The sequence below is a fragment of the Tyto alba genome, unplaced genomic scaffold (genome assembly GCF_018691265.1).
Source record: "Tyto alba isolate M040663 unplaced genomic scaffold, T.alba_DEE_v4.0 Super-Scaffold_11, whole genome shotgun sequence".
NCBI classification, from domain to species: Eukaryota; Metazoa; Chordata; class Aves; order Strigiformes; family Tytonidae; genus Tyto; species Tyto alba.
In genome coordinates, this window is record NW_024881273.1 from 13060884 (window position 1) to 13131006 (window position 70123).

General features: G+C 44.8%; 3 protein-coding genes across 4 annotated transcripts in view; 2 read left to right on the forward strand and 1 right to left on the reverse strand.

The window, feature by feature from the left end:
• Window positions 1–3479: 3479 nt before the first annotated feature.
• On the forward strand, window positions 3480–22770 carry UAP1L1 (UDP-N-acetylglucosamine pyrophosphorylase 1 like 1). Its single transcript, XM_042786823.1, has 9 exons — window positions 3480–3783; window positions 11474–11678; window positions 13373–13548; window positions 14657–14829; window positions 15648–15841; window positions 16641–16781; window positions 18375–18560; window positions 19340–19406; window positions 20377–22770. The coding sequence occupies exons 1-9, from the start codon at window positions 3504–3506 to the stop codon at window positions 20461–20463; spliced, it is 1509 nt and encodes a 502-aa protein (XP_042642757.1). The 5' UTR covers window positions 3480–3503; the 3' UTR covers window positions 20464–22770.
• A 2177-nt stretch (window positions 22771–24947) lies between these two features.
• Window positions 24948–45330, forward strand: MAN1B1 (mannosidase alpha class 1B member 1). Of its 2 annotated transcripts, none has more exons than XM_032996645.2 (13): window positions 24948–25185; window positions 27245–27353; window positions 28035–28171; window positions 29237–29397; window positions 31004–31113; window positions 32403–32588; window positions 34784–34932; window positions 35613–35801; window positions 36799–36989; window positions 38365–38485; window positions 41039–41236; window positions 41533–41664; window positions 42504–45330. In XM_032996645.2, exons 1-13 carry the CDS (start codon window positions 25042–25044, stop codon window positions 42705–42707), a joined length of 2031 nt encoding a protein of 676 aa, XP_032852536.1. In that variant the 5' UTR covers window positions 24948–25041; the 3' UTR covers window positions 42708–45330. The 2 variants fall into 2 exon arrangements, with proteins under 2 accessions (XP_032852536.1, XP_032852617.1); XM_032996726.2 differs by having other exon boundaries at window positions 25136–25232.
• Window positions 45331–48179: 2849 nt separating this feature from the next.
• DPP7 (dipeptidyl peptidase 7) overlaps window positions 48180–70123 on the reverse strand; it is a 24627-nt gene continuing 2683 nt past the window's right edge. Inside the window, exons 3-13 of the mRNA XM_032996940.2 lie at window positions 69121–69260; window positions 68247–68410; window positions 66255–66390; window positions 63277–63358; window positions 61605–61771; window positions 60300–60360; window positions 51165–51283; window positions 50924–51080; window positions 50545–50609; window positions 49655–49725; window positions 48180–49137 (exon numbers count right to left, since the gene is read on the reverse strand). Of these exons, the coding sequence (XP_032852831.1) occupies window positions 48996–49137; window positions 49655–49725; window positions 50545–50609; window positions 50924–51080; window positions 51165–51283; window positions 60300–60360; window positions 61605–61771; window positions 63277–63358; window positions 66255–66390; window positions 68247–68410; window positions 69121–69260 (1304 nt within the window). The 3' untranslated portion in view covers window positions 48180–48995. The remainder of the gene's footprint in view (window positions 49138–49654; window positions 49726–50544; window positions 50610–50923; window positions 51081–51164; window positions 51284–60299; window positions 60361–61604; window positions 61772–63276; window positions 63359–66254; window positions 66391–68246; window positions 68411–69120; window positions 69261–70123) is intronic.

Genomic DNA, 70123 nt, shown 5'->3' on the forward strand with positions numbered 1-70123 from the left:
AGCATGTAGGTGTTCACGTGTGAATTTTGACTCAGCAGAGGACACCCAGTGACTGCAGGCATGAGGTTGTCTCCTGATGACCACGTTCAAAACCAATGCCGTGAGCCTCTGCTGCTGTGTTCTCCTGAAGGAGAGCAAGGTCTGGTGGGGAACCAGCTGCATGTCTGTGGGCTCAGTGTGTGCATGCTGCTGCTTGGCACATGGACCAGCCAGCATGGCACAGCCCACCTCTACATATTGTACTGCTGTCCAAAAGAGTGCCGCACTCAAAGTGGGCTAGTTCCTGGCAAGCACAGGTTATCAGACCATACCCAGGAATGGTTGATTGGGGCTTGGTTAAAACCAGACTGGAAGCTGTGCAAGCAACAGTCCATATGCCAAGTTCTGGTGCTCCCCATCACTGTCCAATTCATTAAGTGCAATTGGTGTTAACCCCTTCTTTCAGCCCCAAAGCTGAGGAGGTGCAGGGAATCATTTCCAGTGGGGTACAAAAGCGTCATCCCAGAAATGCAGCTGTCCCCAATAAACCCCCTGGGCAGAGACTACAAACAGTGAGGGGAGTGTGGTTGGGGAGACACAGCAGATTTTCCCTTAGGAGAGGGCTATCTTGTTTGATCTTCCCAGCTCTGAAATGCCATCATGTTTTCCATCTTGCTGCTTACGGGGCCTCTTGAGGACATGCTCTATTTGCTTTGGAGAGGGCCCGGCGATTTCCACAAAGTTAGTTTTCTTTCCTCCAGACTGTTTTTTCCTTTGGAGGGCTGGTGAGCAGGAAGTCTGGTGGCTGCCAGGAGGCTCTCAGGCTGCCACAAGGGCTGGGAGAAGGGCAGTGGGTAGGAAGCTAAAATAAGCTGTCCAGGGGAATGGTGGTTTTGTCTGCTGACTCTGCAACATGCCTGGGTCTGCAGAGCAAGAATTTGTGTTGGTAGGAAATGGCAGTTGCTTGTGTCCAGCCTCACCCTCCCATCCCTCCAGCTGATGGGGTCTCAGCACTATGAGCTTAAATACAGGGAACTATCTGAGGCTGAGTGTGATAGATGCTGCAAGGCCTTCGATTAGAATCTGTCTAGCAATTGCCCTGTTCTATTATGAATTCCACTCTGCTGCTGCTGCTGAAGCCAGCTATCACAGGAGCAGCTAAGGGCAGAATGTAACAGTCATGCCACGGTCATAAACTACCCAGACTTTCACTTTATTCAATGAATGACTATAAACCCACATTTCTTTGGGGAACATATTGGTGGATACTTATATATTGAGGCCCGAAGCAGGGCCCTAAAAATAAGGTCTCTCTCTCTTTCCTGGTAGAATATCTTACCCTGATGGAGCAGAGTTTGCTGTCTGTCTGCTTTCAGGGTGCTGGAGCAATTTTAATGTTGAATTTCCTGTTCCACCTGCATGCTTGTGTTTCCTTTGGCCCAAGTGTATCTCCCTGCTCTCTTGGGTTGTCCTGCCCAGTATATCTGATCCAACTTGTCATTGTTTTTACTGCTTTACAGAAGAAAATTTCTACCCACACTGTGCGATGGGTTGTAGAATCAGCCCAGGCGACTCTGTGCAGCAGGACAAACCTGTTCTGGTGGAAGGCTAGATTTGGAGGGTGGGATCACATTCACCAGCAGCAGCATGATTTGCTGTGGTGTTTCTAGGAGAGCTGAGATCCCACAGTTACAAGATCCCACAGCTTTGTGCTGGGGTTCTCTCAAGGAGAGGCAGCAAGGGCCATACGGTTCTGCAGGAAAAGGCAGGGCTGGATTTATAAGTTGGATCTGACAGAGCCTTTTCTGATGAGTAAGAGTCAAAGGTTATGCAGGCACCATGTGTGTGGAAGGACCCACATTCATTCACACATCAGGCAGGCAGGGAACGCAACCACGGCAGGAAGAGATTTTGTGTAAATGGGAACAATGTGAAGTTTCTGAAACCCTAAGCCTCTGCCCAAATGAGTCACATAAAATAGGAAACATAGTGTGAAACAGAGGCTTTGACAACTACCAGGGAATCTTCGTGATGTGATCATCACATCTGGATGGGGTCCAGCTCCCCTGACTCTGGTCACACGCAGGCTGTGTATGAGCAGCTGTCTGTCTGTCCGGCTGCCTTCTCGTCTCCTGCCCAGCTGGGCTCAGACTGTCGGCAGGATGCCACGGAGCCAGGCCAATGGCTGGGACAGAGTTAGTGCCATGCTGTCCAGCAGCAGGAGTGGACCAAATATACTGGGGGCTTGTGGGCAGTGTTATAGGTAGATTAAGGCCAATCACATCCAAATATGGATTAATGAATCTTTATTAAGGTAAGAGAGCAAATGCAGCGCTGGGGTGGCCGAGGAGTCGCAGCTCTGTCCAGGCTCACCAAATTGTTCAAGTTTCAAACCCCCTTTTATCCACACAGTTGCCAGTTTCAACGTCTTTAGCATGCCTCCTGGCTCCTTCTGCAATCTTATCTTCTTCTTTCTTCTCCTTGCTCCAGGTAATTCATCAGAGCAGTTACCTTACAAATTTCATTAGCACAAGCTGTTTTACAGGACAAACATCTTGTGCAGGGACCCCCAACCCTGGTAGAACAACCCATTGATCTCTCTAAGCAAAGCAGGAAATTCCAATGCTAAATTCTTAACATTCTGCAAATTATCTTTTAACCACATATAACAGGCAGGAATGTACAACACTGCACCCCACTTGCTCTCAGCAGGTGTGACTCCAGCATGGGCTGCAGAGGAGGCTGACTTGCTGTGTGCCTTCTGACACCTCACCAGTGGCCCAGCCTTCGTCTCTGGGTTTTTCTGTCTAGTCATTTTGATGCTGATGCCGTGTCTCTGATGGGGAGCTGGACTTGAGAGCCAGGGGCCCTGAACCTGCATCAGGCATCATGGCTGGGTTGGGGCAGGATCCACCTACCTACCTGCTGTGCTGAAGTAACCCCGAGAGCTTTTTGATGCATTTGCAAGTGTGGGTGCAAGATGTGAGACTTTCCCAGGTACAAAGGTCCCAGCACCAACAACCCTGGGGTCCCAGTCAGATCCACCTCAGCAGCCAAACACATCTCGCACCAGCTGGCACAGCCCACGGCAGGAAGATGCCCTGCCCGGGTGGCACCCTGCTGCGCCCCGACCGAACTGTGGGTTGTGAATTCGGCCGTGGGGGAAACGCCGCGCAGGCCAGCGGCAGCGGGGCGAAAGGCAAGCGACGGGCAGGGATCCCGCGGCAGCGGGCGGCAGGCTCCTCCGGGCCCGAGAGAGGACCAAGCTGGAGCAGCACACGCAGCCCGGCGGCTCCCGGGAACCGGGCGGGACCGGATAGACCCGCACCGAGCCCCCACCCGCGGCTCCGGCCGGTAACGCCGCCACGCCATGACCCCGCCACGCCACGCCCAACCCCCGCCCCCTCCGCGCCGGCCCCGCCTCCCGGCGCTGCCTCCGCCCCCTGGGGCTGGCCCCGCCCCCCGGCGCCGGCCCCGCCCCCCGGCGCCGGCCCCGCCCCCGTCCGCTGGCGGGCAGAGGCGCCATGACCCCGCCGGAGGAGGTGCGGGCGCGCCTGGCGCGGAGCGGGCAGAGCCACTTGCTGCGCTTCTGGCCCGAGCTGGGCCCGGGGCAGCGCCAGGCGCTGCTGGCGGCGCTGCCGCCGGGCCTGGGCGAGCACTGCCGGCTGGCGGCGGCGGCGGCCGGGGCCCGGCAGCGCGGCCCGCCGGAGCGCCTGGACGGCCGGATGGAGCCGCTCCCCGCCCGGCGGCTGGGCAGCGCCCGCCGCAGCGGCCCACCCGCGCTGGAGCGGTGGGAGGCGGAAGGTGAGCGGCGGGCGGGGCCGGCTGTCCCGGGCGCCCCGGCTCCGGGCCCTGCGTTCGGCCTTGGCCCGTAGGCCCGCGGGCTCAGGAGCGCGGCCGGGCCGAGGGCTGGGGCGGGAGGCACCGGGGCGTCGGTTCCGGTGCCGCCGGCCGCTCTCGGCGGGTGGCCCGGCCTGGCGCGCTTGCGAGCCGGTGCCAGAAGTACCGAGACACGTCCCCCAAAACCAACAGGGGCTGTCTTAAGGCCGACAGAGCGCGGCCTGGCGCCAGCGGGAGTGGGCCGGTTCGGCTGGGTCCAGCGCTGGGCCTGGTGCCAGGCGGGGGGGGCTCGGGCGGCAGCGACGTCCCCGCAGCATCCCGCGGAGCCTCGGCCGGCGCAGGCTGTGCCTGCTGGGGTCCCCGCAGCACGGAGCTGTATCCAGCGGCACCAGCTTTGGGGTGGCACTTAGCAGCCTGCACAGCGGCGCTGGGTTTTGTCTTGGGGGAGGCGGGGTTGGTGTCAGGAAGCGGGGAGGCGAGCGGGAGCGGAGGGTGATGGTGAGGCAGGCAGAGATTTGGGCTTACAGCTGTACTGCTGGGCCCTGAACGAGGGCAGCCAGTTGCCCGGTGTACAGCGGGGGTTGTGGGGGGCACTTTGGGGCCGAGACACTGAATTTTCACTCTTAGCTGTTAAATACAGTGGCCGAGGCTGGAGAGCATCTGGTCAGCAGGACACAGGATAAGGCTGTGCCTCAGAGGTGGAGGTGAAGTCCCTGGGAGGGGTGGGAGCAGAGGCTTTGTATTGCTGCTGAAATGGGAAGCTGCAGCGGGGTATGGGGGTGATCTCCCAGACCGCTTACAGATGCAAAGGCAGGTCTCGTGCTGGAGTGGGGGCTGGTGCAGAGCCCCATCCAGGCTGTGCAACGTGTGGTGCAGGAGGGAGATGAGATCGGGGAGCAGAGTGAATGGGTAGTGTGGAAGAAGCCCAGGAGAGCCCAACATCTGTGGGTTTTGGAGCCCGGTAGATGCTAGCAGCTTTCCTCGGTCACCCTGTGAACGATGGGGTGATGGGGGAGGTGGTGGATGGATGTGGGGTGCTGTGTTCCCCCTGCAGCATGGATGTCTTATATGGACATTCTCTGCTTTTTTCTAAGTGCATGCTCTATTTTATTTATTTACATAGCTTCAGATGTGTCTCCCCTCCTGTATATAACTTAACAGCACTGCTAAAAAATAATCATAATGAAAAAAGGAAGACAGAAAAAAACAGCTGTGGTCAGAGAGACACTTGCCTAAACTGTGGCAAGCATCTGCACAGCCTTGACCTAAACCTGCCAGCAAAGAGGTGGGGATGTGTGGGCAGGGGAGTAAAAGTTTCCAGACAAAATCAAAAATAGAAGCAGCAGGGTCACAGGCCAGAGGAGCTTTTCTGCCACATCAGACCCTGCTGATAGGGCTGAGTGGTGATGGAGGGAGTAGGAGGAAACTCTGGCGAGCCAGTGGCCACGTGTGCTTGGTCCAGCCGGTGTTTCCACCAGCTGTGTTCTCATCTCCAGCTGAGCAGAAAAGGGTGTCAGAACCCAGCCAGCACCACGGTGGCCCCCCAGGGGGGTTTGGTAGAGGACCTGCTTGGATGGTGGTCACTGCCTCTTGCTTGAGGGTGTTGTGGTGAGGGGGAAGGGAACTGATGAATCCTAAAAGCAAATGGGTCTAGGTCAGGGCAGCACAGTTAAATTAACAATTTTACCAAACTGAGTCCTTGGTCTTTTGCCCTGCCAAGCCAGTGAGGAGCTGGCATATATGCCTTGTGCTGCTGACTGTAGTAGGGAAGGGAAGTAAAACTGCGTGGGGCTGGCCTCACTTGCTGTGAGCAATGCTTGCAGGAGACCAGAAGGTCTGGTGTGTTTGGGACCACCAGCACTGCACATAGGTTGCCTGGCCCTGAAGTCCAGACAGCCCTGAGCTGTGTCAATTCTGCAGACAGTGTTTCTTGGTTTCTACCAGGAGAGGGGGACGTAGTTCTTCTGCTTCTCTTTGATTTGTTTTTCTGATCCAGTTTAATGCTGGAGATGGGAATCAGCAGCAGGTTTTATTTTCCAGAGGAGGGCAATCGGGAGTGAGACAGTGCTGCTGAACCCGGGCAGCGCTGGCGTGCTGCGTGTCCCTGCGGACGTGGCCTCATCCCCGTGCCCCTGCACGGCGTTTCCCAGCGGAGCCGGCATTGTTGGCTCAGGCTCTGTGGGGATTGTGGATCTCTGAGGGGATGCAGGTTTTGGAAAGCTCTTATTTCCAGTGAGCTGCTTGTGGTGTTGAGCTGGATAAGAGCAGAGACAGCAGTCCAGACCCCAGCTGCTCGATGTCCCTGAGGCTGCGTGGCTGATACAGCCCTTGGCTACAGTGCCGGGGTCACCCCTGAGCTGAGCTCATCTGTGCTCTGTCTGCGGCTGTCTTGAGTTCCTAGCAGCTCTAGACTGCAGCGTGTCTTCTGCAAAGACTGAACAGCTGAAATTGTGTCTCCTCCTTTCCCCTTCCTGCTTTTCTGTGATAAAAAATGATGGTTAAGAGAACCAGGCAACTCTAAACTTAGTCTTTGGAACATCCAAGATACTTTTTTAATAGTTAAAGAAAAAAAGGTCATTGTTATCGTCTCTGAGAAAAAACTTAGCCTGTTCAGATTTGCTTTCAGATCTTAAACATAAACATTAAGCGATCACATTTTCTAGGCAGCCTTAGGGATGATGCTGTAAATCAAGCACAGGTGCTTTTACATTCTGTAAATCTTTTATTAATGAAATCTAAGTCTTGGGCATGGGCTGCAGCGTAGCTCCCATTTCATCAGAGGGATTGACAAGCCATTCTGGTTACCCAACTGCTCTGCAGAATTAAGGATTTTGGGTATTTTGCTTTATTCTTCTCTTGCTTACTGCTGATATGCCCATTCAGCAGGAGAATTCAATCTGTTCTTGCAAAATCAATCTGTTCTTCCTGCAAAATCTATTTTTGTTTTTTACATTCTATGCAGAATAAGACTTACTGTAGCATTGATGGCTATCTAACAGTCAAGAAATCTGGTTTTTTTGTTTGTTTGAGCTGTTCATATGCTGCAGGAAATAAGGCAGATTTTTTTTTTTTTAAGAGGGATAAATATTTCCATTTACTGCAGGAATATGCAGCAAGATGAGTCAGTTGTTACGAACTTTACTCATGAATATTAGTAGTTTTACATCTGGGAAGTCAGAGCAGGCTTAATTACTCATGTTTTTGGGGATATTCATTTTCATGGCAACTTAAGATCAGAAACTTTGAAAAACTCTCCAATAGTTGTAGGGTTGCAACATAAATACTGAGAGTGCCATAAGTGATGGGAAGGAGAGTCCTTTTGCTGTGTTGTTCATGTACGCTGTGGTCAGCCCTCTCCCGGGAATATGTCCCCGTCAGTCTACTGGACTTGTGGAACAGAAAGAGTTACAACCTTGATGTTACCAGTGATATTGCTTTGGATCTGGGTGCATCCTGCTTAGGTCAAGGTTTCAGTCCCTGCAGCGAGAGGCCCCTTCAGGAGGAGGTGGATGTGAGATTCCAAATGGCCCTTGGGCAGATTCCTTCTTCCTGTTACCACAGAGAAAACTTCTGAGAATTGCCATCTCTTCTGGGACATCTCCATTGCAATGGGCAGACACCAGCCCTGGCAGCCTTGAGTTGTGGCTGAAGATCACAGCCGCTCGTGCACTTTGCAGGCTTTTCTGATACAGCGTTCACTACAGAGCTTCGTTCACTACAGAGCTTCCTTCGTGGGAAAGATGCCCCTTGGCTACAGTCTATTGCTGCGCATAAACCTTTAATCTGAGATCAGTGGGATGTGGTCCATCGCATCAGGGCCAGAGTGCGTGTCGGTGCGAGCCTGGCGGGGATGGAGCGGAGTGGGCGCCTGTCATGGTCCACTGGTGGATGAATCTCAGTTGCGTGCCAAAGCAACACCCACCTTTATGCAGCAACTGAGACCAGCAAATGCTGAGTTCAGACCTCAGACAGCTTTCTTTTCAGTCAATGTGAAATACCTTAGCTCATGCAGCTTCAGTTCTAGATTATGTACGTTTTAAAAAATATTTTTATTGCCTGTTTGAAACAGAATAGTTTAGTTTGGGAATGTCCCACAGGAACTTTTTTAGTGTGTTGTGGTTTTTTTTGTTTGTTTGTTTTTTTTCCCCTCCATAAATTCTTCCCTCCCTTAAGTTTTCTTTTTCCACTAGGACATTTTGGGACAGGTTTGTTAGAAGGAGCCTGCCAGCCTGGCACGGTGCTGCCTTGCTGACATATGCAAGGCCAAGCAAAGAAATCCTCCCTGCCCCAGCCCTGCAGTAAGGCAAGGCTTAGGTAAGGATGAGCACTAAGTACCAAGTACTCGGCTTTGGAGCATGGAGGAGTGTCATGTCGATGGAAGCAGGTGATGAATGTGCTGCAGCTGCACCATGACTCAGTGCCTCGCTCTGCCTGGTTGGTGTTATCCATGGAGCACCACTACTTGGAGCAGTCCTGAGGGGGATGTGGCTGGGTACTTTGATTTTATTAACCATGTGCCTTAGCCTTCAACTTCAGTCCAAGGCTGTTCTGGTCTTTAGAGAGCTTCAGGTTTGCTTTTTTGGGGGGACTGCTGGTCTTTTTGATGCCAGAGGAAGGTTGTGTCTTTCTTTTCACACAGCTGCCCTTGTGACTCTCCTAACTGATGTGGGGCACTGTATATATATACACACACAAACACACACATCACTGTTTTATCTCCTCTGCCCAGTAGGATATGCTTGCTGGCCCTGCACATGCATGCGGTGGTTTCAGGCTGCTTTCTGATGGTACTCATTCAGCCCTGGGCAGCTGTGGCAGGGTGACATTCAGCGCAGAGCCCTTCCCATGGCCAGGTCTCCAGACCTGCATTGATCTGCTGTGGGTTTTAAATACAGTTGGGAATCACTGGAGGGTGACTCATCCAGTGTCATATTTGGCCGTGGGAATGACATCAAGTACATTTTTGCCAGTGTTCATGGCCAATGGCTCTTCTTTGCTCAAACACTGCTATTTATTGTGCTTTGAGAAGCTTATCGTTACTGTGGAGAGGACAAGATTAAGTTTGCTCAGGGATAGATTGGCCAGAAGAGAGGTGTTTCCTTGTGGAGTGGCAAATCAGCTCCCCATGCTGAGCTGCCCATGGTTGAGCTCAGCAGGACAATGACAGTTGTTATTCCTTTTCCTGGGATAAAGCAGGGGAAGGGAACAGGCAGGATCTGTGCAACCATGTCCTCGCTCATGGTAGGAGTCACTGCTTCATCCGCAGCCGTGACTGTCCTCTCCTTGCCCTGCCCCAGGACGGGGTGGCTGCCACAAGAGTGACCCAAACTGAAGAGTTTGGCTTTGTTTTCTAACTGCAATCACTTTCCCTTCCTCTCCCCAGTGGTAATTTTGTCATTGCTGCTGACCCCTCCATTGGTCTGTAATTCCTCGCTGCCCTATCCCACAGCTCCTCAGGCACGGGTGCAAGCAGAGGTTATGGTGGAGCTGGTCCTGGCGGGAATGTGGACTCAAGGGACAGCTCAGCAGCTGAGCACTCCTGGCTGTTGGTTCGTTGAATCTCTTGTGTCTGTGTGGGGTGGAGAGAGACGGGAAGGAAGAGGGGGCTCACAGGAAAGAAGGTTTTACCCAGCTTTGTGTCCCCCGGGGCTGTGTGGCTGCAGTGAGCCAGGCTTGTGTGCAAAGCACAGGTCTTGCTCGCATGCTTCCCTCCTGCACGAGTTTGCTGCCTCTGTGCCAGATCCAGGTGTGGGGACAGCCACCACTTGAGCCAGGGCACTGGGAGGCCTGGAGCCATGCTCCTGTGGCCCTTCACTCAGGTCCTTCCCTTCTCCCACGATGGTGCCATGTGCTGGCAAACAGCCTGCTGAGCATGTGGCAGCAAACCATTTGTCTGGGACCAGAGTGAGTAATAGTGGCATAACTAATACCTTAGATCTCCTGCTCTGTGCTTTAAGTCTTTTATGATGGGAAGTTCAGTAAAGATGCAAAGCCATTAATTGCTTGTGGCTTGTTGCATAAAATTATGATTATTTGCACTGCAGTACAGCTCACCCACAGTGCTGCCACCTGTGTCTTTTAAATTTTAAGTTTAAACCCATTCAAGCTTCCCCATCTATCCAAGGACCTCCTGACACTTTGAAATCCCAAGACTGTCACCTTCAGCACAGGTTTCCCACTCAAGACCTCTCCTAATCCCACTTGGAGCAGGAGGGTGGACTATGGATCTCCAGAGGTGGAGAACTTTGGCAGTTCTATGGGCACAAAGAAACTCGCTCTGCAGCAAAGCAGTGGCAGGGCTGCATAACCAGCTTCCTTCTGTGTGCCTGGGCAGGTGTTACCAGCCTTTTCAGAAAGAGTATGTTTAAGCAGAAACATTGTGTTACAGCTGTGGTGGGGCTGAAACTTGTAAGCATGGGGAGGTCAACAGTATTACCACAACATCATGCGTGACTTACGGTTGGTTTTATTGCTGAAAGGTAGATTTCTGAACAGAATTAAAACCAAGCCAGGTTGTTAGAGCGGCAATTGGTATTTTCCCTCTATTGCTCATTTAAACAGCCAATAATTTAAAGGTTAGCATTAAAACAATCCTGTTTTCCTTCTAATTCAATATCTTTGGTCCCCGTGCCTTTCAGTACAAGTCAGGAATATTTTAGTCCCAGATCTGGTTCAAATTGGGTGTTTGTCATCTTCTCTGAGGTTGAGGTGAAACACAGGCTATCCTGGACCGTGGGGCGCAGTGTCAGGCTCGGTGATGTGCATGAGACTTCTTGCATTAGATTGCAAAAGGCTCCAATAGCTACTGTACAGCAGCAGAGCTGTGGCTGTTGACCTGGATAGACCAGAGCTCACTGCATTCCGTAAGGAAAAATCTTCCTCACAGTAGTCATTTGTTAGTGTGATGCTGGCTTGAGAGAAGGCAGGGAACAAAGGCTGTGAATGAACTGAGTGTTTATTATGTGGTCTGGTTCTTCCACAAGTTCTGGACTTTCCTGTTTTTTTGGGAGAAATTATATTGTTTTTAATTAGATTGTGGGAGTTCTGGCTTCTGCAGGTTTGGCTGTGTCATTAGTCCTGACTGCAGCCAAACAGAAGCTGCAGCACAAGTACAGATAGTTGATTAAGACAGTTTCCAGAAATGTCCATGCTTTACGGAAGATGATGAGACTTCACTTCTTTGGGATGTAGAAATGTTGGTGATAAAGGACCTCTGGGGGTCTCTAGTCCAGCCCCTATTTGGAACAGGACCGTACCCAGTCCTAGCTCTGGTCAGCTATGGCTTTATCGAAGTAAGCCCTGAAATCCTTAAGTGGCATCCCCACCTCTCTGGATCTCTTTTCCAGTGCTGCACCACCTTCCCAGTAAAAATTTTTATCTTAATGACCAGTTTGAACCTCCTGAGCTGCAACTCATGGCCATTCCCTGTTGTTACACCATCCGCTGCTTTAGGTGAGGAAGCTGCTGCATCAAAGAGTTAAAATAATTTTTTTTTGTATTTCATGCAGCATCATATTTCTGTCTGAACTGCCAGCAGTGGGGATTGAACTGGCAGCTTCTGGCCATTGCCTGAGGTCTGCAGAAAGGCTCAGGAGAAAAGCAGAGGGTGTTGGTTGCTTTTGTGATTCTTACCTGCCTTTATGTTCCTGTTCAGGCTTGCATCTGATCTCACAAAACAAGGTGGCAGTGCTACTCCTGGCTGGAGGACAAGGAACTCGCCTGGGCGTGAGCTATCCCAAGGGCATGTACAACGTGGGGTTGCCCAGTGGCAAGACCTTGTATCAGATCCAAGCAGAAAGAATCCGCAAAGTGGAGCAGCTTGCTGGCCAGAGATACCACTGCAAGTGTTCCATCCCCTGGTAGGTGACCTGGAGCCACAGACCTACTGTCTTTGCATTTCAATCTTGCCTATGTTGTCTTCTAGAAGCACTTTGCTGGGTGCTGTACAGAGACACGTTAGGGAGAGCCTTTTGTCAGCAGGATTTGTGATGCCAGCAGCTGGAGGAGGGTGCATAGGGATGGGTAGTGGCAGGTCCATGTCTGCAGACCCGAGGGACTGAACACTGCCCTTGTATCATTGACCAGTACTGTAACTGCTGTATCGTGCTGTCTTTTCAAGCACAGTCCCTGACAACACTATAACCAGCACTTTTCAGTGCCTGTTTCAGATGCTTTGCAATAATTTTCATATGATTGTGCCATTCTTTCTCAGGTTCCTGCAGGGAGGGAGATTACCTAGAGCTCACCTTCCAAGACCCTCTGCCTCCCCTTGCCTGCAATTTCTGCCACAGCTAAAAAACTCTTCCCCTTGCAGCAGTAAATGTTTGTCATTCTCCATTTTCAGGCTACCTCCTGCTGTCATTTACATCTGACTGCAGTCTCTCCTGGCTGCTCCTGGCTTTCAAAAGGCTTCAGAAGAGACTTGTTCTCTGCAAGATGCAAAATATGAATTCCCTGTGGAATGTGGTGGGTGAGAGGGAGGAAGGCACTGCAGCATGCTTCTGGGAATGTTTTCTGCTAAGTGTTCTTCGTTAGACCATGAAGAGATACCTTTATGAAATTACTGTCTGGTCTGAGCCAGAGTTTGGGAAGAGTGAAAGAGCAAGGTCTTAAGGGTAGCACATTCCTTTACAAATTGGAGATTGAAGGTGATTCCAGTCCACATTGTGTTTCTTTCTGAAGCCATGCATGCATGACCTGAATTGCAAATGACCCATCCCTGGTGCTGCTGGAAACCAGGATGGGTTGTTTGTAGGATTTGACATTTGCTAATAATGTTTACAGTTCCTCTCCCTGGGCTGAGGATGCAAATGGCTGCTACAGTACCTCAGAGGCCAGGCTATGCTGTGCTGCCAAGATGTAAATTGGGGAGTGTGTGAGGTCGAGTCTCTCCTGTGCAAGGGATTGATTACCCTGGCATGCTGGCAGAGGACCCTACATGCCTATGCCAATAGTTGTTGAAGTGCTTGACAGGTAGATGAGGAAGATGGCTCTTAGCTACTGTTTGAAGAAGAAAGATAGTGGAGGGAGAGTCAGCAGCAATGTGGATCTGGAAGGAAAGGAAGAAATAGAGAAACTTAAGAGACAAACAAATCATGCAGTCAATGTTTGAAAATGCTGCTCTTTCCCTTGGCACAGAAGAGGTGCTGACAGACTGAGCTGCTAGGGGTTCACAGATCATTCTCAGCACTTTGTGCTGGTCAAGGCTTCTTTAAACACTTAACATCAGTTTGAATCTAGGGTGAACGAGGCTGTTGTACTGTCCTTTGCCTTGTTTTCCAGCTCATCCGGATATCCAGATGTCATTCACATTTAGTGAAAGGCTCTTCTATCCTGGCTGGAGCTAAGCCTGTGGTTAGGATCATGCACAAGACCCTGTGCAGCCTTCCTGTGGGATGAGTTCTGGAGGAGAGCTCTCCTGCTCGGTTGCATACCGAGGATACTGTAGTGTCATTTAACACTCTTGGGTTTCCTTCCTTTTGTGTTCCATTTGTAGTTTTGACTTTTGCTTGTGCTTTTCTTGCTCATTGCTCAAGCACCTGTTCCTACCCAGGTACATCATGACAAGTGAGTTCACGCTGGGGCCGACAGAGAAGTTCTTTGTAGAACATGACTACTTCAACCTGGATAGATCCAATGTGGTTATGTTTGAACAGAGGATGCTGCCCGCTGTCACCTTTGATGGGAAGGCCATCTTGGAGGAGAAGGGGAAAATTGCTATGGCTCCAGGTACCCCCCACTGTTCACTCTTACATGGTACAGTAATGTAATACGTGTTGATAATTGCTCCTAGCCATCAGCCAGCCTTGACACATGGAACAGTCTTTGGAGGTCAGTGTTAATGCTTCTGATTAGTGTGGAAGGGTTTAGTTAAATGTTTCAGGCTGGTAACCAATAGTGTAGCAATCTGTTTAGTTCTTGCTGGAGCTTTGCCCATAGCACATGGTTTTTATCAAAGCCTGGGGGTGTTAGCAGGATTAGGAGTGGGACAGCTGCAGGTTAGGAACAATGTGCATTAGCAGGGCTGTGTTTGAGGTCCTTGGGGTGCTGCCTCCCAGGGGTGAAGCTGTCAGGAGCCAGGCTCCCTCCCATTCAAGGCTGATAAGGTAAAAAAGCAGCAAGATTAACTCTTTCCAAAATGATTGCAATGTCTCACCTAGTAAAGTTCTCTTCTCTTAACCTGGACGTGTTAAGGGACTTGGTGAAGGCAGCCCGGTTGGGGCCATGTTGCAGTGATGCGGTTTTGTGGCTGCAGAGTGGTTTTCCTGATTTGACAGGTGTCAGGGGAGGAACTGTGAAAGCATGATGTACGAATGTGCAGGTGTCTCTTGTGCGGCTGCAGTTCAAGCCTTTAAAAAGGCATTGGGAAATTGAGGGGGGAAGATAAATAGAAAATTAGATTTATTTTAGTCTTTTTCTTCAAGCTGAGTTTTAAATGTGCTTTTGCTCTGCACTGGAAGAGAAGAAATGTAACAGGCTTTTCCCACTCTCTGCATAACGTTTTGCCTTTCAGTGTTTGCCCTCTGAGGATCATAAGATATGATCAGAAGATCCTCAGAGGCTTCATAAAGTCTCATAGTGCTTTTCTATGAGGCTGGTCCCCACGGTGCCACTCTGCAGGTGAGGGAGCTGGGGTGTGGAGGGGAACAGCCTTGCCTGAACTGCATGGCAGATCTGGAAATAAAATCTGGTAGCACTGACTCTTGGCTAGAAAGCAATCCCTGCTTTGCTGTTATATAAAGTTTGTTCAAGGCTTTCAGATTTTTCTCTATTAGTAACAAAAAACCCACAAAGTCACTAAATTAACCAGGGCTTTCTCTTTTCTTTTGCATTATAGATGGCAATGGTGGCTTATACCGTGCTTTGGTGGATAATAAGATCTTGGATGACATGAAGCAGCGTGGAATCCAGTATGTCCATGTATACTGTGTGGACAATATCCTTGTGAAAATGGCAGATCCAGTCTTCATAGGCTTCTGTGTTTCCACAGGGGCGGACTGTGGTGCAAAGGTGAGGTGGTGTTAATGCTGGGCCATTTCACCACAGGGAGTTAAGGTGTGATTACACTTGGAAGCTCCTGGCTAGGGTGAGCTTAGATGAACAGGGGTGTTCAGACCTCTGCCTGACAGTGACTTGTTCCAAGCAGATTTAGAACTGCTTGCTGCCTGTGTTGCATTCAGAACCTCTACCCATGGGTGTCCTCAGCTCATCCGAGAGTGCTGTGGAAAATAAACTTCAGTTAGAGCAGAGACTGTAACTGCACAGGAAATGACAAGCTGGAATTGCTTCTCCTTTATGCCCTGCCCTTTTTACAAAGATATATGGACTATCTGGAAGTTGTATTGAACTGGGTTGTGTTTTATAAATGCACCTTTAAGTCTAATGGAGTTATTCCTTATGCCCCACTGTGGAAGGTGGGGAAAGGCAAACCAGCCTGGTTTTGTCACCCCAAAGCATCAGGTGCCTGAGGAGAGATTTATATTACTTTAATCATTAACACTGTACATGCAGACAGGGAGCTGAAGGCTAATAATAGCTGCAAACATTTTTTCATTTAATGCCAGGTCTCAGTCCTTGATAAGAAAACTGCCCCACAGTATGCTGATTTCTTTTAACTGTTTTGTTTTCTGAGCAACTGTGCAATTACATGATCGAGTACTGGGTTTTATGCCTAGTTGTTGGACAAAATGTGCCTCTAGGCTACTCTGTATACCCAGCACTGCCTTGCCTGTGCTCCTCAGGTGCTGGAGGATCATTTGTACACGAGAGTTGGAATAGTGCTGGGATTTTCTTTTTCCTTGTCATAGCCCTATGTCCTGTGGCTACAGGTGGTGGAGAAGGCTTACCCCACAGAGCCTGTTGGGGTAGTGTGCTGTGTGGATGGGGTCTACCAGGTGGTGGAATACAGTGAGATCAGCCTGGAGACTGCGCAGCAGCAAAGCCCTGATGGGAGACTGATGTACAGTACTGGCAATATCTGCAACCATTTCTTCACAGTTGAGTTCCTGGAGACAGTGGCCCAGTAAGTTCCATCAGACCTGCTAGGCAGGCGTGCAGCCCAGAAATGCCTTCAAGAGTGTGTGTTTTTGTTGCCCACTGTAATTTCAGTTATGGGTAACTCCTGCTCTACTCTTCACCTCCTCTCTCCTCCAAACAGTTCAAAACAGCTGTGTCTCCTTCCTGACAGCCCCAGGGTGCTCTTCAGGCCTTACTCAATGAAGAGATCACATGCTTTGCTGTAGCTAAATTGACTAAGATACACCAATGCATGACTTTCTTGGGTGAGCAGACATGTGGGCTGCAGTGTGGCCAGTGCTGCAGCCCCACACTATTTTTAATGGGAGTATCACCCATGCCATCCCTTCGGACAGGAGAGGGTGAAGCTGGGGAAGGACTCTGCACCGTGGTGTTGGGAGATGGGGTTGTGATGCTGGGTATTCAGCGAGCAGCTGTATGACCTTCCTGAAGACTTTGATCCACCCTTGTGTGAGGGGTCTGCTCTGCTCCATTGTCATCCAGGTCAGATAATAATTTGGATTACCTTTTTTCATCTTTGCCTGAAATTTCAGCTTGACACTAGGTCCTCCCTCTCCTCTTGCTTTACCCTGTCATGTCCCACTGGTACAGGGACTGCCACTGGCTGGGCTACTCTGCTCAGTGAAGTGTTTCCTGGATGTGACTTGGATCAATTTGGAGAAAGCAACACCCACAACAGTTGAGAGATGACCCAGAGCACTAATAAGCCATCTATTTCCCAGAAGTGTGCTACTTTTTTCTAAGTAAGCATGAACTAAATGAACTCGTTTCTTCTCCTTTTGCAGTAAATATGAGCCGCAGCTGAGGCATCATGTAGCCATAAAGAAGGTGCCCTACATTGACGAGGAGGGAAATCTGGTAAAACCCCTAAAACCGAACGGGATAAAGCTGGAGAAGTTTGTGTTTGATGTGTTCCAGTTCTCTAAGTTAGTGGCAGACATGATTTTATTTTTTTCCTCCCCTTCTCAATGTTTGTTTGGATGACTATAGGTTGTAACAGGCCTTGCTACAGAGCGTGTGGTTTGTGGGTGGCTTGTTAGGCTGTTGGATTTATACCAAGCCCCAACACAAGAGTAATGCCACAGGCTCTGAGAGGTATGGTCACAGGGTGCTCAGCAGGAGCCGGGCTCGCTCTAACCATGCTCCCTGAACTGTTTGTTCCACTGAGGATGTGTTGGCTGGCCTGGCCTCTGCCAGCCCTGGGAAAGAAAGAAAAAGAAGGAAATTGAGTGCAAAGGCAACATTTAATCCAAGCCCATGTTGGAGCATTCAGACTCACAAAAATGGGGTCTTTCAGGATTGTGGCTTCCATGGCAACTGCAGCTCTGGTTATGTTTTTGGTGTGTGTTATGCCAGGACACAGTTCATACCTTCGGTGCTTGGAAAACAGGTTGCTTAAGAACCATGGGGCCGAGTTACTGCTGCTGTGGGAACTATCAGTGTTGACTTGCCAAGCTCTAACACATAGCTGAGAGTACTGTGCCATGCAGTCAGGGGTACTTTGTGTTTAGGGAACATGGGATTTAAATAATTTAGGAGTTTAGCGTAACTGTTCTTATAAAACCTATTTCCCAAGGTCTTGAATTCAGCAGTAAAGATTCTGTTTTAGGCTTAAATAAGTGGCAGAAAGAGACCTCAGGCAAACTGAATTATCTTTGGGAACAGTATGTTTATTTTTAGAGGATTTACTTTAGGATAGAGAGCTCAGGGTTTGAACTGGTCTCAGTTTCCTGGTAAGCGTTCAGTAAAGCAGTATCATACCAAAGGCAAACCCAGTGTGATGGAAACAGTGCCGAGTTCTGAGCTTTGAAAGGACTCATTTGCAATCAGTGATTCCTTGTCCTTTTAAAATAATACGTAATACTGCAAAACCAGCTTGGCAGCTGCTCTTCACATCTGAAGTGGAGAAATGCACAGCTGCTGTGGGTTTTTTTAATTTGCATTTCCATTTCTGGTAAATAGCTGTACTTAACATTCAACTGTGAATCCTTCCATATTGTTTGTTCATCCCTGGGGACTGGTGTCCTCAGCTGATCCTTGCCTACAGACTCCCAAGTGGAGCAGTCATTTCTTGGAGCAGGCATGTGGTGCTCTGAAGTGAGCCACAGAGCCTGGTGCTGTGTCTGAGCTTCAGGCATTGTTGCTGCTCTCCATCCTGCTGTGCTCTTAGCTGAGACTTTTTGTCCATGAGCTTCACAGTGCCTGGAGAGGTTTCTGTGGGATCTCTGCAGAACTGTTGTTTTTCCTCTTACCTGTGCACAGCTCTGGAGGGTCATGAAGCTGCTGTTACGTTCCCAGAAACTGGGCTTCTTATTGTGGTTTTCCACCATACAGCTCTGGTACTGCTTTGCTTTTCAGATGGGAGGTGGGCTTTCCTCAGCTTGACTGCCCCAGGCTGCATACATTGCTGCTCCCCAAAATATATATGAGCCTTTCCCCATGAAAGTTGTTGTCACATCAACAGGGCTGATGGCTAGCTTTGTTTTTCATTATAATCGTTTTCTCCCTTTTGCCGGTAGGAATTTTGTGGCATTTGAAGTTTTGAGAGAAGAGGAGTTCTCTCCACTAAAAAATGGAGACACAGCTGACAAAGACACTCCTACCACTGCTCGGCAAGCCCTCCTGGCCCAGCATTACCGCTGGGCTCTCAAGGCTGGGGCCAGATTTCTGGATGAAAATGGTTGCAGGATACCAGAGAAACTCGGGTATGAACCTCTGTGACCTCCTCTGCTTGTGACTGCCCAGCACGGCAGCTGGCTAAACGGCATGTACTGTGCTCTACAAAACCAGACATTAGTTTGATTGCAGGGTGACTTGGCATGATTTTCATTCAGCTGGTCTTTTCTGAACATGCAGAGTGATGTCTATTACAACTCCTGCTCCGTTAGTGATTTCGAGTGCTCTCAACAGTAATGCACATTGCTCTGGGCTTTATCTCTGGCAGAGATTCCTGCCCTTGGGCTTGTGAGTTGACTCCTCCTATAGGAGCTCATTAGGCTGGGACAACCCTCTTTATCATTCTGGATTTATCCAGCCCAAGGAATTGTAATCTGTAGTCCTAGCCGTTTTTTTTTTTGTGAATATGGCCCCAATGCTTAAAGCTTGGGAACATTCCCAGGTGGGTTTAAGTATCAGCTATTATAGCAATTACCAATTCAGATACTTCCTGCAATCACGTGGAACAGGAAACTGCTTTTACTCTGTGAGGCTATTACTTCATCAACTCGCAGTTTAATAAACTGACAAGCTGTTCATTTTACTTGAAAAGCACCTCTAGAAGCATGTTCTTGTTTTGATGAGAAATACTTGGAACCTGATAATTCTCCTTTATTTTCACACTTTGTGTTTGAATAATGTCTGGTGCACATGAATCTGGCAGATGTCTTATCCTTCTGAATATCTTATTCTTGATGATCTTTCAAAGAAGATGCACAGGTTTTTTTTTAAGCACAGCAAGAAGTTAATCCTGTGTTCTCTTCTCCAGTCTCTCAGGAACTGAAGATCTTCCGGTTGTGTGTGAGATTTCTCCGTTAGTGTCTTACTTTGGAGAGGTGAGAATAATTATCTGTGGATGTATTTTTAAGAGTGTGCAGGTATGCATCCGATTTCTTTCCAAATGCAGGGGATTCCTCTAGCTTAGGCTTGCTGAGAAATGGTAAGATCAAGGGAACTAAGGCTTTGGCCCTGTTACATTTGTGGTTCCACTATGGTTTACTCTTCATCAGTTTATTCACTCAGTTTTAATCATCTGTAAAATGAGATTTGCGACGAGGCAGGACAGGTTCATTAAGACTCAGAAGTACTTTGAGATCTTCTGAATGAAAAGTGCAGAACATTCAAATTACAAAATCCATGGGGTCACTATATTCGACTGTATGTTAATTTGTGCCCATTTATACTGTGAGTGTATATGGATTGAGAAGTGTGAAGTTCCCTAAAGCATTGGTTTTAGAGGAACCATGTCTTAAATTTCTTGTTTGTCCCTCTGAAAATAATTGGTCTTAGTAAAGCTGCTTCCATTTAGAAGTGGAAAGAGGAGCTTCCCTATGTTGGACAGACAGGGTGAGAAATAGTGGATTGCAGGAAGGATACATGGGCACTGTAAGGAAGGGCATTCAGAAAACTTTATATCTTTGCTAGGTTTTCACATGCAGGTAGTGAACTCATTGCAATCTGTAAGAGCAAAATGAAAGCAAGGCAATTTAAGTTGACTTTTCTTTGCTAGGATTATTCTAATGTGAGTTGAGGACACGCCTTCCCATGCCTGCCCTTCCCCAGGAAGCTTGCTTCTGAGATCCATTATTTTATGGTTTATTGGTACCTCTTCTTTTTGAGCCCCCAGCTTGGGGCTGAAACACTTTTCATCTCTGTCACTTGGGAAATTGTTGTTGTCTGTTCTCCTGGTGACCTTTTAACTCTGAGTAGTTGGTCATTTTCTGAGGACATTATGTAGACTTAAAAATAGTGCAGGTATCCAGTCTGTATTTACAAGCTAACGGTACTGTTCTCACACATTCTCAGGGTCTGGAGGTGTATGTGAAGAACAAAGACTTCCCATCGCCCTTTGTACTTGATGAAAACAAAGCAGAAGTGCTAGGAAATTCTTGAAGAGAAGGGAGGCCTTTCCCCCCCAAATCAGTTATCTGTCTGTCAGATTCATTATAAAGACTGACATTACTGAAACGTCAGCTATGAAGTATGTTCTAAAAAAAATGCTTTGCTGTATCAGATTGATGCCAAATCCTTGCAGCAGCTGTGTTTACACACATGCGTGCTCACCAGCTCTGTTTAGTAACTTTGAAGGCTATGCCTTTTACCTCAGTTTGTTTTGTAGACTTGGATGTGAATGAACATTAATACCTTCCAAGTACCAAACAGATTTTATATTTCTTATTTACTGTGCATATGAATGTGTAAAAGAGCCAGTCAGGGCCTAATAAATCAGCTTTGTATTCAAGAAGATTAAATGAATTCAGTGCCTTGTTAGGTATCTTGTTTGTGCTGATGGGGTTGGATTTTTTTTTTTTTGTTGTTTTTAAATGGTGTGCACAGCTGAAGAATCAGTTTTTCATCTTTTTCCCTGATCCTGTGCTGGTTAGAAGATCCAGTTCAGCAACTGCATCCTCTAACCTGATCATACAGAGGAGTCTGCTGTAGGTAGGGATGCTCCTGTACATAAGCGTTGCTTGAGGTTTGGTCTCCAAAGCACAGAACAGGCTACTTTGCATATCTAGGTTCGCTGGTGCCATTCTAAGAAAACATAAGTGAATATTCAGCTTAGACTGCTCTTTACAGCTGTAGTGACCTTCTTTTTTAATTAAAAAAAAGATATTTTTTTTCATGACAACCCTCTGCTCTTCCTGTCTATAACAAACATTTATTTTACTTTTAATTTTTCTTTTTAATGTATACCATATTCCTCAAAGGGGACTCTTTTTAAAAAGTATCTGAAAGTAATAAGAGGAACAAATTCTGATGGTAGAATTTAATGCTTAACTAAAACAAAGAAAAGGCTTGATCCCAGCATAAGCAGTGTACACAGTAAAACAGCAGCCTCTGCTTCTACAGTTTCTGGCCAAGTAGTTTTCCAGCACTCTTTCACTTATTAAATAATTCTTTAGATGCTTTAAAATATATTACTAACCATAATTTAAAGATGTGTCAGCTAACTAAGCACACTAATTGCCAGAACATATGTAGCATGTGAACTCAGCCCTGGCTGAGGGATCCCAATGTGGCCGTGATCCACAAATGATTGTTCCTGTTCAGCCTTTGGATGCTGCCCCAGCAAGCTCATGCCAGGCAGGCGCCCGCGTGCTGCAGAGCCTGCACTGAACACACCAGAGTCATTTCAGCTTTTGTGAGGATGCTTCAGGTGCACTGTTAGATGGCCTTTGCTTGAGGAGTGCTCTGTATTTTTTTTTCCCCTAAATCAGTTTTTAAGGAAGGTTGTGGGGAAGGTGCCTCATCTGGCATGTTGGTATTTCATGCATCTGCTTCTACTGAGGAACTGCTGATGCTATTTTATTAAGCATACATCTTTTAAACAACTTACATGGTTTTATGTAGTTCCTGATGTGAAGCTGTATTCAGATGTTGGGGAAATATAAAAATGGCTTTGAGAGTAAGTACAATTTGTAAGTAAGCTCATGTTTTCCAAAGCAAGCATCTAAGTGTCAATGGCAGTGTTTTCAAGTATAAAGTGTATCTGCACATAAGTAAGGAGCCTTTTGCACATGCAAACCACCTAATGACAGTTCTGATTACCTCAGTTTGCATGTGCAGCCAGTAATTCCTATCTTTAGTATAAATTAAGCATTTGTCCTTGACATTAAATTCTGTAATTTTTTTTTTGCACAGTCTATGGATCATTCCATTCCTGTCAGTCATGTTTTGTATCTGAGAACAAATTGTGTTGTATCTTTGTGGATATTGCTTCTTGATTCAGGCAGATGCTTGTTTCAAATTGCACTGTGCTATAAAGAACAGATACTTCCTTTGCTCTTTCTAAAGTGCTTTCTCTTTTGAGACTTAAGTTCCCATGTGCTTTAATTGTGTACACTGAGCTGCTGACACAGTTTCTAGAGGTTGTTTTCAAGGAAAAGCTGAATTAAAATGCTGAATGCCTTGTCTGTTTTTTTTGTTTGTTTTTTTTTTTTTTTTTTTTTCTATGAATCCTCATACTTTATACTGGAACTTAGAATTTTGAGAGAACTTTAAAAAAAACAAAACAAAACAACAAGAACAACAAAAAAAAAAACCACAAAAAACAAACACCAAACTGTCCTGTATGTAACAAAGTAATTCTAGTATGCATTATGGAATGAAAAAAGTACCTGAAACAAAGGGAGGTCCCATAGTACTCCAGAAACTTTTGGACACTTAAGCATTTTTATAATAAAGATGTTACTGTGATTTTATGTGTCTGTCTGTGTTTCTTGTCCACGAGGAAAATACACTTGTCTTTGTCCCTACATGTCATGAGTGCTGTCACCACAGCTGCAGGACACTGAGACAGTGTCACCGATGGCATGGCTGGGAATTCAGTACCTACACTTCAGATGTACAGAGGGATGTGGAAATTAAAAGAGGGTGATGCCTGAAGGTATTTGACATTGTGGGATATATTTTTTTCATCACAAAACAGAAGATTCCGTTCTTGCCTGTAATCCTGTTCAATTTTTTTTTTTTTCAAGCTTTTCAACTCAGTTTACTGAGGGAAAGGAGTTTAATTGTGGGTGGGGTGTGGTTTTACTTAAAGTAGATCTGAGTGATCTGGATCTGAGTCAGGCTTTTGCAGCTGTTGTGTAGGTAAGAAGCACTCACTGTAGTGCAACTTTTGCTTGGTGTCCCACTGACAGGAACTTTTAAAATAGGGATCTATTTATTGAACAATCAGTAGGGGGGAAGCTATTAATTTTTCACAAATGACAGATTGTCCTCTTTTGGGGGTTTAGTGCTGACCCCATCAAAGGTCAGAAGTAGATATTCTTCCTTCCTTACCTATTTCACCCCATGTTTCTCTCTTGGCACCCACAAGAAGGCTGCTGTGGGTTTTAATGTGTTTTTAAGGTGCATAAATCAGTAGTTTCCTGTGATAGGAAAATAAATACTAAAAATGAATGCATGATTCAGGCTTCTGTTAAATTGTTTTTCTGCTTGTTTAAGCAGAGTGTTAATATCTACAAGAATTGTTTGCTTATTTTTTTTAATCATGAAATGCTCAGAAAACCACCAGATTTTCAGTTTTATCTGGAAATCTAGTGTGAGGTGGATTCCAACTTTAAAGGCTCAAATGATGCATGTTAAATGAAAAGTTAGGCACAGCTGAAGGTCAATTCAGTGCCAGCACTTAAAGCAGTAGTGTTAAAGCAGCTGCCTCAGTGCTTTCTTTTTCCCTTTGGACTATGAACCTGATCTAGAAGTAAGTTATTACAAAACCAGTCCTGTTGTCTCTGCATACATCACTAAGCTCTACACCCACTAATGTCCTTCTTCCACAGTGAAGATGAGAGAACTATTTGCATAAGGAATGATGAAGGGCTGGGGTCTGTGAAGAAGGAGCTGAGGGAGGGAATTGTGTGGGTCAAGTGGATGCTGCGGAGTACCAAAATTCAGCCCCAGATCTCACGGAAGGGTTTATTTATGCAACTGGTTAAGTCACTTTTTGCCCACTTCCATCCTCTCACACATTTCAGTTGTCTGTTCTTATGCCTGTGTTGTCTGCCCAGGACTATGTGCGTGTGATGCAGAGGACAAGATACGGGGTGTCAAATGACTGTCTGGGGTTCTCACTGGCAGGTGCTAACAACATTAAGCAGCACTTCTCTGTCCCTTGGGAGTCAGCAGGTGTTTGGGGTTTTCCTTTGCTGTTCTCACCTTCCTGGTGGACTAGCAGGAGGAGCACTGGTCTGTGGTGCATCCTCTTGGGGCAGAGTGTTTTCTGATGTGTGGCTGGTGCTGGTGGCCTTACCAGAGTGTGGTTCTCCAAGCTGGGTGGGAGCGGCACCTTCCTGAGCTTGACTGATGGGAGCACATAGGCCCTTCTGTTAATTGTCAAGTTGTTTTTCCTGATGACCTACTTGCACATTTCCATTTGTTTCTTTTATGCCAATATTTCAGTGACTGGTCTCTATATTATAATCTCAGAAGGAAAAGTTAGGCTAAGGAAAAGTTAGGCCTCCCAGCGTCTCCTGACATCTCATTTCCTGCCTGGGCAGCTGGAGTCCCCGCTGGGCCCGGCCCGGCTCTGTCCTAAGAACAGGTACGGTAAGGGCCAGCAAGGGAAAAAAGGAAAACCCCAACAACCCCCTGCCCGAAAGAGGTGCCCGCGCCGGGATGACTGGTGGCGTTGCTCGCACTCGGAACAAGCCCAGGCCGAGAGCTGCGTTCTGTCGTGGCACCCTCACCGGCTGCCGCGGCACCGGCGCTGCGTCCGGCGGTGAAGGCCACGGCTGACGAGCCCCGCCGTGCCGGCCGTGGCCTCCCGGGGCGCGGCCCGTGCGCCTGGCGGCCGCCGTTGCTAGGGCGCGGCGCGGCTGTTGCTAGGGCCGCCATGTTGTCCCGGAAGCTCTTTCGGGCTAGAGCGGCACCCGGAAGCGGCCGCTCCGTCCCGGGAGGCGCGGCGTCATGGCGGCCGGACAGTGGGGAGGCGGGGGGGCGGGCTGCGGCCCCTGAGGTGCCGCCATGTACTCGGCTGCTGCTGCCGCCGCCGCCGCCGCCTCGCCGCCGCGACGGGACTTCATCTCCGTCACCCTCAGCCCGGAGGAGACGGTGGGGGCTGGCGGCTACAATAACAGCAAGGCCTGGAGGCGGCGGTCCTGGTGGCGGGTGAGGGCAGGCTCCGGGCCGTGAGGGCAGGACCCGGCCTGGAGCAGGTGGAGAGCTCTGGGGCAGCGGTGGGTGCGTGCCCCCGGGCTGGGTTGTGGGGTGCACCTGGCAATGAGGGAGCACTGTCGGGCCGGGAGGGACGGTCTGCGGGGAGCGGACGGTGAGGGGTGTCTCAGGGCTTCGGCGCAGCTGGACTGTGCGTTGGGGGTCCTGGCTTGGGACCCCTCATTCCGAGCTGGGGAGCAGACCTAAGCTGTGGGCACTGGACGATGGGGGTGCCCTGGGTTTTGGGGAGGGGCGGCTCTGCGCTGGGGTTCTGCTCTCAGCAGTGTTTGGGTGCCAGCTCTCCACCTCGTAGGGGTTTGTGGAGTGCAGGCAGGTTGAGGGTGCTCTAAGTCGTATCTTAATTTTTGTGAAAAAGCTGGGGCGAGGGGATACAGTGGGCGTTTGAGGGGAATCCTGCAACTGGGGCAGGAGTGGAAGGGGTGTGTGGGATTTGGTCTTTGGTGCCTTTGTCCCCTATTTCAGGGCTTGAAAGGGGAGCCCTGTCCTCTGCCCTAGGAGAGTAAAGGGGACAGTTCTGCTTTCTGCGGGATGGCTGAGTATGAGAAGAGGGGGTCTAGCAGAGCTGTGCGGAAGTAACCTTCGTGTCTGCTTGAGGGTAGGGAGCGGGCAGGCAGCTTTACAGGGGGTGGGAGTCTTGGGCTGGAGAGGCAGGGTGGGAATTTGTGAGTCAAATAGACAAGACAACCTTTGTTGTAGATAGAGTGTGAGGTATAGCCACCTATGGAGGCTTTACAGGTGGTTAGATGAAGTGTATGAAGAACTTGTTTAGGGACACAGTATGACAGCTTCTCTCCATTAACAGCTAGGGAAATGTGGGAATAAGACACAAGATGTTTCACCCTTCTTTAATCCTTATTTGTCAGCAAAAAAAAAGTAAGATAGTGGTGAGTGCCTTCATATATTCTTGCACCTTATTCCTACTCATCCCAAGACACCACAGTCAATGCCTCTTTTCCTATACTACCCTTAGGAAACACAGGGCTGCTGGGTTTCAAGCATCCTTCTGCAATTGGGAGATGATGATATGGTTCGCTGTGCAGGTAGAGCCGAAGGTGAAGGAGTGGGATCTTGTGGTGTGCATAGGGAAGGGTGTGCAGGATTACTGTGCTGTCTGCAGTGTGGGAGGAAAACAGAAAATGCATGCAGTGGGGCTTGGCGATGTGAGCACATTGACAGTTCTTTGCTGAAACATTTGCAGCATCTGGTTGTTATTAAGAGGATGAGGACTATGGGAAGTGCTGTGGGGTGTGGAGTGGTTTGTAGGAAACTGCAGGTTGTTCCCAAGTGTAGCATTGGCACTGAAGTGTCCTCTGTGAATGCCAAAAAATTAGAAGCAAAATGCTGCTGTTGTGAATTCTGATAGGACTGTTAGAAAACTAACAAAATTATAATTTAGCAGTTAAACTTTAACTCCAACTGTGCTCTATCTAAATGGAGGAAACTTCTCTCTCAGGCTAACATAGCATTTGCTGTCTGACTTTTAGTGATTTTGTTGTATATACTTTAGTTTTAAAAACACATTTTTGCCTGGGACTAACCTTGAAAACATTGTGGCTTTGTCTTGTTGGTTGTTCTGTAGGTTTATTTCATTGTCATCTTGCTGTGGGCTGGTGACTTTATTTGTGGTGGCAGGACCTGTTCGGTGTGACAGTGCCACATATGGTTGTCAGAGGCAGTATGCCTGGCTTTTCTTGTCCAGTCAGCACACTATAGGTGATGCTCTCTGGGAATCTCAGCACTTGGTAATCTCTGAGGTTCTTTCAGCAAATGGCTCTGATGTTTCTGAGTTTGCTGTGCCATTTACTAGCATGTTATATTTCTGTTTATCATCAAATAAAGTAAGCAATGGATGTCTACAGTTGAAATCAGAGGGTAAAACTAAACCTACTCAGTTTTGTGTTTCTTGCTCTGAATGAACTGATAAAAGTTTATTTTTGACTGAGTAAGCTCTCAATGTCATGCTAAATATTCTTCTTTATTTTCTCTCCTAAAGAAATGGAAGCAGCTGTCTCGACTACAGCGGAGCGTAATTCTCTTCCTGTTCGCTGCCTTGGCAGTCTGTGGAGTTATTTCATACACAAGCATGGGGGAACCATGGAAAAGTATGTGTTCTGCATAGCTCAGAATTACTGGAATATGGTGTTATATTTAAGAGATTGCTGTAGTTCTTATAACTAGTTTTGATTTTTATTGACAATGATTGGGTGTATCCATTAAAGTGCAGTTGTGAGATGATTTTATGTGATTGGTTTCTGCTTAATCAGAAGTATTTTTCATATACCTTTTCATTGTTTATCTTGATTAGAGCAATGTTTTGATTTAGTTGATTAAGATTTGGAGACTGTGAATGTGTTTTTTATTATGCTTGTATGTAGATATTGGTAATCCAAACCTGAACAGTAGAATAAAACAATCCTCTCTTGGTTTTGATTTTCTATCAGATTAGAAATTCCAAGATTTTCTATCAGATTAGAAATACCAAGATTTTCTACAATATGAAGGCACATTTACATTTGATATTATTTTACTGCCTATATTGAGAAGCTAAAATAATAAGAATTAAAAAGAAGCATGTGCATTTTAGCAGCCTCCTTGTATATCAGGGAGAGTGTTAATACCAATAGACACTTTGTATCTAACAATTAATGTGTGTTTATCAGTGTTTTGTGAATGGGAATGCTTTTTGCAGCTGCATCTAGTATGTGAATGCAGCAAACTGTAACAAATTTCTACCTGGGGCCTAAACTGTTGATTCCTTCTGCTGAGCAGTTTTGTGTGTCTAGGTCTGACAAACAAATCATTGGATGATCAGAGAACAGAACCAGAAACTCCTGGATTAAAGCTGGCAAATCCAGCTGTTCTACCAGCACCCCAGAAAGCAGATACCAACCTTGCAGACTACCCAGAGCTTTCACCACAGGTACTATGAGAAGAAATTAGTTTTATAGAGCTGCCAAAGAGTTTGTGAAAGCCGCAAATAGTGCTTGGTCCTGACAGTTATTGAGGAGAAAGGAGTTCTAAGTTGCAATAAAAGTCTACTCTGAGTGAAATGCTCTCTTCTCAGGAAGGGCTTTGGTATAATATTTCTTGGCTTTACCTTTTTTATTTAAGTGTTCAGTATACTATTTCTTAATCACTGATGTACCTAGGAGTGCCAGGGCTTTATATCACAGTGACCTTTTACTTGAGGCTTCACTTTCCTGCTATGATTAATTTGTTTGAACTTGGAGTGCTCTGGTCCTCAGTCTTGCTGTTATGAGGAGCCTAAATAGTTGTGTCTGAATGTGGATAGTAGGATACAGTGTCACACTGAATTGGAATAGCTTTTCTAGTACCTTGAAAAATATCAGCAAGCAGAACAGATGTTAGTAGGCTTTGAAGGGTTACATTTGTAGGGAATGTGACTGGAAAGAAACATGGCTTGCCTCTGTGGATTAGGGGAGTAGAGGAATACTGGTTACTGTGTTGCTCTTCATGTATTTACCTCATGAATTTTGGGATTTCTACTTAATATGAATTTTTATATTTTAATAATTTCCTTATTCTGCACAAATGTACATGTATTAATTGTATAGTAATTGTTGGTATTATTTAACACTGGTATTGTGTAAGTTTGTTTTTTTTTTTAATGCTTTTTGCTAATTTTGATAAAAATTTACTGTGCCTAGTGAAATGGAATCAAATATCTTTACAGTCCTTTGGCAGTGCCTTGTGTTAAATTAGTATCTGGTAGCAGTAGAGGTAGTTTAAAAGTAATTTATCAGTGTAAACTTAAGAACTGGATAATTTCACCAAAAGTTTAAAACAAACAAAAAGCCAAGGCTTTTAGCATACCTTCCATTTAGGACAGAACTCATATGCTGATACGATATCAAAATAAGATTTATCTGAAGTTGTTTAACACTGGAATGCTGCTGATTTATGCTTTGAAATTTTACCATCAGTGCAACGTGCCAAGCACATCTTTTTTTCTTTATTTTCTCAGAAGCCACCAAAACCACCTCATATTCGGCGTGGTCCTTCCAATCTTCAGATCAAGCCACCACGGAGGGATGTGAAGCTGAAGACCCGACATGATACCAGCAGGGTTGTAGAAGAGCCAGTCCTGGCTGATAAAGAAGAGAAAACAGAAAAATCTGTTATCAGGTAGAAACGCTTCCAGCAAGTTACAGTCTGGCCTGACAGCTGTTGATATTTCTAGGCTGATTTATTTTTGATGAATGAGCAGCTTTTCTGTTTTTATTGTTTGCATCATAGAACTGCAGAGGATTTAGAGCCCTACAAGTCTGTCTGTGTTTCTAATGCACTTAGACACTCTTAATACTCAGCAGAATTCTCAGTGTCTATAGGTTTCCACCATTTGTTTTGTAGTAAATATTAATGTACCAGTATCAGTACGATAATACTGTCACAAGACGTGGTCCAGACTTGGAAGATTATACTGGTGTCAGTGTTGGTTAGAGGTATGATGCCACTAAACACAGTAAGCCCAAGTTGAACTGATGGAAGCTGTAGACATGTATGTAGCTGTGTGCATGTAACTGTACAAGATATGCTTACTCCTTTCTTACAGAAGATTAATCATACAGTTCAGAGACCCCTTATGTAGATACAGTAGTATCTTTTACTGAGGGTCTATGCTGCTATGATTATGTTCATATTAAATTATTCCCTAAGATATTACTGATTGAAATCTTTTGATTTGGGATTAACTGGGGGGATGTAATTTGGATATAGAAAAGACTACTGCAAGTTCAGCAGAGGTTCTTAAGATTTAGAACACTAGGCTTCGTTTTTTTTATATGTTTGTGTCCAGCACTGGCACATCTGAGATGATCATTTCATCAGAACTGTTCCTGCATCAGCATTTTCGCTGTTGGTATTATCTGAAATCTTTCAGAATGACTTGAATTGTTTTATTCTTGTGCTTCTGCTTCCACTATAATTCATTGAGTTAAACGGGTGGTAACAGGAAAACTTAGGAGAGCAATGAAAGTATAGTGAAGACAAGTTTAAAGGTTGAAAGTAAGAAAGGAAATTATGGGATTTATGTCAGTCGTAAGGTATACTGACTGTAAACAACAGAAACTTTAAAGGTCTTGTAAGCCTGGTTCCCTTAGGAGGCATATCATGCGCTCAGAAGCAACATAACTATATATTAAACAGCATGGTCCAGATTGTTTGATCTTGATATGAATTTAGCTTCACTTGAAGTCCATTCTGAAAGACTTCAGGAGATTCTTAATAAAAACCTGTAAAAACTGATTTATGCATTTGTGGTAGTAGGGAAGACTCCTGAACCTTATGGTGGTATGGCAAGTACTTTAAGTGACTATCCTTTGTATTTATTTGTGATTTTTTGATGATGATCATTTGTGTGATACTGTTTAGTATTAGTAGCTCCTATGATCATTTCAGAACTGGTAGATAACAAAATACTTCTAGTGCAGCATTTTCAGGTGTTTTAATTATTTTTAGAAGTTCTTTATTAAATTCCATTGCGAAGATATTTAATGAAATTCTAAGAGCCTGTAAGACACATTTCTTAATCCAGTAAAACTTCTATGGTGCAAATTAATTTATTTGAACAGAAAAATTATCTAGTAGACAACATAGTTGTTTTGATCCGTGTTACAAAATCCAACTCCTGTTTTATGAAAGTATTGTGAGAAAAAGGAAATGCAGAGATGTCTCACTTGCATGACTTTCTGTGATCAAATTAAGTCTTAATTACAAGCCCTTGTATTTGAAGCTGGAGAGGAGCACTGATAGAACCTGACCAAAGCACTGAACCTCCATCTAGTAAAATAAAGGAATCAGAAAAACCTTCATCTGTGGAAGCTGAAGACCAGAAGGAACCAGGTAAATACTACAGTTGATGATACTTGTATTTCTGTTCATTTTTATGGTTGAAGTTGTGCAATTCTTCCCCCCACATCTATTTTAATTATTTATTTATTTTAATTAAAGAAAACAAAAGGTATAGGAAAGATTATTTACCTAGAACATCTAAGGCTTTCAGTGTCCTTATTCCACCATGACAGTGTTCATGCTTATTAGCCTTCAGAATTCGAAAATAAATTTTAATGACAAATCTTTGAAATGTAGCCTCTGGGAGGAGGCAGACATTCCCATCTTTTCTTCAGCAAAGGATAGTTTAAAGAGAGGGGGCTTGGAAGGGACAGCTTCCTTTTTCAGGAGTGGTTTTCCTTTTGTTCTGCAAATACAGGAAAAGTGTCTTCCTCCCTGAATTGAACTCAGCTATTTTTAAGTCTCACCAGAATGTAGAAGTTGTTTTTTTAGTTGCTGTCCTTGTGGAGTAAAGAACCTGTTGTTCTGCTTTCAAGGCTCATATGAGGAAGTTCTGATATGTGACATATTACAATGTGATGTATTTGGCTTGTGCTAGCTTAATATGCACAGGTTAGTTATGCTGCTTGGTGTTTCCCACTTTAGAAATATGTGTTTATAATTTTGCAAAATTTCAGCTAATGTACTTGAAATTTTTCATGTTGGATATGTAACATAAACTCAACTTTATAGCAAATCGTGAGCAAAAATTTCTGTAGAATTGTGGAAAAAAACTGTGGCTTTGCCCAAGATGAAAAATGCAAATTTTCTTCCTTTTTTGTATTAAATGAAAAGTTCAGTAGAAATAATTTTGTATAAATGATTTTAGATTTGGCAGAAAGCAATGAATAAGGCAGGGAAGATGAATTAAAAATGGTATGTGGTAAATTAGCTGAGGATTGTATTTATTGTTAAGCATATGTATTCAGCAGCTGAATTACAGTTGATTTAAGCAATCTTATTTCCTGACTTTCAGGTCTTTGAGCTTTAGTGATACTCATCTAACATCTGTGCTTGTGTTTATTTTAGTCTTTTATGTGCAGAAGTGACTTTTTTCTTTTTTTGCCGGGGAGAGATCTCTGTTTCCACCTGGCTGAATTGCTGACCAGAAACACTGACTGGTTATTCCACAGAGGAAAGGCTGTACTGAAAAGAATAAACTGAGGATGCTTTTTCCATTACAGTGATCATTTCATTTGGAAGAAAGTTTATTTTGAGTAGAATGCAGCAAAATGGTGTTTGGTGTAGCTGCCTAATTCCCCTGCAGAAGTCTTGAGCAAAGTGCTGTTTGCCTTTTGCAGTGCCCATAAACGAACGTCAGATGGCTGTGATAGAAGCATTCCACCATGCATGGAAAGGATACAAGGATTTTGCCTGGGGCCATGATGAGTTGAAGCCTTTGTCCAAGTCCTTCAGCGAGTGGTTTGGGCTTGGGCTTACCTTAATTGATGCCTTGGATACCATGTGGATTTTAGGCTTAAAAGAAGGTAATTTTTTTTTGTCCTCCATTTTCTTCCTTCTAAAATAATTCCTTGTTTTCTATTCAGGCAGTACATGTTCAGAGTTCTTTGAAGGGAATATTTATTATGTGTGGCCATTAAGTTTAGTTTACCAGTGAGGGTAAATACATACATACATACATACATATGTATATGTATGTGAACAATATGTATAAAAATAAATATTAACACACCCCCCACACACAACTGTATTAAATGACACCATTTTTCTTGGAGTAGAATTTTGAGCCAGAAAAAAAAATACTCTGCTGTCACATATACCAATGAATATATCTGCTAGAAGCTGAGGAATGTATTACGCATCCTGATTTTTGTTTCTGTACTAAAACCCTAGTGCTATCTTTGTACCCTTGTACGGCCACTGTAGGCTTTCTACCCATCAGTCTTAGGTAGCCTGTAAGCTTATAGGTTGTGTTTTATCACACCTAATACCAGTATTTCATATCTGGATTTAAGAAGGTTGTTTCTGTAAGGGATCTATAGATGGAGATGGGGAGTTTCCAATACCTCCTTCCTGAACTGTTCTGATATCTGTATTTTTTGCAGTTATTTTTGAAATTACTATGTTAGAAAACTTTTAAACAGCTTTTAGAAACTAAGCCAAAAATTCTGCAATTCTGTTGCAAACAACTTGCTTAATCCATACTTACTACTCTTTTTGATTATTATTATTGTTAGTTTTCAGTGGTGCAGGGGTTTTTTTTTAGTGATACTTAAAAATTTCTGGAACTGTGTCTATTTAACCTTGGTAGATAGCCACTGTTGTAAACTTTTATCAATCATGCATTTTTTTTTGTGTCAAGATAGGAAGAGCAGAACTGCTAGTAAGGGGACAATAAACAGTCAAAGTCTCTCATAGTTAACTGCCTCTTCTATCGTTGAAGTTTGTGTAAAATATTAAATCAAATGAAAATTCCATATCATGTGTGCAGCTCTAGGCCTGAGCAGGCTGTCTTGAAGTTTCAAAAAATTGACAGTGTGCAGCTTTTTTTTTTAATAAAAAATTGTGAACTGCATAAAGCTTTTTAAATAAATTATTAGTGGTTTGGATGTGTTGAAAATGGGTTCTTGGTGAAGGCTTCATGTTTTATAGCAGTTCTTTTGCTGATTGCCTTAGAAAGCTCCTGGGGTTTCTTCTGAATAACAAACGCTATCTAAATGAAAGTTCTATTTAAGGTTGCCAGTCTTTCTTGTAAGCTGATCAATGCTAATTCTTCTGTGAAACAGTACTTTACCTTTTCTGTTGTACTGCCAGATAGTGCTACCATCTGACAGTGGAGATTTTTTTGTGGTTCTTCTCAGTCTACCCAACATCCAGTATTTACCCAACATCCAAGACATTTTTTCTTGTGAGGACGTAGAGTCATCCTTTTGCTTTAGAGTTAATCTCCTGTGGAGTACTTTCTATTTCTGGGAAACTGGTGGTTTTCTGCACCTGGTCACAAGCAGGCATTTCTGGAAGGTGCGATTAGTTTGAGATCTCTTAGCCTTCACAGTTAGAGATGTGAGCTGACTCACATGCAACACGTGAAGTTAGACTCTGTGCAAGAGCAATCATTGAGTGATACTGATGATAAGCTGACTTTTGAATCTAAAAAGGATTTTTTTTTTTATGTTCCTGTTTGAATTAGTAGTACGGTAAACAACCATTTCTGCTTCTGAACAAAAAATTGTAGATTGTCGGGATTTTAGGGTTAAGTGCTGAAGTAGGAGGCAGGCTCCCCAGGACATTGCTAGGCTAAAGGTGTTTATGGCTGTTAACTGAAAATGTTATCTATTTTCTTGTTAGATAATGGCTTTGGTTTAAAAAGATTTAATTAAAAAGTTCAGAAGGCTCTTGTGGAAGTGTAAATAATTGTCTGACAAGTCAAATGGATAGACTTAAAAGATCTCAATTTCTGGACTATTTTAATAAAGAATTCCTCAATTTCTTCTTTTTTTAGACTATAAGGAACTTTTTATTTTGCTGGGTATTTTTGTCTGTCTGTATGCATCTGTGGTGTATGCTGAATAAGAATTAAGCCAACGCTAGTCAGACTTCTCCCACCATGTGCTTTTAGACAGATATAATAACTGTCATGGGCATACGGAGTACTAATGTCTCTAGTCTAGTTGAAACGTGCCAGAAGTTCATAACTGGGACTACCTTTTATACTTTGCAGAGTTTGAAGAAGCAAGAAAATGGGTAGCAAATGATTTAGTATTTGATAAAAATGTGGATGTGAACCTCTTTGAAAGCACTATTCGTATCCTGGGGGGCTTGCTGAGCACCTACCATCTCTCCGGAGATAGCCTCTTCCTGGAAAAAGCTGTGAGTGACTAGTCTTACAAATGAAACTAGATTATGTATTCCGTATTGGACAAAGTTGAGGGAATATTTATCAGAAAGTTAAGTGTTCCTGTTTTTTAAGTTTCATATTTAAAGTAGTGGGAAAGTGATTTATCATTAATTTTGTTAAGCCTGCACTTTTTTTTTTTTTTTTTTTTTCCCTCTGGATAACCTCAGAGCCTTGCTGTATTTTGTCAGGTGTTCTCATATGTGTGTTCTTCTCTTGGTGAAGAGCTGACCATAATAATGTTCATGAAAGAAAAGAGGAAGTAAATTGTTGGCGAAGAGTAATAGTTGTCATTTGTTTCCCTTTCTTTGTATCCTAACAGCATCAGCCAGCTCTTTAGAATGGCTAGATGCAGTCAATGACTTCAGAGTTGCATCACATTGCATAGGGATTGCAGACTCAAATGAGGCATGGAGTGTTCATTAGGAACAACGTAGAAACTCTTTAGTTATTACTTTGAATAAATCCATGACCCTTTTTAGTTCTTGGCTTTCTTGCACCATCTGAAACTAAGCTGCTATCTCTTGTTCTTTTTTTCTTATTCTGTTATCTTTTTCTCTGTCTGCCTGGTGAAAGAAAATCTAACAGGGGTATGTGTGTATATATCTATTTTTTTTCTTTATTGTTTTGTCCTGTGCTCTTGGGTTTTCTTTAGAAAGACATTGGCAACAGGCTTATGCCAGCATTCAGGACCCCCTCCAAGATACCATATTCTGATGTCAACATTGGCCGGGGCACTGCACATCCACCTCGCTGGACATCCGACAGCACTGTGGCAGAGGTGACCAGTATTCAGCTCGAGTTTAGGGAGCTCTCTCGTCTCACTGGAGATGAGAAATTCCAGGTATGGAAGACTCAGTCAATGTTTTTCTCTTTTTCCACCTCTCTATACTTCCACCACTGACTCTCTGTCAATACACATAGTCTCTGCCGTCTCTAAGTTATGCTAAATGAGTTGTGTTACTCTAGATGAGGGAAGGAAAAGAAACAAAGTAATTCCTATTATTTTCTTAAGTACCAAAAAGTAGTAGTGGAGGTCAATAATGATTTTTCTCAGAAATAGCTTTTGACTTAAAAAAAAAAAAAACAAACCCTGAACAGCAAAAAACCCACTATCACTCCCTGCCAATAAAAAAGAAAACAAGCAGCAACACCAAAACTAACACCACCATCCCTCCTCCCCCATCCCCCAAATTTTTGTCATTGATGTTTTTGTTTGACACTAGGTTGTCAGATTTTGAAAAAATACTAAGCTAAACAGGGGACTGTGAAACTGCGCCTTGCTTAATGTTGCTAGAATGCTATGTGAGGTTTCTTGATACCATTATCTAAATGCAAATAACAAAACTTTGGTGTTGCTGTACAAGAAACTAGATAAGGGACTGACAGCAGGTCACAGTATAAGGAAGAGTTAGTTGAAATAAAAATAATTTCAGAGAAGAATATTTTCCACTCTTTTTGTTTGATGATGTTGTTTTATTGTTTTAAACTGTATTCACAGGTCAAGTTTTGAAGAGTGCAGTTATTTAAAGGAGTTTAAGCTACTGCATGTGGTTGTTGTTGTAGCTGGACTTCTACTTTTCAAATATGAGTAACTGAGATCATAGTCCAGTGCCATAGTACTGGCTTTTGAGTGGGCTTACTTGAAGGAAAGGAAATGGTTATAATTATTTCAGAGTACTTAAATGTACCTAGAACATCATGTTTTGGGAGTCAGAAGGTTTGACATCCTGTATTTAATATATTGCACGAGCTGAAAATTTATCAGCCTGAAGCTACTAGCTACAGTTCTGTGCACCATTTATACCTGTAATTTATGTTTGCTATTTTCTTCCTTTTAGAAAGCTGTAGATGAGGTGATGAAGCATGTTCACACCCTCTCAGGGAAAAATGATGGACTAGTGCCTATGTTCATAAACACCAATAGTGGGCAGTTCACTCACTTGGGTGTCTATACTCTGGGAGCCAGAGCCGACAGCTACTATGAGTATTTGCTCAAGCAATGGATTCAGGGTGGGAAAAAGGAAAACGAGTAAGTTCTTTCCACTTCTCATATTGGTGTGAGAATTATGTGAGCTGTAAAACTTTCTGTTGTAGTTTGCTGCTTAAAGAAAAATAATGTATGCATTCAACAGTTGACTGAAAATATCACTGTTTTTAAAAGCAAACTAAGCAAGCAAGAGGGACCTGTGGTAACTTTGATATAAAAACGGCATCAGTTAGGCTTAGTCTCACATCTCCTTCTCAGAAAACTTTTCTTCCTCAGCACATCAGATGTGAGGGCTGTTGCAGACAGGAAAATAGAATTAAGTTTTTGCAGTAGATATGGGGCATAATTAGACATTTCTGAAATACTGATGGTACTTAATTTCACCAGTGATGTCTGTGTTTTCTCTCAGTTTGTTAGGGAAAGGTGAATCTTACAAGATGGTTGAGGTGGGAGAATTAATCCTTAAGGAATAACTTTTCTTAAAAAGGAGGCTAAAGTTTGATGTTTGTGTAAAATTTTGCTTTAAGTATCTTACGTTTCTCTTATATGCACTTGATAAGTAAGAGAATTTCAAGGAGCAGAGGAATTAGAGATATTGGAAAAGAAGGTTTTCTCCAAAAGAAGACAAAAATCCAAGCACTTTTTTGTCTGCTTATAAGCTAATTATGTTGGACTTGTTTAATGTCAAGGGGTTTAGTACATACAGAGCACCATGTGCCTCCCTGAGGCATGTCTTTGTATCACAGCAGGTGCATCTCTACAAAGAAAGTTTGCATCACTGCTTTTTCCAAGCCATACCTCAGTGTAAATGGTGATAGTTGTCTTTGGGACTATGAACAATGGCATTTTCTGAGCCTCAAAAGCAAATTACTCAACTGTATTTTTTCCACATAAAAGTACTTTGAAACAAGGGAAAGTCCAATTAAATACCGTGAAAATGTTGTACGATGAGAGTGGTCATATGTTGGAAAAGATTGCTCAAAGTCATCGAATCTTCATCTTTGGATGGAGATACTAAAAAAAATTGCTCAGATAAGCCCTCAGACAACCTGATTTAATTGAATCTGCTTCAGAGCAGAGTGTTGTAGAGACCTCCAAGAGGTCCCTACCAGCCTACATTTTCTGTGATTTCAATTACTGTACTTCTAAGGATTCCTGAAATAAAATCTGTTTACTGCCTAGAAACAGAGTGGGGAGTATGTTTTCTTTAATACTTAAATATTGCTACATGGTAGCGATAATTAATGTCCAGCTGATGATGACTTCTAGGGTTTTTTGTCAGTTTTCACATTTAGTTGAGTATTGTTCTTTAGACTGAAATAAGAGTCTCCAAAAGGATTGTGCTGAACATCAGCTATGGTTAAATGTGTTCTGACTGCATGAATGTGAGCCAACTAGGAATGATTTTAATTCACAGACTGTTGGAAGACTATATGAGAGCCATAGAAGGAGTGAAAAAGCATCTTCTTCAGAGATCACAACCCAAGAAACTTACTTTTGTAGGAGAGCTTGCTCATGGCCATTTCAGTGCCAAAATGGTAAGAAGTACAACTGCATTTAAAAAAACAACAACAAAAGAAACCAGAAAAACCACCACCATAAAACCAAAAATAAAGTCAGCGTATGGACAGGCAAAAATAAAGCTTCTGTGTTGTCTTTCCCCCTTCCCCACTCCAAAGTAAAACAAACCAAACAAAAAAACAAACAAAAAAACAAACCAAAACAAGCCATAGGCAGTGTGATGTCAGTACTGAGTAACTAGTTTGTCCATACTAGTCACTTGTATTAAACATGGGCCTTCTCTTTGAATTACTCTAGGAAATTCATTTATGTTCCTGTAAGACTGAACATTTTAGTGCTGGAGTAAAATTTTCTTTTTCTTTTGCGTTTTGGTCATAAAATTCCAGTGTCTGAAACTGTTGAAACAGTGCCTATCTTAGGTATTTATTTTCCATAATTCAAAAATATATGTGGGCACTTGCACACCTGGCTTTTTAGATTTACCTTCCAAAACAAGCAGGTGATCTAATATTGTGTTATTGGGTCAAAAAAAACCCAAAACAGTTGGATAATTTTGGAAGGTTCTGTCCATTCATAACATTTGCTTCTTTTCCTACATGTAGAGTTACTGAGTAAAACAGTATGCTGTTTGCTGTAGGGAAAACAGATTGATCTTCATTCCCTGCTCTTAATTTGTGCACCCATACTCTTTAAAATGCATTTTAAAATCTTTCAGTTAAAGATCTCATGTAAGTGCAGATATTGTATGTGTTGTGTGGCTTTTTTTTTTTTTTTTAAGATGAATGATGTATTATTAATGTATATGTAGCCTTATGCACAATTTTTCAATATCTGAAGTGAGCTTTAGTGCACTCTTTGACTTGTTTGGTGTCCTGATGTAGCATTTTTGAGATGTTCTGTTTTTCAACATGTGCTTCTTGTATCTGAATTTCCCAAAGGCTCTCCAAACCTGCTGTGAGCAAGACCAAGTCTGGATTTTGGGTAGAGGGGGCTCCCCCATCCTAAGATATGACAGAATTGAATTCAGACAGATAGATTTGGCTTAGGTTTCTGCATGTGTTGGAACACTTGCTTCTGTTCCAGGGAGTCAGCGTTTTGATATTTAACCGACTGCTATTGGGTGAGAGGCTTGGTGGGTATCTTACCCTGGCCAAGTGGGAAAATGGGAGATGTTTGTCTCCTATGTCAGTGTTGACCTTTACCACCCTCAACCTTTTCATTTAGAACTGGACAAAGCTTTTAAAGGTCCATACAGGTGCTGCTTGTGCACCAGAGTGTTTTTACTCTGTTTTTGGGTAATGAGATCTGAGTTTTCATTCTGTATGGTAAGAATCATTTGAAGTTCTATATGTGAATCTGCAATTCTTACATTCACAATACCAGTGGTGGATTAGCCCCGGAGGACAATCAATCTTGTATTGCAAATTGAATTTTGCTGGAGATGCATTTTGGGCATTGTATACAATCTGGTTTTTGATGTATTCTTCAACTGACTTTGACGATTGAGCTTTCTTGGAAAGTTAACTAAATTAATCTTGACTGTTTACAAACGTTGCACAGTTCTTGAAGTAATACCACTCCTCTTGTCTTTTGAACAAATTGTTTGGTGTAGCAAGTAAAAGCTAAGAAAGAAATGACCCTGCAGTCCTTTAATTGCTGCTGCTTTGTCTTGGGAAAGCCAGCAGGAATGCTCTTCATAAGATCATCCTCAGATGCCCTTCTTCCATACATACATGAAGAGGCAAAGGTGTTTTGTCCAAGGTGCTGGGTACTGTGGCATTCAGCTGCCTGTAAACAGGACAGTAAGTGTAGGAGAGCTAGTGGTGGGAATGGGGGCCAGCTATATCCCAGACTATAGAAAAATGCTGCTCTTGCATCTTTGGTGCTCTACAGACTTTGAGGGGTAATAGCTTTTTATTGCCCCAAATAACAAGGTTGCAAGAAAAGGGCAACTTTTCAGACAGAAATATGCTTGAAAGCTTATCAGTGCATCTAATGATGTCTGCAGATGTTGTATCTTTTACCATAATGCGAAGGTGATTATTTCAGAATGAGGAAAATATCCTTCAGCTGACCTCTTCCTCTTCTCTACAGCTTTGTTTTCTGTGTCCAACTCCCATCTCTCTTCCATTTTAAGTTTAAAATTAAATTCAGATGATCAGTTTGTCCCTTATGTTGTTCCTTTAGGTGTCTCTATTGAGAAACCTTTAGGTGATCCTGCCCACCCCCCTTCATGAGTTGTTATGAAATGTATTCTTCTGGTAAACCAAACGACACTCTTACCCCTTGCCCTGACCTCAGATCTCTTTCAGAAACTTGATATAAAAACAGTCTTGTATATTTTCCAAATTAGTGATGTGTCTGTAATAATGTTGCCTGTCTCATGCATCAGATTTAAGAAGTTACTCTCAAGTTCTTGGTACCTGAAATATGTTTTGCCAAAGAGAAAGAAGGGGAGGGAAAAAAAAAAAAAAAGACACACACATAGAGACACAAAGTTATGCATGCTCACACAAGTAACTGTTTGCTGTGTAATTTTTTTCCCCAGTAAGAATTGTCTTGTCTTGCAGGATCACTTGGTTTGCTTTTTGCCTGGTACTCTGGCACTCGGAGCTCACAATGGATTGACTGCTGATCATATGAAATTGGCTGAAGCCCTTATAGAAACCTGTTACCAGATGTATGCTCAAGTAGAGACAGGCCTGAGTCCGGAGATCGTACACTTCAATCTTCATGCACAAAAGGGCCACAAAGATGTGGAAATCAAGGTGAATAAATAGTTGACCTTGAACTGTAATTTGAGGATTCTTCTTTATCTCTATTCTGCTCTTGAAACTCCCAGCCAGATATTGATGATGTGGAGCAGCTTGTTCTTTTGCTGCTTCCCTTTCTGGGTGTACCCTAGCCTTCGTTTTTAATTACCCCTGTAGTGTATTTAGAAGCTGAGATGCATAATAATCTCTTTGGAGTGGATGGAGATGGGAATCGCTATTTTTTTCTTTGTGCACGTGCTCTTGAGGAAATTCCCTGTCTGAATCATTCTTGCCTTTTTTTCCTCTTGCAGCCTGCAGACAGGCACAATTTACTGCGACCGGAAACTGTGGAAAGCCTTTTTTACATGTACAGATTCACTGGTGATAAGAAATACCAAGACTGGGGCTGGGAAATCTTGCAAAACTTCAATAAGTACACACGGGTAAGGTCAGCTTATAAAGACCCTGTTCTGTCAGCACTGTATTTGATCACTTGTCTCTAACAAGAACTTTGGAAACCTACTGTCTTTGAAGAGTCATCAAATGCCTGTGGGGAAACTTGGAAGTACACACAGCGGCATCTTACAGTTTGAGATACACTACTTGGTACATTTGGGGAAAGAGCTGGTATTACATTGATTAAAATGTAAAATGCAGAAGCTGTATGCAGACTAACAAAGTTTCCCTATGTCTTCTTGGAAGCTGTTAGAATCTCTACTGTGATCTTTTAGAGAATTCAGAAGCTGAGAAGGACCTGGCTGGATTGAAAGAACCCTTTGGTTGAGTTGCCAAAAAAAAAATTTGCCACAAAATGGCATTAATGCTTCAATAGAGGTTTTTTAATATTCATTCTGGCTACAGTGCTCATGGAGATACCACTCTGATATGCTCTAGAAGTGTGTTCTAGATGCCAGTGGTCATTAAATATCCATTGTCTGCTCTTTAGAGAGTACATGTGGTAATTTGACCAGTTCTAATGTAGAAATCGCACAAGTTTCTGTACGTTTGTCCAGAAGCTTCAAGGGGATGTTCTTTGTGATGCTTCTTTAAATTAAGCATAAATGGATGTTTTGCTTCATTTTATCCTTGTGGTTTCTTTTAAAATCCATTTAGATTTTTTCATAATTGAAGTTTTATATGTAAATGAAAAACAAGTATGATATTAAATACATGCTGATGTGTTTCATAGCACTTACTTTCTCTGAGTGCATCTGGATGTTAAGAAGTTAAAATGTTTTAGATTATCAAAATATACAAAATTTCTGCTTTTCTTTTGACACAGGTTCCTACAGGTGGTTATACATCCATTAACAACGTCCAGAATCCCAGTAATCCAGAGCCACGAGATAAAATGGAGAGCTTCTTTCTTGGGGAAACACTCAAATACATGTTTCTGCTGTTTTCAGATGACATAGACTTAATCAACCTTGACAAATACGTGTTTAACACGGAAGCTCATCCACTCCCTATCTGGGTACCAGCATAGACTGGGCATCAGACCTTCCAGTGGTGGCATTTTTATCTTCAAGTCACTTTATGTTTCAGGGTTTGAGGAGACATGCTATACTGCACCTTTTTTTGGCTTAAAACAAACAAACAAAACCTTTGGGAAAGCTTCTCTGGTTTGGAGAAGTCATGTCAGTCTTAAATCTAATCCCTGGTTCTGGGATGGACAAGTTGTGCCATACTAAGGTGTTTTTTCTGGTGTTGATGATGCAGTTCGGAGAATAGCTGTTGTATGGACCATGACATTCACAGGGATCTGGTGAACCAGAACTCCTGTCAGTCTTACTAAATGCTTATTAAATGTCAGGAATGCAGCAATGTCTTACAGCACAGGGTTGTCCCTGGAGAGAAGGAATAAGCCTACAAGCTTCTGGTTTATTCTCGATTAACTGAAACACTCGGTACAGCGCCATTCCTTCGTAAGAACAGAGAGTGTTTCAAGTGGTAAATGGAATAAACAAAGAACTGTAACATTGTCCCAGGTAGAAGCAAAGCCGACAGAATTGCTACTGATACTCTGATCTCATTCCAAACTACCAATCTATGCTGCATCACATTAGAAGAAGGAAGTGGCAGCAAAGCATCTATTGTACAGTGTTTTAGTTTTATAGAGCACTTTGAATGATCTGTTCAAGCTGTGGCTGAAATGAATGATGGAAGAGAATTTGCTGCTGGTTTGGCTCAAAGTGGTATATAATTTTGTAGAGGTATTTCAGTTTTTTAACTTGTCTGCAGGAATGCAGGAGATAATGTGAAACACAAGTGAAACTACACATGCATTTTATATATTATTTGCATCAGTTAGACTCAGGTATTCTGACTGAAAGCTGCTTTCTAAGGTTGGGCACTGGGAAAGCTTGTGAGCACATTAGGTATAATTCTAAGTTAGCTTCCTTCTGTCCCTTCCTGTCCAGATATCGCATTGTAAGGTGTGTGTTTGACTCAAAACAAGCTTACAACTGAACAGCAAACTTCATAATTTTTTGGACTGCGGAGAAATTCTCAATCTTTCTTTTTCCTTAGCAGTACTTTGGATAGAAGTATTTTCATTGGTAGTATTAAAGCAAACGGTCTAAATGTATTACAACAATTACTTGTCCCAATAGAATTAGTGAAATCTGTTCAGTTCCTTGAAGACAACGCAGACCCAGGCTTTTTAAGTATCTTGTGGGAGCCCTGGGATCTTTCATTTCTGTATGTGCAAATAACTATTTAAACCATGAATTTGGAAATCAGATTTCTATAATGCTTTTCCTTTTGGTTTTGTAGATACGTGGATAGTCCTGTATTCACAGATAAGTTCTCAAAAATGTGCTTGTTCATATTTCTTAAAGAGGTTGTTCTCACCAAAATGTCCTTTCCCCTCACATTAATGGGAGTGGCAGGAAGTATGCAGGCAGTGGTGGTGACAGTGAGGTACAGTCCCCTCTAAATCTAGGACTTCTAAGTGAAACTAATTAAATCTGACTGTAATGGCTGATTTTTCAGTGGCTGAGGGGCATATGTGTATTTTATAGTATTTGTAAAGTAAGAGGCATCTTTATTTGTTTTATGCTGATCAATTCTGTTTGCTGGAGTCAGAAATTACCCGTGGGACCATATTTATCATTCCATGTATTAATGATGGCTTATGGAAATTAAGACATTTTACAAATTATTTATACCTTTTTCTGTCATCAAAGCAACCCTGGGATTTTCAAGTCATGTCAAGTTTGTGCAGAATTAGAATGTTCCTTTAGTTCACATGCCACCAGTAACCCTGAGAAGTAGTTTCTCACTTAGGTGTGCAGTGGAATCCTTTTTCTGCACAACTGATTTGCTCCCAAGATTTTGTTTTCTTTGACATAACAGCAAAGGAAAATGCTGTTGAAATGTGGGAGGAAACACCTTCTGTGTTTTTGTTTGTGTAGCAGGTTCATATTTCTGAGAAGCCGAGCTTTAGCTAAAAGCTGAAGGCTTAAAACTGGAGATTAAAAAAAAAAAGAAAGAAAAAAAAATAAATTTAGTGATACTACCCAGGCCCTACTGACTTGTGTTGCTTTGGCCTTGTGCCTTCAATTGAAGCTAGTATTGAACCCCTAATTAATGACTTTGTTATGGACTGTAAAACTTCCAGAGTTTGGCATCTCACCTATACAGCAGCCCTACCGAGGAAACAGATTTCTTAGAAAGTGGAAAACTTATAAATGCTGACCAAAAATCTTCTGTTGTTGAAGTCTTATACTAGTCTTAATGTAATTGGTGTTACCAGTGGGACTGTGGGAGTCTGTGTTATATTTTTTTTGCTTTATGATTGGCTTGAGAGTAATAATCCACTTCACAGTGAGTCAGAGGAAGGAGAGAAGAATAAATCGTCGCTTTCCCAAACACATTTCTTGTCTTGACCTCTTGGTCCAACTAATTTCTTTTCTACCTAATTCTTCACGGGAAACTGAATCTTTGCAAAGTGTGGCTTTACTGTTCCTGTCCTTTAAATCTGAAGTTAACATTGTTCATCTCTCTCTACCTTTGAGAACAAATGCTTGTTTCAGACTCCTGTATCACATGTGAAATGGCACAAACCTAAATAATCTGATAAAAGTTCGTCTGCTTCTGTTCTTTTACAAAGGTCACTTTAATTGTTTATTTATTTTTACTTCCTTAACATAATATGTTGTGTCAGATTAGTCTCTGAGCTTTACTGTCCATCTCAATTCCACTGTGTGCTCCCCCAGCAGAACAGAAGCTTTGTATGTCGTTGAAAAGTTTTCTTTCGCGTACACTGTGGTTCTTTGAATCAAAGCCTTAATTGCAGGGTCTGTAATCTATTTTGATGTTTCAACATACCGGTACACTTTGGATGCTTAAGTTGAACGTTGTGGAAGGGCCATCTCTTCAGCCAGTGATTCTGTACTTTTGCACAAAGAGCTTCCCTGGTTTCTCTCCAAGAGCTTGAGTGCCTTGACCAAATAAAATAAAGCAAAAAAACCCCAGGCCCACCAAGCTATACTGTTCACTTATGCTTCCACTGAGAAACAGAAATAGGTATGGACACAGCCACGAGGGCTGCACAGCTGTAGGACTTTGAAGTCTCACACTCTGGGCTTTAAGCCACAACTCAGAAAAAAATACATACCTCTTTGCTCAAAGAAACTTGAATAGATGGATGGGGCCACAGTTAGCATCTAATCGCTGGACCTTTTGAGAACTGAGGTCTCACTACAGATCTTAGAAGCTGGCAGTTTTGCTATGTTCAAGGTATTGGCTGACAGGGGACCTTCTGTTTCGCATGGCTTTCAGTTAACAAGATTTTCAACTTTACATGCCAAGCTCAGATAAAGCTATATGTATTCCTCCAAATACTAGGCAAAGAATCCACTTTGTTCCTGATTCTGTACCAGGGTGACATTGCAGTAAGGAGGGATGCAGACAGGATAGGTTTTTGCAACTAACATGTTTATGCATTTTTGTGAATCTCATGCCCGTTACAGACAGCCTTTCCTCAGCTGTGTTCTGCTAGAAATAACCCTACAGGCAATTCAGCTCTTGATTTCCAGTGCCACACTCAGTATATTTAACAAGACCAGTAAAACTGACATGTCAGAGAAGCTTCATGATGCTGTCTGACAAGCTTGTTGCTTCAATAGAAGGGTTAAGAGTTTTCTGACTTTGGATTTGGGAAGAATAGCTTGAGGGTTTTTGTCTCTCAAGTATTGCTAGAACTTATTGTCAAAGTCTGGAGGCCTCAGCTTCTGTAAAAAAATCAACCCCGAGTTCTTTAGAAATGGATGTCTTGTGCTTTCCAGGAAAACCTGCTGATTTGCATGAACAGTTTTCAAGCTCTGACTTAAAGGCATGTGACCAGAGAGACACTTCTTACCGTTTTGGGCAATGTTTTCATCTTGGTCATATTCCTCATGCTGATATGTGATGATAGAATGAATAAGCCTTTTCTCAACAACCCCACTTGTGCAGGTCTTAAACCAGCATGGGGGCTCCACCTGTGGACGGTGCTCTGAGTCACTTACTCTCTGCTTGCACTCCCTTTTCCTTTTGTGTTCCCTGAAGCTCAGCCACAAGCAGTGTTCCTGGAGTGTGAAAGAGTGGTGACTGCTGCTGGTTGGCTCTCCCTTTCAGCTCAGAGAGCACTACACAACCAGGGGGTTCCACTTAGGTCCCATTCTTCCTTGCCTTAGGCTTCAAAACGTTATGGACATTTGTGGCACAGGCTTCAGACTTCTGCCACAGTTTCTGAAGCCTGGTTTTGTAACTATTTTTAGTGCTGCTCATTGATCATCTGCATGCAAGTCCATGTATATCTCGTTTATCCCTTTGCCATAGCATTTGAAAGCCTCCAGTTCATCCTTCCATGTAAATCAAACCATTTGTGGCCCTTGCACTATGTGGATTCCTTTGGGGCAGGTACTATCTGCAAGTGGAAAATAAGAGATCAGTATAGTCCATTGTAAGAGGATTAAAGAACTTATCCTTCTGGAAGGGCAAAAGACATGGGGATCTCCGTTCGCTCAAAGGCATAAAACAAGCCACTGGCAAAGGCTGTAACTTGCAAATTACTTTCCAAAAGACTCATATTGACCTTGACTGCATTATTGCACTGCTGGGTTGGTTTAATTGGGGTGCCTACTCGCTGGGAGTGAAGGATGCTGTTACAAGGGTAGTATAAGCAAGATGTAACCCTCTTGTCTGCAGACACATCCACCACTGTCTGCTTTTTTTAATGTGATGCTAGTCCAGAATAACTGAACGCTGGGGTACAGCAAATCTAAATTCAGAAAAGTCGGGGTAGGTCTGTAAGCATGGAGGGTGAATACCGGATTCTAGCATGTCAGTGAGGCTGGAGGTGGCTGTGTTGTATAAACCGTATGGTTTCAGCCTGACTTCAGTATGAGCAAAAGGGATAGTGCCAGCTCTTAGCAGAGGTGTAGAGGTTTTCATCAGCACTAATGGAGAAGATACAGGTCTTCTTGAGGATGTAGGTCCCCTAACAGTCTGAATGGATTTTTCTTTGGGGGCTGCAGTTTGACTAATCAGGTCTTCTATACGTTGTCCTTCATTTGTACATATCTGAAAGACCTGATAAATGGACTTCATCTGTTGCTGCTCTTCCCTGCACTCATCAGTGGCAGGGTGGGGAGCAGAAGCTTTGGCCCTTTTGTACTCAAGAACAGGGAATAGGTAATCAGGTCATATGCAAAACCCCCTTTTGTCAGCACCTGAAGACTGTGAGATAACATGAGTGACTGACAGCATAGCTGTGGGAACCAGTGGTACAGTGATGGCAGGGAGGACCCAGCAGTGCAAGTGCTTAACAGAAAGCCTTGTGTTTGAGCAGTGCAACAGAAGCTGAAGCAATGCTGTGACTTTGCCTGTATACGTAATGTAAACCTTGGACCTGGGAGGTTTCTCTACTAACTCATAAAATCATTGTAAATGGACCAACAGAGGCATCCAATTAATTACCAGGATTTAATATTTTTGCAATTATGCTAGTATTTATTGGTGCATAGTAATTCCAGTAGGTAAGAATCCACCTGTCTCTGTGCAAAGATGGGTTTACTCTGCCTGGAAAGGTGAGAAGTATCCTTTTTTATCTTCTTTGGTTATACTATCAAGTCATGAAATTATATCACACACTTTAATAAACTTGTCTTCAGATCTTTTTAAAATAAATTACAACTCAAGTGGAAGTGTGCTTTACTGGTCACTAATAAGCAGCTCTTGAGTGACAACAGTACATACCGGGATTATTTTGTGTAAAACTCCAGGTCACCAACTGGACATCTCTTGAGCAAGTTAAAACCAAAAACTAACAAAAAACCCAAACCCACAGTACTGGATGAGGCTGACATAACTGGTCACTAGTGGACTCCCCTGTGAAACTGTGTAAGTAATGACCAGACCTCTGCTTCTCCTCCAGGCATCTAGTGTTTATTTTTTGTCTAAAAATAATCTAGCTTCAACCTTCAGGTGCTCCCTGCAACCATACTGTTCAGAACAGTGATGATTCTTAAGCCTTCAAGCAAGCTTTTATTATTTCCACCATTTATAATGCCTTCTCATTCCAAGGAGGTGAGCATGAAACCCACACAGTGTGCCTTTGGCTTCAGTCAGTGGTCTTTTGCGTTCATTTGGATGCTTGATTAGGGGCAGGTGGGACACTTCAGACAGGTGAATTTCCCCTCTCAGGGCCGAGGAGAGAACACTTTTCCAAACAGCACAGGCCCAGCTCGGCAGCCTCCCAGCCCTGCTGGAGGCTGCGGGGATGGAGTCAGGGCCATCTGCCCACTGGAGCTCCCGGGCGCTTCTCCTGTGCTCCCTCCAGCCTTGCAGCTTTCACCCACCCAGCGAGGATGCTTGCTTCGAGCTTGCGCGCCTCTGTGACGGACGGGGGGTCAGCTGGATTGCGTCCTCTAGAGAAAGCAGAGCAAGGTGAGTGAGCAGCAGCTCTTGCCTCTTGCACAGGAAAGGACAAGCCAGGGAACTGAAGGACAGAGATTATCTGTTCCACACTTCATGCCCAGGAGAACAAGATACAGTGTCACACCCGCCAGGAGGTTAGGAGGCAGGCTTGAGAGCCCTGAGCTCTGCCTTGCATTGGTGGCTGCTGCCCTCTGCCCCAGACCTGAAGGCTGATGGCTAATGCCAAGAAACGCTGGATGACTTCACACGACTACAGCTTCAGGCTGTCACACACTTATGCCAATCCCTGTGCAAGAACAGGGTCTAATGAAAGTAGGTGAGCTTAGTGCCGAGTTCTGCACAGCCCGCTTTCCCCGAAGGCCGCGAGAGCCCTGTACTGGGGAAGAAGATTCCTCTTCCAGTTATGCTGCAACAGTCTGGTATCCTGGCTCTTTGGACTGTGTCTAGGTAAGATCAAACACCCAGTGCAGCAGGATTTTGTCAGCCAAAGGAGAGTTCAGTACTTACCGGAGATCTAGGTGATGAGCACCTCCTTTGATGGTCAATGCAATTAGTGAAGGACTGAGGCTGCTATTTATCTGGAAGGAGGAGAAGCAGAGACAAACTCTCACCAAGTCACTGGGCAGAACTGGACAACAGTGGTGAAAAGTGGAAGATGAGCTGGGCAGGACTGAGGAAAAGCACGGGAAGAGATCCTTGGTACAGCTGATAGTGTGTGTGGGGCTAATAGTCCTAATGAGCCAAACCATCTGTCTCAAACAGTGAAGGCTTCCCCCAAGATGAAAACTGTCAGCCTGTTCCAGTACAGGCACTTTGAACTAACAGGCTCCTTTGGGCCCACGCATGCTAAACAGCCTGTTCCTCTTGCAGCTGGGATTGCCAAACCAGCCTAGAAGAAGGAACTCCGGAGCTCAGCTAACTCAACATCCAGTTCTGGGTCAGTCTTGTTTTTAAATTTTAAACTAGAGCTCTGCTACCACTCTGAGGCTTTGCTGAACCTAAGCCAAAATATGCCCCAGTTCGAGTTGCTGCTTGGTCTCATAAAGCATGCTGAGGCTGGAGATAGCAAGGAGTGCTCGGCTGTCAGCACTGAGACCAAGTCTTGACTCAGAAACACAACAGGTTGTGGTTCAGACCCTGGGTGTTGGGTTCCTGCTGCGTCTGCATTAGTGAAGCCACCTTTGCTGCATCAGTGTTTCTGGCTGATGGACTCTATTCAGTGTGTCCACTGTTAATGTCCTGAGGCTACTGAATCGTTCAGCATACAACAGTCACTTGTAGAAACTCAAATGGGCTAAAGATGAATAGCCAGTGCTGCTTTGAAAGGGAGAGAGGGGCAGTGAATCACCTGGAAAGGCTGATCTCTGTGCAACGTGTGCAGGAGTGCACATGCTTACCCCGCCTCCAGCCCACGGGTCCAAGTCTCCATTTGAAAAAATGATGTTGCTTGCACTTTTCAGGTCTGAAATTCAGAGAGATGACATTTGAGAGGCCTCCTTCCTGCCCATTTACCCAAAAACGTTTGGTTACTGCAGCTAGCATGGCCAAGAACAGAAAACAGGGGAATAAAACAAAATCTTGGCAGTTTTTAGATTTTCCACTTCTTTCTCAGAGGTACAGAAAGGTCTGTTTGGCTGAAGTCAGCATTAGGCTGTGACTTTCTGCCAGGACTTGTTAGCGTGCTGTGCCTGCCCCCAAGGAGCTCAGCTGGGCAGAGTTGGGACAGGCAGACAACTACAGGGTAATGCGAAGGGATGAGCAGCCAGCACTACTCACCTCCTCCCCAGAAGTTTGTCTGCAGCCATCGTGCTCGGGGCCTCACGTGCCATTTGCTCCAGCAGTACTGCTCGCGCATGGCTTCCGTGAAGGGCATCTCAGGGAACATGTCAGTCACGTTGTTGCTGTTGAAAGTTAAGTTGATCTCGGTACAAACCTGAGAGAGGTACAAGAGCTGTCATGGGGCAGGCGGGATAACCAGGGCAGCAGCCGAAACCTGTTGGTGTTTCCAACACCTTACCTGGTAGTCCCAGGCCTCAGCATCTGAGCCGATGCCGCAACCCGTGGGGTCAGCACAGGACTGGTACAGCTGGTATATGTCGTAACACTGTGCTGAGCCGGAGGAGTTGTAGAACACCCCTGTCAGGTGGGAACACAGCACAGAGCCAGCCTGTCAGTGCCTGTCATGGTTTGAGCTCAGAAGACCACTGAGCACCATGCAGTCGCTCACTCCCCACTTGCCCCCTAGCGCTGAAAAGGAGAAAATGAAGCAAAAGGCTTGGGAATCGAGATAAGTACAGGGAGGAGTTACATTTATGTTTATTAAATTTATGTTCCATTTTCTTCCCCTAACGAGAAAGACTTGTTAGGGGAAGAAAATGGAACATAAATTTAATACAGACACTAACAACAACACTTAACAGAGTAGGACAGTGAGAAGCATTACCAAATCTTGCAAACACTTCCTCCCACCCCTCCCTTCTGGGTTCAGCTCTGCTCCCGGTATCTCTACCTCCTCTCCCCAGCGGTGCAGGGGCAGGGAATGGGGGGGTGCACTCAGTGCTGCCGCTTCTTCCATCTCAGAGAGTGGGGTGGAATTTCTGGCATTCTCCCCCTGCCCCAGCATTGTCCCCCTCTCACAGGAGACTGATCTCCACAAACTTTCTCTGACATGAGTCCCTCCCATGGGCCACAGTATTTCCCAAGCTGCTCCAGTGTGGGTCCCCCCCAACGTGTTGCAGTCCTCCCAGAGCCAAACTACAACAGCGGGGGCTGCTTCTTTCCACAGGATCCCAGCCTCATTTGGGCGCAATCACCTACTCCAATGTGGGCTCCTCCACAGGCTTCAGGTTGGCTTCTGCTCCACTGTAGACCTCCACAGGTAGCAGGGGGGTGGCCCTGCCATCTCACCACAGGCTGGGGGGGAGCTCTGCACCAGTGCACCTCCCTCCCCTTTCCTCCTCCTTCCTTCCACTGATCTTGCTGTTCACACAGATGTCGCAATTCCTCCTCACAAGTCCAACTCCTCCTCCCAGGTCCCTTCTTAAATATGTTACCAGGGGCGCAGCTGATGGGCTCAGTTTTGGTGCAGAGGTGGAGCTGACTTGGAGCTGGGGGAGCTTCAAGAAGCTTCTCACAGGGGGCCACTCCTGTAGCCCCCTCCCCTGCCACCAAAAAACCCCACCACTCACTCAAACCCTGCACAGTGCCTCTCTGTGTCTCACCCGCCACCTCCTGCACAAGCTTCATGGCCAAGACCAAGCAGAGAGGCAGCTTCCCTATCTGGGCCAGTGTGTAAGGCTGGGGCAGAGCTAGCAGGGTCTGCATCAGTGTTAAGATCCCAACTTTATGCCAAAACTTTCACGTGGTCTCAAGCCTGGCTGTGTGATACCCTTTGCTTCTGCTGTATCTATGGGAAGAGGCTCCCAGGTGCTCTCTGCTGTCTCTCCTCGTGCTAGAAGTGAATGGCTCACTAGCCCATGGGAGCGCCCTAGCCCCCAATCCCCAATGCACCCCTGGAAAGGCTGCGTACAGGACATTACCTGAATAATTCAGACCGAAAGGGACACAACAGCCGAGACCTTCCCACCCCCTCCCTGGAAGTAGCTGTTGCCTGAATGCATCAAATATAGTCAGAGGGCCAAGGGTGGCCCGTCAGACAGGGTTTTGTTTGACTGTTGTTCACAAAGGGAAAGACGGCATGTCCAGGCTTGCCCAGATGAAAGAGCACCTGACCAGGCAGCCCAGTGAAGCATAGTTGGGGAGCTGCTGAAGAATTAACTGCTTTTTGTATGGATGGGTAGTTGCCATAGATAGCAAGGAGGAATGCAGCTACACCGGTGGCTGTCCACTGCTGCCAGTGTCACAGCCCACAGGCAAAACCCACAAACACTGTGGGCTTTGTCTGATAACCAGCACCAACAGCTCCCTTTGCAAAGGGCCCCACATGACTCTGAGACCGCAAAGCGCTGGGCAGAGGCCACTGGGGAAGGAGGCTCTTGCAGGTACCGCCTTTTGCATGGTTCTGCAGTGTAGGCAGCACAGCCTCAGCTCCCTCAAAGCATAAAACCACTCGTTCGGCCGCAGGAGATGCACTGAGTGCGTGCAGCGAAGAGTCCTGGGGCTGTCCCAGGGCTACAGACCTTTCGGAGCAATGCTGCTCAGCTCACCGGCCAGCACGGCGAGGCTTGTGTCAGACACCTACCCGCTGAAACTCCTGGAAGGGCTCAACAACCTTCGCTCGCAGAGCACACTGTGCGACGTGACACTGGAGGCAGAAGGGGTTTGCTTTCCAGCCCACAAGATTGTTTTAGCATCAGCAAGTAATTACTGCAAGATCCTGTTTGTTGGAAACTTGACAAGAGTAGGGAGCCTGGATAGTAACGTCCAGCTGAAAGCTGTCAGTGCTGCTGGGCTGAAGAATGTTCTCAACTTCATTTATTCCAACAAACTAGACCTCTCATTACAGAATATTGAGGAGACCTTCAAAGCCGCAGAAACCCTTCTGGTTCGGGAGGTGATCAAGCTGTGCTTTCACTTTCTGGAGGGTTGCTTGAACTGTGAGAACTGCATGGATGTTCTTAATATTGCTAAAAAACTTGGCCCATCAGAGCTGACACAGAAAGCCATGTGCTACATAGGGCAGCATTACAAACAGATCCTGGGTGATCCTCAGTGCTTGAAAGAACTGGACCGAGGAACCCTTTGTGAAGTTTTAGACAGGTCCAACACCGAGGGATGCTGCGAGCTGGAGCTGTTCAGAGCTGCTGTGAGCTGGCTGCAGCACGACTGCACACGGCTGAAAGATGCAGCAGATATTTTAAGGCGCATAAGATTCCCTCTCATTCCTTTACAGGACCTGCAGAGATATGTCCAGGAAGTGCCTCTTATGAGGCTGGATTCAGGCTGCCACAGGTACCTGCAGGAGGCTCTGAATTACCACTCCCAGCTGTACGCTCAGCCGGTCCTGCAGACCCAGAGCACAAGCCTCCGCTCCGGTGCCACCATGCTGCTCGTCACTGGTGGCAGAACCACTGACAACTGTTTGTGCAGAGAGATGTGGGCTGCAGACCAGAGCTGCAGCACCTGGCACAAGGTCGGGGACCTCTGTGTGCCAGTATACAACCACTGTGTTGCCATCATCAATGACTTCCTCTTTGTCATCGGGGGACAGTGCAAATTTGATCCCATGGGAAAGCAGCCATTAAATGAGGTAAGACACAAGAAACTTGTAGCCTTGGAGAAATGGGTGGGGGAGGAAGGGAGTCATTCCTCTTGCCCACCACAGATCTCCCATGTCTACATATTTCTTAGCACTCTGCAGTGCTGAAAGCCCTTGGGAATACAGCTTCCAAACTCCCTGGGAAGCAATCAGGTCCTGCCCTGGCCCCACCTTCCTCTGACTGCAAATTGTCATCCTAATCTGTAACACAACTTCCGCAGCACAGGTTCAGCCAGGTCCACATCAGTCAGTCAAACAGCCTTATGAATGCTGCCCTGTCCCCATTGTTGCTGCCATTGGACTCATGCTCAGAGGGCATGGTTAAAGCCTACCACTTCACTCGAGAACTGCTCCTTCCTTAGTTTTGCCCTTGAAAGACAAATCTGCTTTAGCTCCCAGGACCTTCCTCTTCTGCCTGGAGAGTAAAAAGACTTGTGCAGGATTTTACGGTTTCCTAGATGGCCTCAGCGGTCCTGCTAGAAAAAAACAGCATGTTTTAATTTTCCCATGCTCCCAGGAGGCTTATTTCAGCACTGGATTTAGTTCAGCAGTGCCGCTACAAACAGCAACTTTCTTCCACTGCCTTGAAGGCAGGAGGCAGCTCAGCAGCAGCGGATCAGAGGATGCTGAAAACCAGCAGGGCTGCAGCACTGGCTGTGAAGCTACAGCCCAAGCCCAGCACTCACTGCATGGGGTTCTGCAGATACTGTCCTTGCTCACAGACCCGGGCTTTCTGACCAGGTCTGACAAAACAAGCCTGGGCAGGTATTTTCTGCTGAACAAGATGTGAGTGGAAACCCAGCCCTAGCAGAGGTGCTGTGCCCCTGTAGGGATTCCACCAGGGACGAGGGAAACAAGTCCTGCCTTCTCCTGGGCAAAAGCAGGGGGCAAAATTCAGCTCCCCTCTGCTACATACTCCAACAGTAACAAAGATGCAAGATGTGTTTGTTTAAATCTCACTGAAACAGTTTTCAGCTGACACATGCTAGCTGGTGTTTGAAAGAAAGGTATTTCACTAAGCCAATGTGTTTTACCTTCCGCTTGCTCAAGCAGAGAACTCAACTTGTTCCTAGACCCCCACAGACCTGGAGAAAGGCCATAACGGAGCCTCCAGCTCCCCTGGGAAGGTACTGCTGTATCAGCTGGCTGGCACTGGAAGTTGAGCCTCTCCAGGTCTGAATATAAAACTCCCTCAGTCCAGGGAGCTCATCAGTTCTCGAAGCCACATGAGATACAAGCCAGCTCCCTGCCTTCTGCTAATCATCACCCTTCTGCTGTGATCCTAGGTCTTTCGCTTTGATCCCCGCGACACTTCCTGGCTCCAAGTTGCCAGCATGCTGGAGAGGCGGACACGCTTCCACGTGGATGTGCTGTCTGATCGCATCTTCGCCGTGGGTGGTGGGACACTGCTGGGGACTCTCACCCACACCACGGAATTGTACCGGCCCGCTGACAACAAGTGGGAGTTTGCAGCTCCTTTCCCCATGCCTATCGCTGATCATGCAGGCACAACCCATAAGGGAATCCTATATATTTCAGGTGATAGAACTAGTAGAAAGCAGCATATTTTGATATAGTTTCATTAATTTTTGCCAGCATTTTAATGTCACAGTCTAAGCCTACACCCACACCAGTAACTTCCATAGCTCCAGGGTCCCTTTCCTGCTGTGTTAGCACAGCCTACCTCTCCTCCTAAATGGCAGGAATTATTGTCTTCCCAAGACATTAAAGGTGACACCATCTGCTTGCAATCCACACCCCTGCTCGCCTTTGACCTTTCAACTGTGGCTAAATTCCAAAGCTTTGCTTTCTGAAAAGGTAAACCAGAAGCAGGCTGCCATAGTGTTGAAGGTGGGATTAAACCCTGGTATTAATCCAAATGGAAGATATGGGGCTAACCCTACTGTGCTGATTTGTTAATTTGTACAAAAAGTAGAATAATGCAGGCTCTTATCCTCTTACCCTGTGAGCCCGTACAGCTCTGGCCCTACAAGGGATCCTCAGTCTTTATGGGGATCTTTGGTAGATGGTGCAGGATGTTTAACAATAAAGCAGCAGGAAACTGTTGTAGGATCTTTAGCTTTTGCAGCTACTAATTTGGACTTGAAAGATAACTTTTGGTTTGTCCTAGGAAAAGCACTGTGGTGTTTGTGTTATTGCCTCTGCAATTAAAAGTCCTGGTCCAGTTTGCCATCACTGTAAGCTCCCTGCTTCATAAACTGTTACAGCCAGCTGGAATCACTGTATGGATCTAGTCCAGTTTAACCACAATTGCACAGTTACAATGAAGGGCAGCTCTCTGTGATGGGCTGTGCGCCGGAGGCCCCAAGGGCAGGGAAAGCAGCACACAGGCTGTCCTTCCCAGATGTGTACCCCAACGACAGCAGGGCTCCTGGACTGGCAGTGCAGATGGATAATGGTGCAGCTGGGGGAATGCTCAACACTCAGGTTCAAGTCCCTGCTTTGACTCAGCTGGCCCATGGTGCCACAGGCAGCTCATTTAACCTCTGCCAGTCTTGGTTCTTACCAGAAAGCAAGGATAAAATTGCTTCACAGAGGTGCAAACATACCATAGTGATCCAGGCTGGCTGGGTAACACTATACCCCTTGGGTTCTGATCTACCTATAGCATTCAATTCCTTCTAACTAGTGGGGTAACTGAAAATTTGATTTGGCCAGCCTACAGCCCTGGCCAAGCAAACTGAAAAGAGCATTACTTCAGTCCAAGATTTATACACAAGCTCCATGCAAACAAAGTGTCCATACCTAGGTGAGCTGGGGTTTATGGCCAACCTGAAATATCTTCCTTGTTTTCAAAGACTCTCTGCAGGCTGGAATTCAACAGGCAGGCAGCTGGAGGCATTTACCCTTCCCATAGCAGCCCCCTTCTTCTGCAAGGAGCTTTTTATAATACACTCCTGAAATACACAAGTGAGTGCCTAATAAGGAGAAAAAGCTGACAACAGCACTGGCAGATTGGCTGTGACCTTCTGTTGAAGATGCAAAGTTCAAAGAGCTTTGAACACTTTTCTTTCAAACCACCATTCTGTCACTGTGTGTGCTAGAAACAGATTCCCTAGTTAAAGCTGTTCCTGGCTACACCTGAAATACCTCAAGAGATTTATTCAAAAATTTTTTGTGGAAAACTATTTACAGAAAGGCTGGAACTGGTTTTGTTTTTTTGTCTTTTAATAAAAATACCTAAGAAGCTCAGGTTTTAAATTTCACACATCAGCTCTATAGAATGGTGTGGAGTTTTGAACCTGAGCTTCTGAAGTATTTTAAAGAAAAAAATCAGCTCTGATAATCTTTGCAGAAGATTTGCTGGATTTCAGAGAGGATGATGGATAGGTTTTCAAGACTTCTGCTTTTCTTCTAGGGGGCTTCTCTGGGGGTAAAACCTTACGAGACACTTACAGCTATCTCCCTCGCCTCCGACGCTGGATTGGCAACAGTGCCATGGCTTTTACCCGCTGTGATCACGGGATGGCTACAGTCAAGGACAAGATCTTTTGCATTGGAGGAAGGACACTAAAAGGAGTAAGTCATTTGCTCTTATAATCTCAAATCTGATCCAAAATGGGGTCTCTGTATTGCTAGGCCCAGTTTTTTTCCAACAGGTTGACCAGTACCTTCACCATTTCTGATCTCTTAGTGGACTGGCACAGTTGCAAGTCAGGCCAGTGAGCTTAAGAAAATGAGCCTGCCATTACAATCATGTGCATTAGAAGCCATCCTGTTGTCACACTCTATTTGCTAGAATACAAAGGCTGTTTAAAGCATTTTTTTTAAATAGAGAAAACATATGGTGGAGGCGCAGCCTGCTAACACAGGAAAAACTAAGGGTAAAACTGGTCATGTAACTGCCCCAACCACACTGACCACATGATTTTCCTTGTTCAAGCTGAAAGGGGGTAAAACAATGGCAGACAGGATGAGGAATGGACTGCAGTGAGGACACTGGCCTCAATTTTAGGAAAGATGGGCTTAAGTCCTGGAATGCAAATGAAGTCTCTTCAAACCTGGATTTTCCATCTCTGAAAGAGGAGGGAAAGCAATGCCCAGCCTTCTGGGAAGAGCCCTGACACGGACTGAAAGACTCACTCTAGGAGAAACTCATTCTCTGAAGCCAAGAGAACTGAATTTTCAAAGATCATTCAGCAATTACTGTTTGAAAGTATAAAGACTCAAGGCCTGGCCCCATTTTACCACGATGGTTACACTTTCTTTTGAAGGAATGAGGGTGTCTTAGAGTACTTAATTGCTCACCGAGGAAGGGATAGAAATGTATAAAGAGAAATAGCATATCACAGCTGATATCAAATTCCTCCAGATGACACCAACCCAGTTACTGTCAACAATTCAATACATTATAGCCCTCTTCAGATGATTTCCTTTGTAATGTGTTAAAAGTCTGGAAAGCAGGCAGGACTTGGGCTATGCCAGTTCCAGCAGGTCCCTGTGGCACCTTGCTCAACTCACTCCTCTGGTTTTCCAAGCAGAAAGCTCCTTTAAAGCCATATCATTCTGATATTTTATTCAGTTTCTTTTAAGACTCTGATTGCTAAATGTGTATCAAAAATCTGGCACCTTGACCCCCATGGTATTCAAATAGATGCTCAGATACTGGTTTACCAAGCGAGCATGACATGCCAGCAATGCCCACTCAAGGTGTGATACAGTAGGTGAGTGTTGGTCTGATTCTTTGCAGGTGGAGGAATGGATTCACGTCAATGAGACAGAGTACTATTGTCCTGTAAGCAATCAGTGGACAATGCTAACGTTATCCCCGTTTAACTGCTGCCAGTTCAGCATCACAGCCCACAACACTACGCTCTACCTTGCAGGAGGTGGGTTGTTGAAGCACATGCAGAAAGAAGACAGTGTTTTCCTGTATGATACAGAGGGGCAGGTATGGAAGAAAGCCAGTCCTCTGCCTAAAGCTCTGGTGGATCATGCCTCTTGTATGATTAAACTGTCCCAAGTGAATGCAGCTGGTGAGATGAGGAGAGGCACAAAGTGCTCCCCCACAGGCAGGAGGAAGAAATCTACCCTCAGCTTGTTCATCACAAAGAAACAAGAGTCCCACTCTGCCTCAGAAAATAAGTAGGATGTGAATATGTCAAGAGATCTGACAGTGTTTGCCAAGACATTAGTATTTTAACAACTCTTCTAGTTGCCAGCAAAAAATATTCTTTAGCAGTGATTTGGAACCGGTACGTTTCTGACTTGGTGCTATCATGGTGACATGCATAATTTGAGGGGAAAAAAAAAAAAAAAAAAAGAATTTGTTCCCAATCCTACTAAGCTGCGATAAACCCCAAAGAATTCCTTAAATCAACTTTTTGTCATGCAAAACCTGTTTTTCTGAATAATGACCAAGGTAGAACTCACTTTTAATGAGCAACTTGAGATATTTTATGAGGAAGTCTTCAAAAAAGTTTTGAATTCTATCTCTAATAATTGCCTTTAAAACACTGCTGGCTGACAAATTAAATACTCAGAGATGTACACGATGTATTTAAAATTGTCTTGCCACTGGATTAAGACAATATGGCATTGTGGTGACAACCTTGTCTTCAGCAAGCAGACCAGAAAACTTCCTTCAGTGAATGTGCATTGAATCAGTGACTGCTTGAGCCAGAGTATGAAAATCAAGTACCTTAGAAGTCCACATCTCATGGACAGTCAACATGCTAAGGGGCTGCAATGGCTGAAAAACTTGACAGGAGTAAGTTTGGAAAGCTGAGAGAATGAACTCATGGGACATCACAATGGACAAAGCCAATACAGGGTAAAACATCCTAGTGGGAGATTGGAGTCATACCAGCTCCCATGAATCACAACCTGCACAACAGTAAAACAGCTCTACTTACAGGTGCTTCTGGAAAACAGGGTGTTAAGTAAAAGACCAAACTGGTGATATTAACTCACCAACAAGAGCAGCCAGGCCTTGAATTGGGTCTGTGTGGGCAAGGATTTGTTCACAGCTGACCTGGATGAGACACATTATAGGTAAATTGCAGACAGAATAGTTAACTGCTCTGCAGAAGGGCTAAACTGGAAGATTCATTAAAATTATCAGTTACACTTTTTTATGGTTCAGCAGTTTTCCAAGGCCCTAATGCAACAGGTTTTGTTTGTTTGTTTTTTTCCCCCCCCTCTCTTCTAGCAACAAAATACATAAAAACAAGAAGACAGGGCCAGGACAAATAGTTCCTTTACCAAGCTAAGCAGCTGTGCAGAGGTCACAGTGATACACAAAAGCTCCTTCCTCCTACAATCAGAACATTTTAATGTCCTCCTCAAGGGAGGTTAGAATAATTATTTCCATTTTACAGTTTGTTAAACAGATCCTAGAATGGAACTGGACGCCCAGTAGAGCCAGAGATAGCATCTCCTGAGTCCCAGTACAGCATAGCCTGTATGACCTCTTGCACAGTATGCATTTTGCTTCAGGTAGGACTCAAACCATAAATGCCATAAGGCCAGAGGCAAATAAAGTCCCATCGGTGTGGTGTGCTGCAGTGCAGCAGGGAACAGCAGCATAAGGCTGACAGCACACCAGAAGAAACCAAGAATTACAACAGCAACTGGTGATCTGGGGTCAAAGCTGTGACCTTTCAAAGCAATGGGTGTCTGAAAAGTCTTTGTAACCCCCTGAGAACCAATCCCCTTTCCCAAACTTTGCCATCTTCAGTTCTCTTGAAAGTTGACAGGTTTTCCAGTCCTCACAGCAGCAGACTTTGCTGCATTATATTCTGAGGTATGTCATCTTCCTGGGCAACACTTAGAAAGGAGCCTGATTTTTAGATATTCATCCTTACCCATCAAGAAAAATACATCTATGAAAGTGTGTTGAGGTGGGCTACAACAAAGCAGTTTTTTTTGTTTTAAAAAGCTACAGGTTTTTAGTGATTAAAAGTTGAAGTCAACAAGCCTGCACAGGACTTTGTGTCTAAGGTAAAGGCAGAACAGGGCTGGAGTGGCTCCAGCAAACCCTCCCTGATGAGCCTTACAGCAGTGCATTTCAAACACAGCAGTCACTGTCACAGAGAAGTTTGAAGTGTGTAGATTTACTGTCAGAGTGGAAGGGCTGCAACATCCAACACTACCTCCCTCCGTCACCATCACCGATAGTGAGTGCCTGACAGTGTCCCAGGCTGTGCAGCTCCCTGCACTCTGGCCATCAAGGTGCACAACAGAAACCGTGATTCTCACCTGCATCCTGGTACTCACCTTCACTGGATTGGCAGGGAGGTGACCCATGAAATCGGTTTTGTAAGGGTAGTCCATCATGGCCATCATGGTGAAGGCATTTCTAGCAAACCCAAAAAGCTGGTAAACATCCTCCTTGTTAGAGATCTTATTGCACGTGGCCATTTTGCTGCTGATTTCATTGTAGGCTGCAGTATGAAGGAAAATGAAAGACACAAACTTCAACAGAGGAAAATAATACCATGCTTCAGCATCTTGTTTCACTCAGAAGGAAGGAGATGCCGTAACACGCAGATGAGGTTACTAGTGGGAAGGACACATTACATCTAAATTTACACACATGTGGATGTTCAAGCACAGTCTTCCTGTGCAGCTTCACAAGCCCTCATGGCCCACAGCCCACACTCTGTCCCTTGCAGAGCCACCAACACCTCCTTGGGGAGCCCAGGGGAATCAGCACCCACCAAGGCAGAAGCAGTCCCAGCTGGCACAGTGAGAAGAGAAGCTTGCTACCAGCCCATCCTTGCCCGTGCCCTGACTGTCTGCCTCCTCCTCACCACCACAGGCTCCCTCTCTGGGCCCTGCTGTGTCCTGCAGGAGTCAGGAAATCCATCTTTTAGGAGATTTCTTCAAGATGCACTCTTATTCCTTTGCATTTTTGCTGGGGAAAGCTGCTCCCTTAACTTTCATTCTCCACATTCTGGAGTTGCAGCTCCTGTCTGTCCCCATCATACTCTACAGGCTGCCCACTGGAGCCCAGATGTCTTCACTTCGAAACTCAAGGCCTGGGACCTGCCTCTTGATACTCACTTGAGAGCCTAAGCTTTGAATACGACTACCTTATCCACCCTGCTGCAGAAAGCATGGCCCCGGGCAGACCTCGAGGACCTTGGCTATTTAATAGTAACATTTTTCCTGATGTGACCCAAAGCTAAATGGGGTTTTGGATCCCTGGCTCCTCTGGGCAATTCCAGGACCAGCCCCTGCAGCAAGGCAGCGATAGCAGCTGTTGGAGGCACACAGATCCTGACGTACAGCACCACAGACCAAGCCAAGCCGTGAGACAGATCAAGAAGGCACCACAGTTGTTCCAACACCACGCAGAGCTCCCGGGAGATGCTGCCTTGGCCCATGATACCTGGTCTGACCTACTTGGGAGACATTGCAGAGATCTTCACCAGTCTCTGTCCTTGGCCTCACCTAACTGTCCAATGTTGGAGATGAAAGAAACTGATGGCTGCTTCAAGACCTAGATTGCCTTCTAAATATTTCTCAGATATGTCCAGTGAGCTGATCCATGCAGCTGTCATACCCACCCGAACAGTTCTCAACAGTGTGAGTGTTGAGGACAAGTATCTGGTGAAACATGAGGATTTACCAGCATAAAATGCAGGTGGTTTGCATCTGCAGGTGTTCTTGCATTTTGGTGCAGAAAAGATGGTTTCATTAACACTGAATGCATAGATGCTTTCATTTTGGTGTTGGCTACTGATTTTAATGCTAACTAAAACCGTTAATTAAATCAAAAATCTATCATGCAAGCAGAAAGAGGCGGACAGGTGGGCATTTGCATTGATTTAGCTGAATCAACTGAAGACCTAGCTGAAGTAAAACTGAATTAACTTTTTTCCAGATGGCTGGGATAGCCTGCTGGCTGCCCTTGGGAAGCTGTTGCAGGGCTAGCTTTCCTTACCTCCACTCAGGCACAGATCCTTAATTTGCTGGAAGGCTTTGCGGACAGCTGTGACACAACCTGGGCTGGACTTCTGAAAATCCTAAATAGAAAAGACATGGGATTATGGTTGCACAGAGGAGATGTGTGGAGGCTGCACTGGGAAGAACTGCCAGAAGTACCAGATAACGACAGGGGTTACTGGCCCCCTGGTCAGAACCTCATCTATGTCTCCAGGAGCAGTGACAGCGGTGCTTCTACCTTGTCCTCCAGACAATCAGCATGTCCCAGTAGAAGCCAACAGTCTGCAGAGCTCAGACCAAGCAGCAACTGTTCCAGCAGGTCTCACTAGGATGAGCTGTTAGACGAAACACTTTGCACTTTGCGGAGCCATTAGACTGAACACGAAACAGCAAAAGGAGACACATGCCTTGGCCAGGACACGGGAAGAAGGTGCGAGGCTGCTAGGCCTAAAAGTTTGGGGTTTTTTTGTTTGTTTGTTTTTGTTTTTAAATACACAATAGAGTTCTTCCAGCTGCACTTTGCCTGTAAGAAGGAGCCACGGAGAAATCAGTTATGCATGAGGGGTAGAGAACTGGTTTAGGAACCAAGACCTGCTTTTCATCTTCAGTCTGCCAGATGACCAAGAAGACCATGTCTCTATCCTGAAAAAGCACTTTAAGGTATGTTTGAAGAGCTGTGGCTGGTTATACTGGTGCAACAAGTTGTTTCTGTCACTGAAGGCTCTAGCAACCCAAGCTGTTTCTCTTCTGACAGCTTGTAAGACAGCTTGAGAGCTGCTGGCAATCAGTGGTTTCCAAAATAAGAATTAATAGGGCTCCCTTAAGGTCCCTTTACCCTGCTAGAACAATGGTTAAGTAACCACTAATCACTAGCTAAGCATTTTTCTTACAAAGGCCCAGCCTCAACTGAAAATAGATTTGGGACCTTTCTTTTTTTCCTAACTCTGCCTTTGTCTGATAGTTCTGCTTAGAGAAATCATGGGGTTTTCCACAGCTTACCTGGGCATTCCTTTAGGGGCTCCAGATCTCCTTCTGGATGTGCTTATTGATCTTCATCTACTAATGGCTCTAATTGGAGCGTGGGGACAGATCAGCCTGGGACAGAGGAGCAGGTCTGTTCTGGCTGCCACGACAGCTGAGCTCCCCGCTAGGCAATGCTGGGCTGCTGCAGCACACTGCCTGCCACACTAGGGAGCCACCACCCATTCCAGTTCTCCCCCACAGACCTGTACAGACCCAGGAACAGTTCAGCCCAGCCCTGGCAGAAGCAGAAAGCATTCCAAGGAAAGCTGTTCCCCTTCCAAGCTGCCAGCTTTGCTCTTTTCAATCGCACCTAGTTCAGGTATCTAACTGATCTGAAGTCAGTGGCCTGAACAGCCCCTGCAGCAGTCTCCTCGCAGGAAGCATGCATGTGGCTGTATGTGCAGTATTTACACAGGGGCTTTCTGCTTAGCCACAAGCAGGGCAGTTGGCATGTATAACCTAGTCTTATGCAAATGCCTTATGCACAATCAGCTTTCAGCCCTTTGCTCACTTCCCAGGTGAGCCAGAGGCTTATGAATTGAGCTGGAAAAGCTCAGTAGAATTCACAGAGGAGGCTGCTTTGAGACAAAGCACGCTGGACTCACAGGAAGAAAGAGGTCCTGCAATGATTCATGAAAGGTTTGTGCCTTCATTAGTATTAACAGCTCTCAGGGGTGTTCTCTCACCAAGAAGAGCAATTGAATTCAGATTTCAGGTGCAAACACACTGAAGGTGAAAGGAATTACTTTGGAAACAACACAGAGTGCTTGCTTAGGATCTCAGCCCAGAGGTCAGTTTACCACTGCAGAGAGAATATATTTTAAAATTAATTGGAAAGTTTTCTCACATGAAAATGTCAAAGCCCTAATTTCAGGGGTGTGTAATGACTCACAGCATATTCACAGCTGAATCAAGACAGAGCTATCAGCTGAACAGGGCTTCTGAGAAAGAATTACAATCAACCAGGGAAGAATTCCCACTGCAGCATCTGTTAGATGATTAAGTGGTATTACATTTTTTGTTTTAAAATGTATAATTTTAAGACAAGATGTCTTTTAGTCTCTTATACACTTGGAGTTTCAAACACTATTGTGTTTCTTTTCATATGCTAGTCTCCTCTTTACACTTAATGGCAATGCTACCTGTCCCATAAGTCTCTGCATTGAAATAAAAGCAAAAAGACCACAAGTTTCATACACAGGTAGTTCATGCAAAGCCACCTGTGTCACCAGATCTAGAAATTCACGTCAAAAAAAGACAACACAGACCCCATCACAAGATTTCAGTACTACCAGGTAGTACATTTCTTTCCTTATAAACTAAATATGTCAGTTCTAAGCAATATCACCTTCCTATGGGCCCTATGTACTCCAACTCTGAAAGCCACATTTAAATTTTGGTTTTAAATGAACCCAGGAGACCTTGCATATTTTTAATTAGCGTAGTGAAGATTTCCAAGCTCTTAATTGAAATGCAACCATACTGTGACTAAGGAGTTGCTGTGAATCATTGATATCAATGCAAAATACAGCATTTTGGGAGAGGATTTGAAGAATAAATTATGCAAAATGGGTTCAGCTAGGCACAAAGGAAAACTTTCAGGCTGTAATACAGTCAGGCCACTAGAAATGGGCTAGAAGGTGAATCCTTCACTAAGGATTCACTAGAAAGTGAATCCTTAGTGGTACTAAAGGTGCTGGAATCACGTTGTGCTGCTCAGAGCAGCACCTTTGGGCCCTGAGCTGCCACAGCTAAGGCAGCGCTCAGCCATCACATCTGCAGCTGCTGCTTTTCCTTGTGGGTTCCCATTTAATTGCATTCCCTGCCCAGCACTGATGCTATGAAGACATCTGTTTAATGTCTGCTGATGTCTGTTTAAACACACGGAAAAGGAAAAAAATCTAGCCTTCTTAAAGGATGAAAATAATGTTCCGGAAAAGAGATGCTACTTACTGCTGTTACATCTCTGAAGAACTGGGTGGGGTCTCCAAGCCCAGCCACAGACAACAGAGGAGCACTGGCAGCTAATGCTCCAGCCACAATGTTTGGGTATTTCATCCTCATGTAAGCGCTGAGCATTCCTCCATAGCTGCCACAGGAGAAACAAAAGAGTTATTTCCTTTAACAGACAGCTTATAACATAGTAACTCAAAAGTTCAGGCCAGCATTCACAGGCTCACCTAACCCAACAAGAAGCTTATGGATATCTAGTAGATGCCACCCTCGTAAAAAAGATCCAGTGATGGTCAGTGAGCAGTACAGTGTGTTCTCATTGGCCTTTTCCCAAATGCTCACACCAACTCTGGTGGGGACACAGCAGCCCAGTTTGCTTCTGCAGCCAAATGTAAATCCTGCCTCAGTATTTAACTCTGCACCATCCTGAGTGTGTCCTGAGGGCTTCAGTGCCGAGCCAAGTAGGGCTCAAGTGAGGCTGTCACTGTTCAATGGGGAAAGGAGACAAATTTGGCATGCAGGATTGTAAAGAGTAGCTAGGTTCTTAGCAAAGGTTGTCCCTGCATACTACGGGATATGCAGCTCTCTCTAGTGCCGGGATGTGGGGGGTATTCTCCCTGGGCACTGCAAACAACAGCTGCATGAATGATCAGCACAGGTATGGGGAAGGGGAGACTTTGACAAACACCACAATAAAACTCAAAGCCACCCTGGTAGCTCCAGTGCCAGGGCCACAATCTGCAGATATATCAAGGGTTGCTAGATAAACCCCAAGGCGACAAAAGCTAGTCATATGCTGATGTTTGTGGAGTTACTCCGAGGTCATTCCTGGGTGTGGAAAATGACATCCCCAAAACACAGGTAACATCCAGTCTCACTTCACGCTTACAGGTATTCAAGTCTCCCTCCCCACCACCTCAAGTGGTTGCAGTAAATACCATTCACACATCACCCACGTGCAATACTCACTTCTCTAACCCTGGTCTTAGAAACAGGGATTGGCTGAAACCTGCCACAAGTAATTTTAGGTTAAAGTTTGGCAAAGTTATAAGCAGCCTAAGAGGGTTTGGGGTTTTCTTCCTCCCACGGGAAATGCTGGGCCATTCTAACACTGCTGTACTTCAGTATTCTTCATGTGGGTTTAGTGCTGTTCAGGGCTGCTGCAGACTCAACTCTGATTTACACACATGGAGCTGTAGTCTAACATACAGCCCAGCTAGAAGGTTTTGCTGAATCCCTCTCCCACATCCCCACCCCAGAACAGTTCCTGGCCCTTTTTACATTCTCTACTGGCCTGATAGTCACAGTACAAATACCCCAGAGATCAACAGTCTAGTCACCACTACACTGAGCTGGACACAGTGGTAACTGTTGGGTCAAATGCTTGTTAGCTTACTGCAACTAAATTAGAAGCCTTTTAAAAGGAAGCATCCCTCCACTATAAGCGTGGGGAGCTGTTCAAGAGACAAGGATATTGCATAAACACAGCTCTGAGCTGCAACAGAGCAAGTACTTTGAGGAATGACTTCTACTAGGAAGCCAGGAACAACCATGTAGTGGATTACAGAGCAGAATTAAAAAGGAGCCTACAATGAAAATGGCTGGATGTTGTTAAAAAGGCTGCATTTAATAAAAAACTGGGTGCCTCCCTGGAAAGAATATTTTACGAATTATTAGTTTTCTGTATTCCCAATGTAAAATGTTCTTATTCTGCAGGAGGAATTTCCCATTTTCTGCAGTTCTGGCTGACTTGTACATTGAAGATGCCTAGGAACATCCACCTCCAAAGCAATCACAAATCAAGACTAATTCTTGAAGGGAGAACTGATTGGGACCTGGTGATGAGCTCAGGCATAGGCACATCTGCTCTCTATCAGATAGCTTAAAGCTCTGCTGTTAGAACTTGCTTGAAAGCCAAGTAGATCTATGAGAACAGCACTAATGTGGGTGGTAAAGAATGCAGAGAAGGGAAGGAGCACACACAACCTTTACCTGCCTCCAAAAGCAATGACAGGACAGTCTGCAGCACCATACTGCTGCTTAAGCTCAGAAATTAGCACTGCATAGTCAGCAAGTGCTTGCTCCACAGTAAGCAGACCAGTCATCTTCAGCTGTGTTGACTGAAGTCCAAATGGAAGAGACTTCCCATAGTACCTCTGAAAAGAAAGAGATATGCTGCAGAAATGCTGGTGTCAAGGTCCCTGTTCTCACCATAAAATTGGGATAAGTGTGCACAAACAGGAAGTGATAACAGAACACATGGTGTCCTCTAACTTGTTCATAAATGAGGAAGTGCCTTGTCTCCTGCATCTGAGAAACAGAGACCTTCAGGACATACCCTGTAGAGTATGGACAGTCCATGACAAGCAACTTCAGTGGGTGCCAAGTGAGCCCTCAGCACACGTCTCTCTCCTGAAATCCTCAACTAGAAAAGGGAACAGGGTAATCTCTTCATGCATAAATTGTGAAATAGTAAATTTAATAGAGTGGTGTGGGAAAGGTTGGCTTGGGATTTCGCAAGCTAAGGAGATTAAATACTGTCTAAACAAAATAACGCTCTAATCCATTGTGGTGTTCAACGTCTGTGGAAACTACTTACAAAAGCACTTGTCTAAAGCAAATACACCATGGCACAGGTTTTGCTGAAACAATAGTCTGTATCCTGGATTGCCAGCAGGCATAGTAAAAAAAATTTAGAAGCCATGCTTAAGTAAAGAAGAGCTGTTACCACAAGGAGAAAGCTTACAGCAGGTATACCTCAGCTTCATGGCAAGAGATATTATTTTTCATGACCTGCAGAAAGCTGAATTTGATAACACTGAACAGAACAAGACTCTCTAGTACACATAATGACTAAAATACTCACATGCTCAGCAAAAATCACAAGTGCTTGCTGTTCCTCTGCTAATTCAAATATGAAGTCAGAGTTCTGAGCAAAAGTCCAGATGTCACCTTCATTGCCGGTATAGAAAAAGATGGGTCCAAACTTTTTCTTCCAGAACTTTGCTGAGTGAAACAATTGACAGAAGCAAATAAAAAAAACACAACACACACACAAAAAATGACACATGAGCATGAAATCACTCTACTTTCGGTGAGTTTTGTCAGGAGCTTAACATGGAAGAACTCTGTGAACAAGCCGATCTATGAGACTTGAGGTGGGGCATAAAGGCATTAGAAAGGCCAGGCTACAGATATCTCTCATTGGAGCAGGGGTAAATAAGAGCTTCCCTGAGATCAGCATATGGCCTGGAACTTCAACTTCTGCCTGAAAATCCTCAAAATCTCAGTTCTGAGAGGCAGAAACAGCTGGCCCAAAAAGACTGATTTCCCATTTATATACCCTTTTCAGCCCAACTCATCGCAAAACACTTGCACAGATCACTTTTTCTACAAAATGGACGTTAGGGAATTGCCTGCACCTTTCTGCTGCTCCTGCTGTGATGTATAAGGTAGAGACAAGCTGTAAATCACATATCACACAATGGTTTGCATTGCAAAGGACCTCAAAGATGATCCAGTTCAACTCCCCATCCATAGGCAGGGACATCTTCCAATGGATCGGGTTGCTTAAAGCCTGGTCCAGCTTGACTTTGAACACTTCCAGGGACAGGGCATCCACAACTTCTCTGGGCAACCTGGTCCAATATCTCACCATCCTCATAATCAAAAATTTCTTTCTTATGTCCAATCCAAATCCACCCTCTTTCAGTTTAAAACCATCGCCCCTTGTCCTGTCACTACAGGCCCTGGTAAAAAGTCTCTCTCCATCTTTCTTATAAGCTCCCTTTATATACTGAAAGGCCACTATAAGGTCTCCCAGGAGACTTCTCTTCTGCAGGCTGAACCACTCCAGCTCTCTTAGCCCT

Coding starts and splice junctions, on each gene's coding strand:
- UAP1L1 (XM_042786823.1), top strand. CDS start 3,504: ATGACCCCGCCGGAGGAGGTGCGGGCGCGCCTGGCGCGGAGCGGGCAG. Junction 18,561..19,339: donor AGGATACCAGAGAAACTCGG/GTATGAACCTCT, acceptor TCTCTTCTCCAG/TCTCTCAGGAACTGAAGATC. Junction 19,407..20,376: donor TAGTGTCTTACTTTGGAGAG/GTGAGAATAATT, acceptor ACACATTCTCAG/GGTCTGGAGGTGTATGTGAA.
- MAN1B1 (XM_032996645.2), top strand. CDS start 25,042: ATGTACTCGGCTGCTGCTGCCGCCGCCGCCGCCGCCTCGCCGCCGCGA. Junction 34,933..35,612: donor GCCTCTTCCTGGAAAAAGCT/GTGAGTGACTAG, acceptor GGTTTTCTTTAG/AAAGACATTGGCAACAGGCT. Junction 41,665..42,503: donor ACTTCAATAAGTACACACGG/GTAAGGTCAGCT, acceptor CTTTTGACACAG/GTTCCTACAGGTGGTTATAC.